Below are 72,089 nucleotides of genomic sequence, written 5' to 3' on the forward strand. Positions count from 1 at the left end.
GGCCTTTCTTTTACTTTATGCAATTTTTATTTTTAATTCGGGTCTCCATCTTCTCTTATAAAGCACCAACTAGGGGGCACTATGATCATACTTGAGCATTGGGTGTAGCTAATATGCGAGTGAGTCTTATGAATGGATCAATGATTGAGCATGATGGGCTAGGGATAACTTATTTTAGCATTGATATTTTGAAAGACATGGTTTCTTGTTGATATGCTTGAGTATTTAAGTCTCATGTCAAAACTAGACTATTGCTTTCAACAATATAAAAGTCCAATTGTCCATGCTACAAAGAAAAGAATATGAGATGACATGTTAGGCAACATTCCACGTCAAAAAAACTGTTTTTATCATTTACCAACTCAAGGACGAGCAGGAATTAAGCTTGGGGATGCTGATACGTCTCCAATGTATCTATAATTTTTGATTGTTCCTGGCTGTTATATTATCATTCTTGGAAGTTTTACAATCATTTTATATCATTTTTTGGTACTAATCTATTGACATAGTGCCAAGTGCCAGTTGCTGTTTTTGCATGTTTTTTACATCGCAGGAAATCAATACCTAACGGAGTCCAAACGCAGCGAAACTTTTTGTGGAATTTTTTGGACCAGAAGACATCCAATGGTCCGAAGAAGCACCTGGGGGCTGCTTCGAGGGGACCACAACCCAACAGGGCGCGCCTGCAGGCCCAGGCGCGTCCTGGTGGGTTGTGCCCACCTCGGGTGTGTTGGGGATCGTAGCAGAAATTTAAAATTTTCTACGCATCACCAAGATCAATCTATGGAGTAATCTAGCAACGAGGGGAAGGAGAGTGCATCTACATACCCTTGTAGATCGCTAAGCGGAAGCGTTGCAAGAACGCATATGAAGGAGTCGTACTCGAAGCGATTCAGATCGCGGTTGATTCCGATCTAAGCGCCGAACCACAGCACCTCCGCGTTCAACACACGTGCAGCCCGGTGATGTCTCCTATGCCTTGATCCAGCAAGGGGAGAAGGAGAGGTTGGGGAAGACTCCATCCAGTAGCAGCACGACGGCGTGGTGGTGAAGGAGGAGCGTGGCAATCCTGCAGGGCTTCGCCAAGCACCACGGGAGAGGAGGAGGACTTGGGAGAGGGGGAGGGCGGCGCCAGAACTTGGGTGCGGCTGCCCTCCCAACCCCCACATATATATAGGGGCAAGGGAGAGGGGGGTCGGCCCCCTCAGATCCAATCTGAGGAGGGGGCGACGGCCAAGGGGGGTTGCCTTGCCCCTCAAGGCAAGGGGGACGCCCCCCCTTTAGGGTTCCCCCAAACCCTAGGCGCATGGGCCCTAGGGGGAGGCGCCCAGCCCACTAAGGTGCTGGTCCCTCTCCACACACAGCCCATAGGGCCCTTCGGGGCAGGTGGACCCTCCCGGTGGACCCCCGGAACCCCTCCAGTGGTCCCAGTACAATACCGGTAACCCCCGAATTATTCCGGTGACCGTATGATGACTTCCCATATATAAATCTTTACCTCCGGACCATTCGGAACTCCTCGTGACGTCCGGGATCTCATCCGGGACTCCGAACAACATTCGGTAACCACGTATATCTATTCCCTATAACCCTAGCGTCATCGAACCTTAAGTGTGTAGACCCTACGGGTTCGGGGGTCATGCAGACATGGCCGAGACAACTCTCCGATCAATAACCAACAGCGGGATATGGATACCCATGTTGGCTCCCACATGCTCCACGATGATCTCATCGGATGAACCATGATGTCAAGGATTCAATCAATCCCGTATACAATTCCCTTTGTTTATCGGTACGATACTTGCCCGAGATTCGATCATCGGTATCCCGATACCTTATTCAATCTCGTTACTGGCAAGTCTCTTTACTCGTTCCGTAACACATCATCCCGTGATCAACTCCTTGATCACATTGTGCACATTATGATGATGTCCTACCGAGTGGGCCCAAAGATACCTCTCCGTTTACACGGAGTGACAAATCCCAGTCTTGATTCGCGCCAACCCAACAGACACTTTCGGAGATACCTGTAGTGTACCTTTATAGCCACCCAGTTACGTTGTGACGTTTGGCACACCCAAAGCACTCCTACGGTATCTGGGAGTTGCACAATCTCATGGTCTAAGGAAATGATACTTGACATTAGAAAAGCTTTAGCATACGAACTACACGATCTTTGTGCTAGGCTTAGGATTGGGTCTTGTCCATCACATCATTCTCCTAATGATGTGATCCCGTTATCAATGACATCCAATGTCCATGGTCAGGAAACCGTAACCATCTATTGATCAACAAGCTAGTCAACTAGAGGCTTACAAGGGACATGGTGTTGTCTATGTATCCACACATGTATCTGAGTTCCCTATCAATACAATTCTAGCATGGATAATAAACGATTATCATGAACAATGAAATATAATATAATAATAACCAATTTATTATTGCCTCTAGGGCATATTTCCAACAGTCTCCCACTTGCACTAGAGTCAATAATCTAGTTCACATCGCCATGTGATTAACACTCACAGGTCACATCGCCATGTAACCAACATCCAAGAGTCTACTAGACTCAATGGTCTAGTTCACATCACTATGTGATAAACACTCAAAGAGTTCTGGGTTTGATCATGTTATGCTTGTGAGAGAGGTTGTAGTCAACGGGTCTCGCCATATTCAGATCCCTATGTATTTCGCAAAACTTTATATCATAGATGCTGCTACCACGTTCCACTTGGAGCTATTCCAAATTATTGCTCCATTATATGTATCCGGTATCTCTACTCAGAGCTATCCGGATAGGTGTTAAGCTTGCATCGACGTAACTCTTTATGTCGAACTCTTTATCACCTCCATAACCGAGAAACATTTCCTTATCCCTCTAAGGATAATTTCGACCGCTATCTGGTGATCCAGTCCTAGATCACCTTTGTACCCTCTTGCCAGACATGTGGCAAGGCACACATCAGGTGCGGTACTCAGCATGGCATACTGTATAGAGCCTATGACAAGAGCATAGGGGACGACCTTCGTCCTTCCTCTTTCTTCTGTCGTGGTCAAGCTTTGAGTCTTACTCAACTTCACACCTTACAACTCAGGTAAGAACCCCTTCTTTGACTGATCTATTTTGAACTCCTTCAAAAACATGTCAAGGTGTGCGTTCTTTGAAAGTATCATCAGGCGTTTTGATCTATCTCTATAGATCTTGATGCCCAATATGTAAGCAGCTTTATCCAGGTCTTCCTTTAAAAAATACTCTTCAAACAACCATTTATGCTTTCCAGAAATTCTACATTATTTCGGATCAACAATATGTCATCCACATATACTTATCAGAAATGTTGTAGTGCTCCCACTCACTTTCTTGTAAATACAAGTTTCTAGCAAGCAAACATTGTATAAACCTAAAAGCTTTGATCACTCCATCAAAGCATATATTCCGACTCCGAGATGCTTGCTCTAGTCCATAGAAGGATCGCTGGAGCCAACATACCTTTTAGCATCCTTAGGATCGACAAAACCTTTTATTGTATCACATACAATTTTTTCTTACGAAAACTGGTAAGAAAACTTGCTTTGACATTCATCTGTTAGATTTCATAATCGAAAAATACAGCTAATGCTAACATGATTCCGACGGACTTAAGCATCGCTACGTGTGAGAAATTCTCATCGTAGTCAACTCCTTGAACTTGTGAAAAGACTCTTTCCCACAAGTCGAGCTTCATAGACGGTAACATTACCACCCACGTCCGTCTTCTTCTTAAAGATCCATTTATCTCAATGGCTCACTGATCATCGGGCAAGTCCACCAAAGTCCATACTCTGTTCTGATACATGGATCCTATCTCGGATTTCATGGCTTCTAACCATTTGTCGGAATACGGGCCCACCATCGCTTCTCCATAGCTCGTAGGTTCATTGTTGTCCAACAACATGATATCTGAGACAGGATTACCATACCACTCAGGAGTAGCACATATCCTTGTCGACCTACGAGGTTCGATAGCAACTTGATCCGAAGCTTCATGATCACTATCATTAACTTCCTATTCAACATACGTAGGCGCCACAGAAAACATATTTCTGTGTTGCATCACTTTCTGGTTGAAATAAAGGTTCGACAACCTCATCAAGTTCTATCTTCCGCCCACTCAATTCTTTCGAGAGAAACTCCTTCTCGAGAAAGGACATGTTCTTAGTGACAAACAATTTGCCCTCGGATCTGAGATAGAAGGTATACCCAACTGTCACCTTTGCGTATCCTATGAAGATGTGTTTGTCCGCTTTGGGTTCGAACTTCTCCGGCTAAAGCCTTAAGCATCGCAGCCCCAAACATTAGGAAACGACAACTTTGGTTTCTTGCCAAACCAATGTTCACACGGCGTCGTCTCAACAGACTTATATGGTGTCCTATCTAAAGTGAGTGCAGCTGTCTCTTATGCATAACCTCAAAATAATAGCGGTAAATCGGTAAGAGACATCATAGATCGCACCATATCTCATAAGGTTCGATTACGACGCCCGGACACACCATTACCCTGTGGTGTTCCAGGTGGCTTCAACTATGAAACAATTCCACAATGTCTTAAGTGATTGCCAAACTCATAACTTAGAAATTCTCATCGATCAGATCGTAGGAATTTGATCTTCTTGTTATGATGGTTCTTAACTTCACTCTGAAATCGCTTGAACTTTTCAAACGTTTCAGACTTGTGCTTCATTAAGTAAATATACCTATATCTACTCAAATCGTCAGTGAAGATGAGAAAATAGCGATATCCACTGCACGCTTCAATTCTCATTGGATCACACGCATCAGCATGTATGATTTCCAACAAGTCACTTGCCCGTTTCATTGTACCTGAAAACGGGGTCTTAGTCATCCTGCCCATGAGGCATGGCTCGCATGTGTCAAGCGATTCAAAATCAAGTGACTCCAAACATCCATCGACACGAAGTTTCTTCATGCATCTTACGCCAATATGACCTAAGCGGCAGTGCCACAAGAAAGTGGTACTATCATTATTAACTCTACATCTTTTGGCATGAACATGTGTATTACCATGACCGAGATTCAATGAACCATTCACATAGGGTGCATGACCATGAAAGGTATTATTCATGTAAACAGAATAACCATTATTCTCTAATTTAAATGAATAACCGTATTGCAATGAACATGATCTAATCATATTCATGCTCAACGTAGACACCTGATAACATTTATCTAGGTTCATTACTAATCTTGAAGGCAGATGGAGCGTGCGATGGTGATCTCATCAATCTTTGGAAACACTTCCAACACACATCGTCACCTCGCCCTTAGCCAGTCTCCGTTTAGTCCGTAGCTTTTGCTTCAAGTCACCAATAATAGCAACTGAACCGGTATCCAATACCCAGGTGCTACCAGGAGTACTAGTGATGTACACATTAATAACACGTATATACTTTGTTGAAGTTGCCAGCCTTCTTATCTACCATGCATTTGGGGTAATTCCGCTACCAATGACCGTTCCCCTTACAATGGAAGCACTTAGTCTCGGGTTTGGGTTCAACCTTGGGTTCCTTCACTTGAGCGGCAACTGGTTTGCCATCCATATGAAGTTTCCCTTCTAGCCCTTGCCCTTCTTGAAACCAGTGGTCTTGTTAAACCATCAACACTTGATGCTCCTTCTTGATTTCTGCCTTTTGCGGTCTTAAGCACCGCGAACAGCTCCGGGATCAACTCCATCCCTTGCATGTCATAGTTCATCACGAAGATCTAGTAGCTTAGTGATAGTGGCTAGAGAACTCTATCAATCACTATCTTATCTGGAAGTTTAACTCCCACTTGATTTAAGTGATTGTAGCACCCAGACATTCTGAGCACATGCTCACTAGTTGAGCTATTCTCCTCCATCTTGTTGGCTAAAGAACTTGTCAGAGGTCTCACACCTCTCAACACGGGCATGAGCCTGAAATCCCAATTTCAGCTCTTGGAACATCTCATATGTCTTATGGCGTTCAAAACTTCATTGGAATCCCGATTCTAAGCCGTAAAGTATGGTGCACTAAAGTATCAAGTAGTCATTAGGATGTGTCTGTCAGGTGTTCACAACATCCACAGACGACATTGTAGGGGTTTGCACATCGAGCGGTGCATCAAAGACGTAAGCCTTCTGTGTAGCAGTGAGGACACTCCTCGGACTACGGACCTAGTCCGCATCATTGCTTACAATATCTTTAAACTTAATATTTCTCTAGGAACGTATTGAAACATGGAGCTACAACGTGAGCTATTTATCTACAACATATTTGCAAAGACAATTTAGACTATGTTCATGATAATTAAGTTCATCTAATCAAATTATTCAATGAACTCCCACTCAGATAGACATCCCTCTAGTCATCTAAGTGAAACATGATCCGAGTCAACTAGGCCGTGTCCGATCATCATGTGAGACGGACTAGTCAACATCGGTGAACATCTTCATGTTGATCGTATCTTCTATACGACTCATGCTCGACCTTTCGGTCTTCCGTGTTCCGAGGCCATGTCTGTACATGCTAGGCTCGTCAAGTCAACCTAAGTGTATTGCGTGTGTAAATCTGGCTTACACCCGTTGTATTCGAACGTTAGAATCTATCACACCCGATCATCACGTGGTGCTTCGAAACAATGAACCTTCGCAACGGTGCATAGTTAGGGGGAACACTTTCTTGAAATTATTACGAGGGATCATCTTATTTAAGCTACCGTCGTTCTAAGCAAATAAGATGTAAAACATGATAAACATCACATGCAATCAAATAGTGACATGATATGGCCAATATCATTTTGCTCCTTTTGATCTCCATCTTCGGGGCTCCATGATCATCGTTGTCACCGGCATGACACCATGATCTCCATCATCGTGTCTTCTTGAAGTTGTCTCGTCATCTATTACTTCTACTACTATGGATAACACTTTAGCAATAAAGTAAAGTAATTACATGATGTTTATGTTGACATGCAGGTCATAAATAAATTAAGACAACTCCTATGGCTCCTGCCGGTTGTCATACTCATCGACATGCAAGTCGTGATTCCTATTACAAGAACATGATCAATCTCATACATCACATCCTTTTGGCCATATCACATCACAAGGCATATGCTGCAAAAACAAGTTAGACGTCCTCTAATTGTTGTTGCAAGTTTTTACGTGGCTGCTATAGGTTTCTAGCAAGAACGTTTCTTACCTACGCGAAAACCACAATGTGACATGCCAATTTCTATTTACCCTTCATAAGGACCCTTTTCATCGAATCCGATCCGACTAAAGTGGGAGAGACAGACACCCGCTAGCCACCTTATGCAACTAGTGCATGTCAGTCGGTGGAACCAGTCTCACGTAAGCATACGTGTAAGGTCGGTCCGGGCTGCTTCATCCCACGATGCCGCCGAATCAAGATAAGACTAGTAACGGCAAGTAAATTGACAATATTGACGCCCACAACTACTTTGTGTTCTACTCGTGCATAGAAACTACGCATAGACCTAGCTCATGATGCCACTTTTGGGGATCGTAGCAGAAATTTAAAATTTTCTACGCATCACCAAGATCAATCTATGGAGTAATCTAGCAACGAGGGGAAGGAGAGTGCATCTACATACCCTTGTAGATCGCTAAGCGGAAGCGTTGCAAGAACGCGGATGAAAGAGTCGTACTCGAAGCGATTCAGATCACGGTTGATTCCGATCTAAGCGTCGAACCATGGCGCCTCCGCGTTCAACACACGTGCAGCCCGATGACGTCTCCTACGCCTTGATCCAGCAAGGGGAGAAGGAGAGGTTGGGGAAGACTCCATCCAGCAGCAGCACGACGGCGTAGTGGTGAAGGAGGAGCGTGGCAATCCTGCAGGGCTTCGCCAAGCACCACGGGAGAGGATGAGGACTTGGGAGAGGGGGAGGGCTGCGCCAGAACTTGGGTGCGGCTGCCCTCCCAATCCCCACATATATATAGGGGCAAGGGAGAGGGGAGCCGGCCCCCTCAGATCCAATCTGAGGAGGGGGCGGCGGCCAAGGGGGGTTGCCTTGCCCCTCAAGGCAAGGGGGCGCCCCCCTTTAGGGTTCCCCCAAACCCTAGGCGCACGGGCCCTAGGGGGGAGGCGCCCAGCCCACTAAGGGGCTGGTCCCTCTCCACACACAGCCCATAGGGCCCTCCGGGGCAGGTGGACCCTCCCGGTGGACCCCCGGAACCCCTCCAGTGGTCCTGGTACAATACTGGTAACCCCCGAATTATTCCGGTGACCGTATGATGACTTCCCATATATAAATCTTTACCTCTGGACCATTCCGGAACTCCTCGTGACGTCCAGGATCTCATCCGGGACTCCAAACAACATTCGGTAACCACATATATCTATTCCCTATAACCCTAGCATCATCGAACCTTAAGTGTGTAGACCCTACAGGTTCGGGAGTCATGCAGACATGGCCGAGACAACTCTCTGGTCAATAACCAACAGCGGGATCTGGATACCCATGTTGGCTCCCACATGCTCCACGATGATCTCATCGGATGAACCACGATGTCAAGGATTCAATCAATCCCGTATACAATTCCCTTTGTCTATCGGTACGATACTTGCCCGAGATTCGATCGTCGGTATCCCGATACCTTGTTCAATCTCGTTACCGGCAAGTCTCTTTACTCGTTCCGTAACACATCATCCCGTGATCAACTCCTTGATCACATTGTGCACATTATGATGATGTCCTACCGAGTGGGCCCAGAGATACCTCTCCATTTACACGGAGTGACAAATCCCAGTCTCGATTCGTGCCAACCCAACAGACACTTTTGGAGATACCTGTAGTGTACCTTTATAGCCACCCAGTTACGTTGTGATGTTTGGCACACCCAAAGCACTCCTACGGTATCCGGGAGTTGCACAATCTCATGGTCTAAGGAAATGATACTTGACATTAGAAAAGCTTTAGCATACGAACTACACGATCTTTGTGCTAGGCTTAGGATTGGGTCTTGTCCATCACATCATTCTCCTAATGATGTGATCCCGTTATCAATGACATCCAATGTCCATGGTCAGGAAACCGTAACCATCTATTGATCAACGAGCTAGTCAACTAGAGGCTTACTAGGGACATGGTGTTGTCTATGTATCCACACTTGTATCTAAGTTTCCTATCAATACAATTCTAGCATGGATAATAAACGATTATCATGAACAATGAAATATAATATATTAATAACCAATTTATTATTGCCTCTAGGGCATATTTCCAACAGGGTGCCCCCCGGACCGCCTCTTTACTCTATAAATACCCCAATATTCCAAAAACCCTAAGGGAGTCGACGAAAATCAATTCCAGCCGCCGCAGAGTCCGGAACCACCAGATCCAATCTAGACACCATCACGGAGGGGTTCACCACTTCCATTGGTGCCTCTCCGATGATGCATGAGTAGTTCTTTGTAGACCTTTGGGTCCGTAGTTAGTAGCTAGATGGCTTCCTCTCTCTTGTTTGATTCTCAATACAATGGTCTCTTGGAGATCCATATGATGTAACTCTTTTTGCGGTGTGTTTGTTGGGATCGAATGAACTTTGAGTTTATGATCAGATCTACCTTTTTATCTATGAAAGTTATTTGAGTCTTCTTTGATGTGTTATAAGCATGATTGCTTATAGCCTCGTATTTCTTCTCCGACATTTGGGTTTTGTTTGGCCAACTTGATCTATTTATCTTGCAATGGGATTATGGGAAGAGGTGCTTTGTGATGGGTTCGATCATACGGTGCTTGATCCCAGTGACAGAAGGGGAACCGACACGTATGTATCGTTGCTATTAAGGATAACAAGATGAGGTCCATTTCTACATAAATAGATCTTGTCTACATCATGTCATTGTTCTTATTGCATTACTCTGTTTCTCCATGAACTTAGTACACTACATGCATGATGGATAGCGGTCGATGTATGGAGTAATAGTAGTAGATGCAGGCAGGAGTCGGTCTACTAATCTTGGACGTGATGCCTATATAATGATCATTGCCTGGATATCGTCATGATTATTTGAAGTTCTATCAATTGCCCAACAGTAATTTGTTCACCCACGGTTTCTATTTTTGTCGAGAGAAGCCACTAGTGAAACCTACGGCTCCCGGGTCTCTTCTTTAATATATTTGCCTTTGCGATCTATTTTATTTGCTTTTATTTTCCGATCTATTAAACCAAAAATACAAAAATACCTTACTGCACTTTGTTTTATTTGGCGTTCGATCTATCAATCTATTACAACTTTCTCACATCCGTTTGCCAATTTCTGACGCCGTTACCCGAAAGGGATTGACAACCCCTTTAACACGTCGGGTTGCGAGTATTTGTTATTTGTGTGCAGGTGTTGTTTATGTAGTGTTGCTTGGTTCTCCTACTAGTTCGATAACCTCGGTATCATCACTGAGGGAAATACCTACCATTGATGTGCTGCATCATTCCTTCCTCTTTGGGGAAATACCGACGTAGTCTAGGAGACATCACTCACCAGGCTATTAGACCATGTGGCTCAGATCGTTGGCATCCGGAGGCCGGACATAGGTGTTGATAGAGGCGAGGGTCCCGATCTTTCGATGAGATGATAACTATCGATTTGGTGGAGACGACTTTGACGATCCGACTACAAACGTGCACGACGTTGCGCCTTAGCAACCGCTAAACCAATCTCCTGAGGTTACTGACGATGCTGGAAGCACGGTCAGCCTGACCACGAAGGTCTATTCCTGCAAGCAATCGAAGAACGAGCAAGAATATGATAAAGCAATCTGAATATCGCAAATATATATGAAGTATTGATAATGGTGGGGATCCGGAAGCGATCTTGGTCTGGTCGTTGGACACAAACGAAGTACACGAAGTTGCAATGGCTAACTTTTAACTAAACAAATCCCAAGGAAAAAGCTACTAGATGAATCTACTTATATAGGAGCAAGGGGTGGTGGCCAAGGAGGTGGGAGGACGTCCCAAGGCAGCCTAAAACTAACCCTATGTCGTACAAGGCTCATGGGCCCAAGTGGAGGTGATGCAACACCTTTGGGCTTGTAGTTTGACTCGGATTCTGCTGCAACGTCAGATTGTTTCGTCTGTAACTCAACGCTCCGGACGAATTTGAAGGTGAATCCAATTGGGATGGAAAGAGCACGAAATCTAGTTTCCAACAAAAAAAGAATCACCCAATTCGGAGTCCGTATGAAAAAGTTGTTGGCGTTTTGAGTCAGGTATGTCTGTGCAGTCCGAATCTGAATCCAGAACGTGAGAGACTTGGACTCTATCTTCTCTTGGCCCAAAAGTGACGTGAGAGGACTTTGTGAACACAACCTAAACATCTCCTTTTCCCTTATCTTCATATGTGGATTGTACAAATGTCCCATACACCTGCAATTAGACAAAACACAAAAGTGTGTGAAGTATTTTTGTTCTGGATAACATAAATAAACTATTGAATAGTTTGCATTAGAAATCACCTGACAAATATGCATGTATGCAATATTTTTGGTCGTATCCAAGGTAGTCATGTCCTCATCATCCTCCCCTTTTTGAAAACAAAGCCGTCCTCAGCATTGCTTAATTTGAAATGTGGCTAACAAAAGAGACAAGGTGTACATGTTGTATATGTATATGTCATCCATTTTAACTTCCCTTGATTTTTGCACATATGTCACATTTATACATGAGTAACTTTCATTGTTCATAAAATCTAAAGCCAAAAAATTATCACAAGAAGTAGAAGGCATGAAAATATTGCAACTCAGTTTGCACATATAAGTGAAGCTCTTATTCACTTCAAAAGATTGGCAATGTTCATCATTAAACCATCCTTACTTCGATGAATAAACCTTACTTGCATCAAATTTACATGCTACAACATGCTTAAATAAGCAAACATGCAATAAGTCATTGGACACAGAAGCATCATCAAGATTAGGGGTCATATCAAAATGATTAAACATTGGGTGCACTCAAAATTGTTAATTCAATGTGTGCACTCAAAATTGTTGATATTTCAGTTGTTTGATCACATGACGCATTCATGACAGTAACAAGAGTCTCTAAAATAGGTGGTGTGCTCAAATCAACAGGTAACTCAACACATGATGCATTCAAGTTAACTAGGCATGCTTCATTCTCATGTGAAGTTATATCATCAAGACCTTTACTGTTACCTCGCAGAGATGTAGCTGATGTAGGTACAGACGTTGACAATGTACCATATTCTTGAGATGATATCGCGCTCACAATCCGAGGTGGGGCTGCTCTAGTAGGTGCAATAGTGGAGTAACCAACCGGCGGTGGTGAGCATGAACTGGAATAGTAGTTGTTGTAGTCACCCAATGCATCCTCCTGTATTTGTCTCTCAAAGGTACAAGCACGGACATACATACCAGTAATGCAACGAGGAATATACTGAAATCTTGCCTAAATATCATGGTTCAAACCACCAAAAAATCTATTCATTGTATCATCCTCAGATTCTTCTATGTCACAATGATGCATATAAGATTTGAACTCTTGGTAGTAAGCATGAACAGTGTTACTGCCTTGTTTTAATTGCTCCAATTTGCGACGCAATTCACGACGATAGTAAGGAGGAAAAAATTGTTGTCTCATTACAGCTTTCAAAACTTTCCAAGTTGTGGGTTGGTTATCAATGTTTTTCTTACAATGTACACTCCACCAAACAGAAGCAAAACCAGTAAATGCTCTAATGATAGCTCGTACTCTCTCAAGTTCAGAAAAATCATGGTGACCAAAAACTTGTTCTACTTCAAGCTCCCAAGTTAGATAAATAACATGATTAAATCTACCCTCAAATGATGGTAAAGAGATAACCTGACCATATGCTTGTGTGTGTTGTCCCAACTCTCGTGATGGTGAAGATGTGTCCGTCATCCAAGAACTTCTATCTCTGGAACCTGTCATGATTAGTAGAAACAAGAACCAAAATTTGAGAATAATGTTCCTATGAACTACTAGGATGTGGTTGTAAAGTGCTCACAGTAAAGCAAATATCAATATCTTACAAGTTCTTACCATGCGGCAGGTGGTGACAGGCAACCAGCGGTGTCAAATAACTCCAAAGATTGTGTAAAACGATTGCCAAGGGAACATACATATACACAGTGTAGAAATATGTGGAGCTGGGTTGGCTATATATGGTAGCAAAAGATTAGCAATAATCAATTCAGAGATGCAATGTTGAATAAACGCTCAACGACGGTACTGTGCTGGTCCTAGGCTAGACCAAACTAGAGACGCGAGCCTAGAACAGTAATGAGGTCACGTCGTAGCACAACTAGCATCAATAAAGGATATGAAGTAGCTCTGGACAGCAAGATATAAGTGAAGATCACAATAGCAGTAGACCTATTTAGAAGCTGATGTTAAGGTGCCAAATACTGAACTAGCTTCTGCAACTATTTAGATGCGGCTCGTCGCTAGCTTTCATTTGAGTACTCGCGGAGCCAAAACATACTTCATATGAGGAAGTTATGCCTGTTTTACTGAACAATGCACAAAACAGATTCCAATCCGAATTCAACTACGAGATTGAGTCTAGATAGATCCGAATTTTTTTTCTCCTCTCTTTTTTTTCTCACACTTTTTTCTTTTCCTTTCTTTTTTTTCTCTGACTTTTTTTACTTTTTTCTCTCGTTTTTTTTCTCTATCTTTTTTCTCTCTCCCTCTTTCCAAAACAAACTAGATAAGATGTAGATTGGATCAAGCGAAGATGGGAACGATCTCAACTATGATTATGACAATCAACGGTGGGTAGCACGTGGAGGAAATTGATGGATGGGTGGTGGACAGCGGAAGGGATAACGATGCAGTGGCGACGTGACTAATGTGAACAGAACTCGAAACTCTAAACGAACTAGACACTAAGACCAGCAACTCGACACGACGGTGTAACCGATAATTCAACTATGCAAGCAATGAAAAGAAAATTACAAAGGCTCAGACTGGCTTGGACCAAGGATGAATAGATCTAACTCTTTTTTGTGGCTTTTTCTTGGACAATAGGTAAGAAAATAAATCTAATCTAGGAAAACTGGAAATTCTCACCGAGCAACCTGAAAACTGATACCACTTGATAGAGGCGAGGGTCCCGATGTTTCGATGAGATGATAACTATCATTTTCTATGGGAGTCGACTTTGACGATCCGACTACGAACGTGCGAGACGTCGCGCCTTAGCAATCGCTAAACCAACTTCCGAGGGTTATTGACCACGCCGGAGCACGATCAACCTGACCACGAGGGTCTGTTTCCTGCGAGCAAACGAAGAACAAGCAAGAAACTGAGATTGCAATCTGGATATTGTGAATATAAGATGAAAGCTTTATTGATCAAGGTGGGGTTCTGTGATGTCTTGGTCTGGTCGTTGGACACAAACGAAGTACACGAAGTTGCAATGGCTAACTTTTAACTAAACAAATCCCAAGGAAAAAGCTACTAGATGGATCTACTTATATAGGAGCAAGGGGTGGCGGCCAAGGAGGTGGGAGGACGTCCCAAGGCAGCCTAAAACTAACCCTAGGTTGTACAAGGCTCATGGGCCCAAGTGGAGGTGATGCAACACCTTTGGGCTTGTAGTTTGACTCGGATTCTGCTGCAATGTCAGATTGTTTCGTCCGTAACTCAACGCTCCGGACGAATTTGAAGGTGAATCCAATTGGGATGGAAAGAGCACGAAATCTAGTTTCCAACAAAAAAAGAATCACCCAATTCGGAGTCCTTATGAAAAAGTTGTTGGCGTTTTGAGTCAGGTATGTCTGTGCAGTCCGAATCTGAATCCAGAATGTGAGAGACTTGGACTCTATCTTCTCTTGGCCCAAAAGTGACGTGAGAGGACTTTTTGAACACAACCTAAACATCTCCTTTTCCCTTATCTTCATATGTGGATTGTACAAATGTCCCATACACCTGCAATTAGACAAAACACAAAAGTGTGTGAAGTATTTTTGTTCTGGATAACATAAATAGACTATTGAATAGTTTGCATTAGAAATCACCTGACAAATATGCATGTATGCAATATTTTTGGTCGTATCCAAGGTAGTCATGTCCTCATCAGGTGCCTTGAAAGTTGGCTCGGAAAGCATCCTCGAGCTCTTCCCAGCTCCTTATGTGATTCTTCGAGGAGGATGTTCAACCAATGTCGGGCTGGTCCTTTGAGCTATGATGGCAAATATTTGCTGGCGTGGAGGTCATCTCCTCATGTCATACTAATGTGGAGAAGAAAATCCTCAATCCATACGGCCGGGTCTGTGGTTCCGTCGTATGGCTCAATGTTTATGAGTTTAAACCCTTTCTGGGAATTGGTGCTGCATCACCTCATCGGTGAAGCACATTGGGTGAGCGACACCCCTTATTCGGGCCACATCGCGTCGAGCCTCGGATTCCATCCGTGCCGGACATTGATCCCGAACTCTATCGTATCAGTCGAGCCATGATTGGCATCCATCTCTTCTTTCGGGAGGGTAACCTCTTGATCTGTAAATGGACCTTGACTGACCTGCTCTAGTGGCCAGGTTGTGTCGTAGATCGTATTGATATGCTGGTTGTGCCGCCTCCTTGCCTTTGTGGCGAGGGAGGGGGCAGGTGGGTATTTGGCCTCTCCAGCCGGCCCATCCCTTCCTTGAGGGGGGCGGTCGGGCTGGTCACCTTGAGTTCGGCTGGGTGGTGCAGGCTTGAAGGCCTCGTCATCGAATTGCGGCAATAGTTTGTGCTTGGGGTAGCTCCTTGTTTGCTGTTCACCGTACCCTTCTTCGGCTGCTAGGACTTTCGTCCATCTATCGTTGAGGGTGTCTTGTTTGGCTTTTATTTTTTGTTGCGTCTTCTTCAATCTTCGCGCGGTGGCTATGAGCTATTGCTTGAATCGCTCTTGTTCCAATGCATCTTTTGGGACGATGGAATCTTCATTTCCAAGGTTGACCTCCTCTTCGGAGAAAGGCATGTAGTTGCTATCTTCGGAGTCGTTGGGGTCCTCGGGGTTATACTGACCCTCCTACCCCTCTAAGCCATCAGACTAGTGCTCAGTGGCGGGGTCGCCGAGGTCTTCTCCATTGCCCGGGGTGTCGCCTTCCCTGGTGCCCGTGTGGCTTTCCCTGCCTCGTCGCCCCTTGGATTGTCGACGTTGTCTTCGGCGTTTGGGGGGCTCCTTTCCAGTCTTGTTACTGTCCCTTCTGGGGGTGCCGACCCCATTAGCTCCATCGCCGTCGTCCTTGGGGTGTCCACCATGTAGACGTTACAGGTAGATGTGGCCGTCCATCGACCAGAGACGGGAGGGTCGGCGTCCGTGCGGGTCGTGGCCTCGCTGTAGTCGTCCATGTCGTCGGCCTCCTCGGAGGCGTAGTCTAGCATGTCGGTTAAGTCTTCGACAATGGCTATTAGGTGGGTGGTGGGTGGGACGTAAAATTCTCTGTGGCTTGCCTCAAGGTTCTGTTGAGCGTGAACCGAGGACGGGCCATCAACAATAGTCATCATCTAGATATGATCAAGCGCCTCGTTTAACAAGGCAAGGCTGGCCTGATGGATGTATGAGTTTTCTTCGGAGCTGACCTCTACCATCACAGTGGGGTGGGGCATGAGTCCGCCCAGGGTGAGATCCTGGTCTTTGGACGCCGTACTCGTGTCAAGGCTCAAAACCGAGTCTGTAGTGAGGAGGGCGAGTTCGGCTGGGGTTGACTCCTCGTTTTCGGACGCCGAACTCCCGTTAGGGCTCAAAGCCGGATCCATATTAAGGAGGAAATGTTTGGACAAAGTTGATTCCTGGTCTTCGGACGTAAGAGCCGCTCCTGAGCTCAAAGCCGATAGTGCGGTAAGGGTCGATCTGGAGATCAGATCGGGGAGAGGCCCCGAAGTTAATGCTTTGGAAGCCATGGTTGTTCCAGGTGAGGCTGAGAAGCCAGTGAAGATTAGATCGCCCCGAGCGTCGATGACGTACTCGAAGTTACCAAACCTGATCTGATGCTCAAGGGCGAAACTGTCGACCTGGATGAGACGACCGGTCGAGTAGCATGCAGGACAATGTTGCCGAACGCGAATAGTTGCTCGAGGACGAAGACGTCCCCAGTGTTGATGCCATCTTCGATGATCGGGCGAGCCATCGATCCCTCGACAATCCAACAAGGGAACTCTAAATGAAATCACCAATGTCGGTGTTAAAACCTATGGATCTCGGGTAGGGGGCCCGAACTATGGACCTTGGATCGATGGGGAACAAGGGACGTGGGACACGATATTTACCCAGGTTTGGGCCCTCTATAAGAGGTAATACCCTGCATCTTGCTTAATTATATTGCTTGTGTATATGGGGATTACAGAGTTGATCTACCACGCGATCGGATGAACTAAACCCTAAGCTAGTAGGACGGTGATTGTTCTCTCGCCTCTATGGACTAAATCCCCTGGTTTATATAGACACGAGGGGTATTAGGGTTACACATAGTCGGTTACAACAGGGGAACAAGCATGCAAAATCTTCTATCTTGACTTGGAGTACACACCAAGACACAAAAACGTCACCCATCCGGATACAATGTCGCCCCATAGTTCGGTCCACCAGCAATCATAGTAAGGGCATCTCCAGCCGTTGGCCCCCCCCCAGGACGCATAAAAATCGCCCCCTGGGGGCGAGCCGGCGATACAATCGGCGCTGGGGGCGGTTTTGCGCCCAGTCGTCACCCCCAGGCGCCGAAATTGGCCCACTTTGCAGCCCAATTTCGGCGAATAAAGGGCCCATATGGGCGAGAATAGGCCCATATTCGGCGTGGTTTCGCCGTGTCTCGGCATTCAATTATCAACACAATTATTTCTTATCACATATTTCATCACAGAAAAATCAAATACTTCAACAAAATAGTACAACAACAAATAGTTCAATACAAATTATATAGTTCAACAAATAAAAACTCGTATTTCATCACACGGCGTCCCCCTTGAGCCTCCATAGGTGCTCAATCAGATCTTTCTGCAGTTGATGATGCACCTGTGGGTCTCGGATCTCCTGACGCATGCTGAGATAGGCAGTCCAAATTGCCGGTAGCTGGTGATCAACTTCGGCTAGAGGACCCTGCCTGTAGTATGGTTCAGTGTCAAACACTGGGTCTTCTTGCTTGCTCTCGATGATCATGTTGTGCAAGATGACACAGCAAGTCATAATCTCCCACATTTGATCTTTGGACCAGGTCTGAGCGGGGTACCGAACAACAGCAAATCGAGATTGGAGCACACCAAATGCCCGCTCGACATCCTTCCTGCAAGCCTCCTGAAGCTTCACAAACCAGGCGTTCTTGCCTCCTGCCACAGGGTTTGAGATCGTCTTCACAAATGTCGACCATCTCGGATAGATGCCGTCAGCTAGACAGTACCCCTTGTTGTACTGGTGCCCATTGATCTCAAAGTTCACCGGAGGAGAATGGCCCTCAATGAGCTTGGCAAAAATAGGAGAGCACTGCAGTACGTTGATGTCATTGTGAGTTCCTGGCATACCCAAGAAGGAGTGCCAAATCCAGAGGTCCTGTGTGGCTACCGCCTCAAGCACCACACTGCAACCGCCTTTGGCGCCTTTGTACATCCCCTGCCAACCAAATGGGCAATTCTTCCATTTCCAATGCATGCAGTCGATGCTTCCAAGCATCCTAGGAAATCCTCTTGCTGCATTCTGGGCTAGGATCCGAGCAGTGTCTTCCGCATTGGGTGTTCTCAAGTATTGTGGCCCAAACACTGCCACCACTGCCCGACAGAACTTGTAGAAACACTCTATGCTGGTGGACTCGACCATGCGTCCATAGTCGTCGAGTGAATCACTAGGAGCTCCATATGCAAGCATCCTCATCGCTATCGTGCACTTCTGGATGGAGGTGAATCCAAGAGCGCCAGTGCAATCCATCTTGCACTTGAAGTAGTTGTCAAACTCCCGGATGGAATTCACAATCCCGAGGAAGAGTTTTCGGCTCATCCGATAACGGCGCCGAAATGTTCTCTCGCCATGAAGTGGAGCATCGGCGAAGTAGTCGGAGTAGAGCATGCAGTAGCCTTGGAGACGATGCCGGTTCTTTGCTTTCATCCGCCTCGGCGCCGAGCCACCTCGCCGCGGCTTTTCATTGCTCGCCAGCAGCTGGGCGAGGGCGGCGAGCACCATGAGATGCTTTTCTTCCTGGACGTCGGCCGCGGCTTCCTCCTCCAGTAGCGCGGCGAGCTCTTCCTCCTCATCCGAGTCCATCGCCGAGGCAGGCAAAACGCCGAACACCTTGCGCTCGGTGGGCGTGTACCCGCCGTTAAACCGCGCCTCCGCGGCCGGAAACGGCGGCCGGAAACACCCAGCTGCTGTGGGAGGGGCTGCCGCGGCGAAGCGCTGCTATTTTCCGGCGGGGAATGGCTATCTAGCGGAGTAGGGCGACGGCCGTCGCCGGGATATAGCTAGTGGTGGCCGAGGGCGCGGGGGGTGCGAGGCGAGTCGTGGGAAGAAAACCTTGACTTTTCCACTGTTGGTGTGGGCCAGACGTGCTTTTCCCTAGCGCCGGAGCCCCCAACTGCTCCCCAGCGCGTGGGTTCGGCCTGTGACCGCCGGGCGGAAAAAAGGTCCGAACCGGCGTTTTTCGGCGTCCTGGGGGCGTGACTGGGCCGTTTTTTCGGCGCCGGGGCCCTGTTGGGGGCGTGGCTGGAGATGCCCTAAGGCCCAGCTGTCCTGCCCATGTGAGATAGGCCGGCATCCCGAGGACCCCCTAGTCCAGGACTCCCTCACCTGCTATCACACGATTTGACATTGAGAAATATTTCCAATTTAAAACAAAACAGAATCTAGCCAACTCGCTCTCACAAGGCTCCCCCGATTTCAGCCTTCGTTGGCCGTTGGATCATGGTGAAACAGGTCTTCAAATTCGCTTCATCCGTTGGATCTTTCTCTTGAGAGTTTTCACCGCGTGGTTATTCCCAGGACCAATGACGGGTGGGCTCGTTTCGTTTGCCTATTGGCTGGGTCAGCTGTTTCCAGGTGCGATTGCGCCCTCTCGTTGCGCACCGCGCGGTTGGCTGCGCCAAAGCTGAAAGCCCACAGCTCACTCGAACCCTAGCCGCCACATCCCGTCAGCATCACAGGCGCCGGCGCGCCGCACCCCCTATTCCTCCTTTCTCCTCGTCTGAATAGCCGCCGGCCGCCGCACCGCTTCTTCCCCTTCCTCCTACCTCCCTTATCCCTGCCCCCAATCCACATCCTCCTCCTCCCTTCCTTCCTTCCAGATCGGGGAGTAAGATGGCGGGCGGCAGAGCGTGGGGTCGATGGCAGCGGCTGGACGAGGTCGTCCACAGGCGAGGAATGGCCGCCAAGCTTGTTCCTCCGACCGCCGCACTGGAGCCCCGGCGGCTGAGCCTGCAGTGGCACCGGTAGTCCGTCCGTGCTCGTCCTCCTCCTCCTCTCTCTCTCTCCCGTGCAGCCGCCCTCCTCCCTCGTCGATTGACTCGACCTCAGTCCACCTCTGTGTGCTCTCCTCCTATTATGCGGGCACTCGGCGGCAGGGAGCATGGCGGCGACCGGGGCTGCTGGACAGTAGGTGCTCGCCGAGGTGGTCCATGCCTGGGAAGACGGCGACATCTTCCGGCGACAAGGTGAGCTTCGCCTAATCCTCTCTCTCTCTCTCTCTCTCTAATCTGTTCTCTGGTATGAAGATCCTTTGCAGATCAATTAGAAGGCAGAATTCTTGCTAGGTGGCTCAGGCCAAGCATCGTTTCACATTCAGGTAGAGCTCTTTGTTTGCAACCACTGCTGTACCCACTGCAGATGGGGTTTGATCGAAATGTATCAGAAAAATTGTTTGGTTGAGGAACATTTGGTTTGACCTGGAACTCTAATCTGTTGCCCCAAAGATCTTTAAAGTTGTTGTTCACCACGTTCCTCTGGGATCCCAGAATATATTAGACAATATGGTAGTCCAATGCTGTTTTGAAGTATATATTGGCATTGTGCTGAAAATGGACCTGGCAGGTGAAGTTTTATTATCTATCCTGGTAGAATAATCAAAAGAAGATATGTTTTACTCACCAATTTATATGCCTAACTGTGCTTCTATTGTATTATTTTCTTAATGGATGCTCCTAAAATTGTTTAGGTGCTCTTCTACCAAGATTGACCAAATGAGTGTTCTGCTAAAGTAAAAAAGTCATAAGACTGAAATATCATGGGTCAGCCTTCGTATGTCTGCCAGTGCTACAAATTATTTTAATGAAAGATCTGAAAATACATAGCACATCATATGTCCACAGTTGTGATTATGATAGGTGCAAAGTCTTGGCTTGTTCATTACATAATCTGAAAACATGTGTTATTTTGAGCTTACATTGTGTAGCATCTCTACTGTCGGTTTATAAGTAGCTTTCTCCTTTATCTGATGGAAATCATAATTGTTTTACAGGAAGTGAAGACGGCCATTCGTCGTGCCATGAGCTCCATTCATATTACTATATGCTTAAAACATCGTGCTCTCCTTATCTACATCATGTGGTAGTAGTATTTACTTGCCATTCATGCATCTTGTTCCATCATGTCAGTCATATCTTACATATCACGCTTGACTGGTTTGTTCAATTCCTCTACTATGCTTTTCTGTCGTGTTTTTCAAACATTCTCGGTTACTATAGATTATCATGATATCTTGCTGCAATGCATTCAAACCTGCAAATAGCTTTGTAAACAGAGTTATGTGCCCAGGCTTTGGCGGAGGTGTGCTCTTGTCTTGTCTTTCATAATATTCGCCTTTATTGCGTGCACAATCAGTTGGTGGTACCCAGTGGAGGTTGAATTGTTAGTACTTATGCCTCTGATTTTGTGGGGTAGTTAGTGTATGCCTGCATGCCTCATTGGAAATATTACTGCATGATACCATACAGATATTTCAGTTTATAAACTGATAAGGTAATTATGAGTTTATTAGAGAGTACAGATTTGCTCAGCTACTAGCCTACAATGACTTGTATATTTGTAAATAGTGAAGTACTCTATGCACCTTAAAAATAATCTTTAAGTGAAAGATGCAGTTACTTTACATTAGTACCTTCGCCATTTAGGCAGGGTGGAGGCGACGCACAAGGACGCCTCTAGCACGTTCACCGCCAGCCGTTGCCGTTGCTTTCTTCTTTTTTGGCTTATATTTCTTAATACCTAAAGTGAATGCCTGGTACTCATTCTCCTAATGTTTCAAGGTATTTCTCATTATTAGAGCATTTACATTGCTTTACAGAGTATACATCAAGCACAGTTGAAGTACATATCAAATAGTTGTATTCCAGAGTTGTTTGATTCGCATGATAAAGATTCTAAAAATAGTTCCCATGCCATAATAAGTTATAATGTTTTGTTTCTCTTATATTTATATGTTTACACCACTGCTTTTGTTCCAATTTTATTGGAGGCTCATATTAGGTCGCTTTGGAGGCTGAAATCAGGTGGCTGCTCATGTCTGGCTTGGTGGCTTGGTGCCTATATTTTAGATGTTCCATTAATCTTGGCTGCTTTTCTCACCAGTTTTGGGCTTTAACCTTGGGTAAATGGACTAATCTTTTCCTTGTCTTTAAACTGTCTGCTGACATGCTTATGCTCTAACAAGTTCCTCTGCTTTCATTTCTCACGTTGTCAGATCTAGAAGGTTGCAGCTTCTTTGTTCTCCTACTCAAGATTTGCTCACTTTCTAGCTGGTTGCTGCATCATTTACTTTTTCCTCTGTTCAAGGATGTATCGTACACATTGTCACCTTTTTCCTCTATTCAGATATCGGTGTTGCCTAATTAAAAAATGAACAACAATACCAGTTGTACCAGTTGAAGTTTTTTCTTTCTGAATTGAGTAGTTAAGAGTTCAGTCTTCCTATAGAATCTCCAGGAGTTTAGTTAGGCATTCTGAAAAAGAGAAGTCTTGTTGATCAGACGGCTAAACGCTCATATCGCTCCTAAACTTGATACACTGTTTTCCTTTTGATATGTCTTGCCAAGCAGAGCGACCAATGCAAGGAGGACCAAGATCTAGGACGGTGAGCCTCGCCTAGCTCTTCCACCTCTTCCACCTATCATGGAGGAGGGACGAAGGGGGAGAAGATTACAGCATGATTCAGGTTTGACTTCTTTTTTTCTATTCCATCTAGCAACTCTGGTGGCAGAACAAAATTATCCAGTAAACTTAACTGTTTGTAAGTGTCTTGGTTGTACTAGAATTTGCAGAATTTTGTCCAAAGTCTAATCAACACAAAACTGAAGTTTTTTATTCTGATTTTTGACACCAGGATCAGTTGAGGGTTGAATGCTTCAATGGTTCCAGAAAGCTTCATCCACAATCCTGACAAATATTTCCTTTGATGTCACAAAGCATACCAAGAATTTGAAGTGAGTACGTTTTATCCCAGCTAACCTGTCAGGCTGTCACCTTTTAGCGATGTCATGAAAAATGAACATATGGCAGTCATTTATTATTAATCTTGTGGTGACATATGCATGACTATTAGTAGAATACTTTGTAGTAAGTTGTGTGTAAATGTTGTGTAGAGAAGGCGATAGGGAGACTGACGGGGCATAGAGTGCTTCCGTGTGTTGGGGTATTTAGCTGATTGCTCATTTGGGAGCACTCAATAGCATGTTGCATCTTTAATTTTATGAAATAAATGCCTTCCTTTGTTTGCTCATTTTCTTCTGATATAAAGGTTTAGATATTAGGTATTTGGTACTCAAGACCATTTAACTTTCTTTTTTCATATATGAGTATAGCTGGATTATTCATGTTTCTTACAATCAAGAATTTTCCCATTCAGGTAGATTGTGAATTATTCCTGACATTTCAGCAAAATATCCATTATTTCTATCTGGAAGATTCTGGGTTGAACTCTCGGAGACTCTTTACGCCGAGACTCTTTACCCAATATCACCTCTCCATGCAGCTCTTCTTTTGATTCTGTCCAATTCCTGGCGATCGGCACGGACCAGAATACCATCGCGCATGCCCTTGGTGTGTGTGCCAGAATACCATCGCGCATGCCCTTAACATATGTCTTACTCAAACCTAACACTACTACCATATTCAAATATTAATGTACATTTATTTGTAAACAACAAGCCTCCATTCATTTTTATACAAATGGGTTAGAATTGTTACCATAGGTGCTTGTCTACAACTAAACCTACCAAGACATGGGTTCTTTTCAAAGCACACATGGTGTTTAGCAGGTCTGAGCGCCATTTGTTACCATATCTTCACTGCAACACGGTCTTTAGTGGGAGCGCCTCTCTGGAAACGCCTCTGTCGCCCAGCTGATGAACCAAGGAAGAAGAGGGCTCGGTGGATGCATTCGCCACCGCTTCATATTCTTCTCCTGACAGGCCGCAGTCATCGCTGTTCGTGGGCTGGGCTAGGTAGCATATGGGCCATTCAAATACCTATACCTCCGTATATGCACAACACAAAGATGTTTTTTCCCTTCATGTGCATATACAATAAAAGTTTGGTGCAACCATTGCTAAAAAAATATAACCATGCCTGCTCTACACATCTCATACAAATATGTTTGTTTTAGCTTAGGTTTCTTATCATGATGACCATATTTTTAAACTAAAACTGTACATATTACACAAATGTTTTCTTTTTGCAACCTCAAATTTCGCGGCGTGATAAACATGTTCTAAAATAGCATGGTTTAACAGATGGTCCTTGCAAAATGAAACTATTTTCATCGACAACATGGCTTCAGTAGGTCTCTGCGCCATTTGACGCAACGGGTCAACTAGTTAATCTATAACGTTTGGAGTTCAAAGAATTTCAAGAAGAGCTAATAGATATCATGGATTGTGTTCGAAAGTGAATAGAAAAGAAGAGGCAATATAAACATATGAAACAATCGAGGATGTGCTAATTGATGGGGAAAAGGGATGGAAAATATATACTATGTACCATGTATATTTCAATGAGGAAAATTTTGAAGTTAAGTGTTCATGTCATCACTTTAAGTTTGGAGGTATTCTCTATAGGCACACACCTCCACAATAGATGCTTGATCTGCGGAAAAAGTATAAAATAGCATAACTTTATCACGTGCACATATGACGCATGGAAGACAGTCCTATTGCAAGTATTGTGCAATTCTTTCTTTCCGGTTGCAGGGATGAGCGTCATTCGTTAGATGATTCATTCATTTCCTTGGTTGAATACCTCCCCATCTTGAAAAACTAAAAGTCCACATTAAGTGATTTTCAAAGTAACAATATTTTTTCGGAAATATTTTTATTTATTTTAAGACAATAAAGTACTAGCTCGCCGCCCAGTTAAATTCCGACGGATATACATGACACATGAAAAAACGGCCCGTCCCGTAATTTTTTTACGGGCTGCCCGTAACCGCCCGCATTTTTGATATATATAGCAGAGCGACCGTGATTTAGGGTCTGCGTCCGCTATTTCTTCTTCCCTACTCTGCTGCAAATCGGTAGCTCCGGCGAGTCGAGGAGCTTCTCCCTCAGCCTGTAGTTTGCCTCGCGCAACCACCCAAAACTCGCCCCGATGTCGAGAGCTGGTCGCGGGAGGGGCGCCCGCCATGACGATGAGACGGGGAGCTCCTCCCTCCGCCCCTCGGTGGAGGAGTGGTGCAAAGTGCAGGCGCGGGAGTGCGGCGCGCTCACTCGTAGCGGTGGCCGGCGGGCATGGCGCAACTTTAACCGCCTCCATGAGATTTTCTGGCCGACGACCAAGCATGTTCAAGCGGCGGAGCACGCATTCTTCGCAAGAAAGGAGGCGTCCGCCGCCAGAGAAAAAGGTGCCGTGGCACGGCCAGATGCGGCGAGGAAGGAGTACGACCTCGCCTTCGTCCTCGCTAACTCCTTGATGGAGTACCATCTTGGCGTCAAGAAGGACGGTGATGATGATGAGTATATTTAGGTTTTTAAGCTAGTGGTATGTTTAAATTTATCGTATGAACCATGTTGAATTCAATGTATTATTTGTTTATTAAATTTGATCTTTTGTGTCGTTTGCGGTACCGCAAATTTAATACGGTACTAGTGGTTGGAGCGTCACCCGGTAGCGCCACTTAAAAAGAAGTTGTGGGCACGTTTTCAATTAGAAAAATACATATAATCCTCACCCATCTAGAAAAATATTTAAAAGAAAATCCTCACCCTCATCTAAAAAAATAGTAAAAAGAAGGAAAAATCACCAACACAGGCTACCAGCGAACGCCACTTTGTGTAACCCTTCATTTAAAAAAAATGCGGGGTCATCACCTTCATCTAAATAAAACATTTTAAAAAATTTCTCACCTCCATCTAAAAAAATATTCAAAAGCTTTTTCACCGTGGTCAGTCAGCTTGCGCCACGCGACATAATTGGTTGGTCGCCCTTCACACGTAGCTTAATGGTTTTAATTATGGTTTACGAGCCTGCAAGAGATATGCTCTAACAGTAGAATTCGAGACCGAACAAATATTTGGCTTGCCAAATGTTGGCACTGCCAACTATTGGCAATACCGAGACTTGCTAACTATTGATAACTTTATGTGAGATAGGTAAAACATCTCGTAGCCAACAAGTAGTTGCCAATATTTGTTACAATGCTAAACATTGGCATGCAAACCAATTATGTTCATTTCTTGTCGGAAAGCCAAAGTCAAGAACAACCATCCGTAATGGATTGGAACTTGGAAGCCTCGCAGAAATGGTAAACAACCGCCGGCGACCGCCACCCAGTCAGTCCAACCACCGCGCCTCGTAACGAGAAATACTCAAACTGCAAAGCTACTGCAACGAAAGAAATACCACTAAGCCGTCGGAAGAAACATCATCGATAGTTTTCTGGAAAGCACCCCACATTAGTACGTTACTCCCTCCTTCTCCTTCCCGCTTCGCCTCCGAGATCTTTCCCTGCTCCGGCGACCGGAGTTTCGGAGAAGGCTTCCGGATGCGCGCTCCCCCGATGCTCGTGCGGAAGCGCATCAATTACGTGGCCCCGATGCTCGCCTCCGCCCTCATCCTACTCCTCCTCCTCTCCGGCTACTTCGAGCTCCCCTCTATAACCTCCTCCATCTCCGCCCAGTTCTCCCCCACCGTCCCCGCAGCCGGCGCCACTGGGAGCCGCCGCTGTGGGACAGCGCTCGACTCCGTCGGCTCTCGCGAGCGGTCGGCTTTTACGTCCACCCTCGCCGCCTTCAGCGCTTGGGATGCCTCCGTCGGGTGCCCCCGCATCCGCGCCAAGATCGGCGCCGCTAACGCTACGACAGCCTCTGCCATGGCTTCCATCACCGGCGGAGCGGGGTGGGGAGGCGCGAGGTGCGAGGAGATGAAGACGCGGCACGTGGGGGTGTTCGTCAAGGGGTGGACGTGGATCCCCGACTCGCTCGACGGCGTGTACACATGCCGTTGCGGAGTGAGCTGCGTGTGGAGCAAGGCCGCCGCAGTCGTCGACCGCCCCGATGCGCTGCTCTTCGAGGGCGCTACGCCGCCACTGCAGGTACTGCAGCCCGCTCCGTCTTTGCTGTGATAACGAGGTAAAGTGGCATTTCTTTGTTACATGAGTCCGGAGCTGGCCGTGTAAGTTGAGCTGAATTGGTGCATATAGATAGCTCAACTCTAAGCTTAGTGTCATCCAAATTGACAAGGTGCAAATGTTTGCTTCCTTGTGGAGTTGTGACTTGTATTGATTGTCTCGGCTCTTCTCAAGGACATGGATTCATTTTTTTGTTGGGGCAAATTGGGCAGGCATCACAAGTTTGCTTTTTGAAAGGACAGGGATTCATGGTTTTTGGCGAGTTCTTAGAGGATGGTATTGTCCTAAATTGAGGAAGTGATAAAGTCTTGTCTTGATTTAAGTTTTTGTCAAAACCCTAGCGCCATGTCACCAGATAATCAATAAAGTTCCTTTTATAAATAAGTATGTGCAAGGGTGATGGCTAGAAATGTCCTAAAGGCTAAAGATAAATCTTCAAGATCAATCAGCATTTCAATGCTTGTGTAGGCTAGTGGTAGGACTAGGGTTCCTACCAGGCCTTCGGCATAGGTTGTATGGACAAGGAGGAGGGGGACGAGGGCTGGAGCGGGCACGCCGGCGAGCGGGCGCCGTCGCGGCTAGGGTTGGGTGCGGCGGCGGCTAGGGTTCCGGCTCCCCAAGGAGCCGGGCAACAGAAGATTATAATATCTTTATTGCTTAATCTCAAACGGTGTCTTACAACTAGTATTTATAACTTTAGCCTAAGATAACTTTGCCTAAGATAACTTGTGGGCCAAGCCCCTAATACTAATGCCCGGTGGGCCTCTTCCGGGTATAGACCAAACCGGTCATAACATCTCTCCCCGCCTGCGCAAACAGCTCGTCCTCGAGCTGAAAGTCTGGATAGTGTTGGCGGAATTCCTCACGCTGCTCCCAAGTAGCCTCCTCCTCCGGAAGGCCCGCCCACTGAACGAGGACAAACCACACGCCACGATGGAGCTGCGCCTGCAACACCTTTGCCGGCTCTGGAAGAAGGCGACCATCGGCGGTTGGAGGAAGCGCCGGAGGAGCCGCCGGTGGCTCGCCACGGAAGGGCTTGAGCAGCCCCACATGGAAGACGTCGTGGATGCGAGCGCGGGCTGGAAGCTGAAGACGATAGGCCACCTTCCCAATGCGCTCCAAGATAGGGAAGGGCCCGGCGTAGCGAGGGCCGAGCTTGCGCTTCGCGCGCGGGTCGAGTGACTGTGTAGAGCGGTGGAGAAGACGCAGCCACACCCAGTCACCCACCGCGAACTCCGCCTCGCGATGGTGATCGTCGTAGTAGTGCTTGGCCAGCTGCTGTGCCTGAAGGAGATGCTGACGGACCTCAGCAAGCATCTCGTCACGGGTGCGGATAAGGTCACCCGCAACCTCCGTCCGAGCCGTCTCCGGGTCCACCGGAAGTATAGGCGGGGGTGGTCGACCATAGACCACCTCAAACGGCGTAGTGCGCAGGGCGGAGTGATAGGAGGTGTTGTAGCAGTACTCCGCCCAAGAGAGCCAGTCCACCCAAGCTCGAGGCCGATCACCTGTCACACAACGCAAATACATGGCAATGACCTTGTTAACCACCTCGGACTGACCGTCCGTCTGAGGATGGAACGCCGTACTCAGGCGGAGCTGGACACCTGCCATCCTGAAGAGGTCGCGCCAGACATGGCCCGTGAACACTGGGTCCCGATCACTGACGATCGAAGCAGGGAACTCGTGTAGACGGACGATGCCGTCGAAGAAGGCCTGGGCCACTGACGCCGCCGTGTACGGATGGCCGAGCGCGATGAAGTGGGCGTACTTGGAGAAGCGGTCGACCACCGTGAGGATGATCGACTTGCCGCCCACCTTGGGAAGGCCCTCGATGAAGTCCATGGATATATCCGCCCAGACCTGAGACGACACCTCCAAGGGCTGAAGTAACCCAGCCGGCCTCAGGGTCTCCGTCTTGTTGCGCTGGCATGTCTGACAAGACCGAACCCAGTCGCGGACCAGGGCGCGATCGCCAGGGATGTAGAAGTTGGCGCGAACATGATGGAGGGTTTTCTGCACACCCTCATGACCCGCCGAGTGGGCGAGCTGTAACACCTGGTGACGGAGATCATCATGCGCCGGAACAAAGATCCGGCGCCCATGGAGAAGCAGTCCGTCAGAGAAGCGCCAAGGCTCCTCCAGGTCACCGGCCGTGAGTTGCTGCTGAAGAAGGACGGCGTCGTCGGCCATCGCAGTTGCGCGGCGAATGTCGTCGAAGAGACCGAACATCGGCCCGGAGCGGATGCACAGGGCCGCCCCGGCAGACTCGTCGGCGGAGGGAGCGAGGTCGGAGTCGCGACGGGACAACGCATCGGCCACGGTGTTAAGGCGGCCCGGCCGATACTCGACGGAGAAGTTGAAGCCGAAGAGCTTGCTGATCCACTGGTGCTGCGGCACGGTCGACAGCCGTTGGTCCAGCAAGAACTTCAGGCAGTAGTGGTCCGTGCGAATGTGGAAGGACCGTCCCCACAAGTACGGCCGCCAATGACGAACGGCCTGGACAAGGCCAATGAGCTCCCGCTCGTATGCCGCCAGCTTAAGATGGCGCGGAGCAAAAGGCTGGCTGAAGAAGGCGAGGGGCCCATCGCCCTGATGAAGCACGGCGCCGAAACCTGCGACCGAGGCGTCACAGTCCACCACGAACGGGCGGTCGAAGTCGGGCATCTGGAGGACGGGGCCCGTCGTGAGGGCCCCCTTGAGGGCCTCGAACGCCGTCATCGCCTCGTCGTCCCAGGCGAAAGCGTCGCGGCAAAGCAACCGCGTGAGGGGCGCCGCGATGAGCCCGAACTCCCGGATAAATTTTTGGTAGTAGCCGGCGAGGCCAAGGAACCCACGGAGAGCCCGCGGCGAGTGAGGCGTCGGCCATGCGGAGACGACCGCCACCTTGTCGGCGTCCATAGCCACCCCGTCGGCCGAGATGACATGGCCGAGGTAGGCGACGGTAGGTGTCCCGAACGAGCACTTCGAGCGCTTAAGGTGGAGGTGGTGTGCCCGAAGCTCGTTGAAGACGATGGCGACGTGCTGGAGGTGCTCGGCCCAGGTGGCGCTGTAGATAAGAATGTCATCAAAGAAAACAAGCACAAACCGCCGTAAGTAGGGTCAAAGGACGTCGTTCATCAGGGCCCGGAAAGTCGCCGGGGCGTTGGCGAGGCCGAAGGGCATCACCAAGAACTCGAAGTGGTCATGGTGGGTGCGAAACGCCATCTTGGCGATGTCGTCTGGATGCATACGCACCTGATGATAGCCCGACCGGAGATCGAGCTTGGTGAAGAAGCGCGCCCCATGGAGCTCATCCAAGAGCTCGTCGACCACCGGTGTAGGGAACTTGTCCTTGAGCGTCAGCGCGTTCAGGGCGCGGTAGTCGATGCAGAAACGCCACGTGCTGTTCGACTTGCGGACGAGAAGTAGCGGCGAGGAGAAGGGTGACGTGGAGATCCGGATGATGCCCGCGGCGAGCATAAGGGCACACTGTCGCTCCAACTCATCCTTCTGCAGCTGAGGGTAGCGGTAGGGCCGAACCGCCACGGGGGTGGAGCCCGGCATGAGGTGAATATGATGGTCGTACACCCGGGCGGGCGGAAGACCCCGTGGCTCGTCGAAGAGGTCGCTGTGCTGCTGCAGAAGGGAATCCAGCAGGGGTTGCTCGGCCTCCGAGGACGCGGCGGCCAGCTGGAGGTGTGGCACGGCCGGCGCAGCGCCCCCAAGGCCGTCCCACCGGATGCGGCAGCCCAGCCGCCAGAACGTCATCGTGAGCGCGTCGAAGTCCCACCGGATGGGACCGAGGGTCCGGAGAAAATCCACCCCGAGGATGAAGTCGAAGCAGCCGAGGTTGATCCCTGCACAGGTAATGGAGAAGTGTTCGCCGCCGATGGAGATGGGAACGTCGCGGGCGAGCCCATGACACCGGAGGCGTTCGCCGTTCGCCACCGTGATCCGCAGGCGCTCCCTGCCCGTCGTTGGAAGGGCTAGCCGACGCATGGTCGCCTCGGGCAGAAAGTTATGGGTGGAGCCAGTATCCAGCAGGGCCACCAGCCGCTTGCCATGGACCGTCACCGGCAACAGCATGGTCCGCTCGCCACAAATGCCGGCGAGGGCGTGGAGGGAGACGACGCACGCCGTCGCCGTGGGATCCGCGGGCGTGTCCGCGGTCGCCGCTGGTGGTGGTGGTGCATCGGTCGAGTCGTCCACCTCGGTGTAGTCGACCATCTCGAAGTAAAATAGGCGGGGGCAGACATGGGTCGGCGTGTAGGGCTCATCGCAGTTGAAGTAGAGGCCCTGACGGCGACGCTCCTGCTGCTCGGCCGGTGACAACCGACGGAAGGTCCGTGTGGTGGCCGGGGGTGCGGCCGTCGCGGCTGGAGGAGGCCGGCCCGGTGCTGGTGGAGTCGGCGCTGGTCGACTGGGCTGGCGGCCGCCTCGTCCGGGCGGTTGCTGCAGTGCCTGGGCCTGCTGCTCGAAAGCCCGGGTGTAGTACATGGCCGTCTGGAGGTCGGGGGGATCCCGGAGCTCGACGTCCACGCGAATATGGTCCGGCAGACCGCCCACAAATAACTCGGCGCGCTGAGTCGCGGAGACGCCCGGCGCGTTTCACGCCAGGGCCTGGAAGCGGTCGGCGTAGTCCTGCAACGTGAATGTGAAAGGTAAGCGGCCGAGGGCCGCCAGTCGGCTCCTGCGGATAGGAGGCCCGAACCGGAGGAGACAGAGCTCCCGGAAGCGCTCCCATGGTGGCATGCCGCCCTCGTCCTGCTCGAGGGCGTAGTACCAGGTCCGCGCCGCGCTTCGGAGATGATAGGATGCGAGCCAGGTACGATCCGAAGCGAGCGTCCGCTGCCCTCGAAAGAACTGCTCGCACTGGTTGAGCCAGTTGAGGGGGTCCTCCGTGCCCTCGTAAGTGGCGAAGTCCAGTTTGGCGAATCGAGGGGGTGTCGGACCGCCGTGCCCGGGGGCTGCTGCAGTCGACGGCAGCGCGTGTGCCGGGTCGGGGATCTCCGGGGCGTAGTGTGCCGAGCTGGAGGGACGATCAAACCGAAGGGAGGGCGTCGGGTGTTCCGGCGCCGTGGTATACACCGGGCCCGGAGACGAGCCGGCCGCCCACGCGGGAAGCGGCGATGGCGATGGCGGAAACTGCACCTGGTGCAGGGGCCGACCAGTGGGCCTGGGCGCGGGTGGTGGTGCTCTCGACTTTGGCGGCGCCTGGTGGTGCTGCGGCGCTGCTGCCAGCGTCGTGGTGGCCGGCGGTGGCGCCTGTAGAGACTGCTGGGGAGGGCCCCCCAGCTGTGCGGTGGTGGCCGGCCACGTTGGCCAAGGAGTCCCCGCGGACGGGTAGTGCTGCAGCATCAGCGGCGGCGGGGGCGCCCCTCTGTAGGGCGACTGGAAGGCCGGGGCGGGCCACTGGAGCGGCGGCGGCGGCCCGTAGGCGGTGGTGGCGGCGCTCGGCGGCGGGGGCTGGTTCCTGGCGAGATAGAGGCTGATGCCCCGGACCGCCTGTACGAGCTCCCGAAGGGTGCCCGACACCTCCTCGGGCGAGAGGATGGGGGGCGGCTCCGCCGCGGTGGTGGTCGGCGCTGGCGAGGTGGCGGTCCCGGACGTGATCGCTGGCATCGGCACGGAAGTGGCTGGCGGCAGCGAGGGTGGGGCGGTGGTGGTTGGCAGCGGCGGCGGTGAGGGAGGAAGCGACATTGATGTAGGGTAGGAACCCTATAGGCCGATCTTTCACGAAAGGAGCGGGTCCCAATGATGAACACGAAGAACACGGGAAAGAAGACGAGGGGAAACACAAGAGAATCACTCAAACCAAACAAGAACAAGTCACACATGTGCTAGATCCTCGGATACATAGAACGATACACGAATCCACGGTCAACTAAGGACGATACAAAAAGGGTAGCCGGTTCTTCTCCGAGAGGAGGTCTTGAATCCACAAGGGGATCTTCCCGTAAAGGGGGTCTTGAATCCAAAAGTGGATCTTCTCCGTAGAGGGGCCGCGGTCTCTCTCGTGGAGTAGATCCGATATGGATGAGCAATGCTCTATCTCTCAAATGAGCTAAACCAATGCTAACCCTAGAAAGTTGTACGGGATAGAGTATTTATAGTCTAGGTAACGAAAGGGTACACGGGCCTTGGCCCAAGTGACTGCGCGCAGGCAGGGCCGGTAGTACCGGTCAAGGGGGCGGTTGTTCCGCTGGGAGCTCATGCAGGGCGGAAGTACCGGTCCTGGAAGGCGGTAGTTCCGCTGGGAGGTCTGGCGCTGGCTTGCGGAGATGGACGTCGAAGGGGCCAACGGTTGTACCGGTTGTCGGGGCGGCAGTACCGGTCTTTTGGTAGTTACCGGTACATCCGGTGTAGTGCCGGCCTTGCACCGCTCGATCACAGAAGGTAGACCGGTTGTTGGGCGGTAGTCGGCCGGTTGTTCCGCCCGGGCGGTGGTCGGGCGGTTGTTCCGGTCCTTCAGGGCTGGGCAAAATGTCTCCATGCTCTTGATGTCCATCTTGCACCGTTCCATCTCCTTGGTTGCTTATATGGTACCTAAGCACACAGAGCAACTCCGATTGAGGTAGTAGCCATGTCTCACGTGGGTCAAAGGGAAGTTCAACAAGGAGAGAGTTAACCTCGTTCTCGATGGTGCTCGCACGGGCTCTTGTCATGGGTCCAAGTGGTGTCGTGTGAGATGTAGGTAGGTCCATGGGGATGACCTTGGGATGCTCCGCATCAGACATGATCGGTCTGGTGTCTCTGGATACCAAATTGGTAGGACTAGGGTTCCTACCAGGCCTTCGGCGTAGGTTGTATGGACAAGGAGGAGGGGGACGAGGGCGCGCCCGGCGGGCGCCGTCGCGGCTAGAGTTGGGTGCGGTGGCGGCTAGGGTTCCGGCTCCTCGGGGAGCCGGGCAACAGAAGATTATAATATCTTTATTGCTTAATCTCAAACGGTGTCTTACAACTAGTATTTATAACTTTAGCCTAAGATAACTTTGCCTAAGATAACTTGTGGGCCAAGCCCCTAATACTAATGCCCGGTGGGCCTCTTCCGAGTATAGACCAAACCGGTCATAACAGCTAGTTCCGTGAACTAATACAATTTTTTTTTCAGAGAATCATTTGAGTATTAGTTGGGAGCTATAACTATGGATCAAAGAATCAACATTTCCGCAAGGAGCTAGTTTTTTATATTCTTATCAAATGTTGCATGTCAATGCTCCTTCACCTCACCGTGAAATTACCAAAGTGCTCGTCGTTACCTTGGTGGTTTCAGTTGGGTCATAAGTGCCACATGCTCGTATTCATAAAATTGCAATTCTGCAACAACCTCTTTGTGGAATCAAACACCATCTGTCCTTTTCACTAACCAATACATACCGTTTACTTTGTTTGTTCTTGACTTAAATTCGTAATTTGTTCTGAGCTTCAATTTCAAGTATTCTTAACATATTTTGCAGAGAATGAAAGGTCTGCCTCTTCGTGTTTATTTGGATCTGGAGGCTAGCAGGAAACCAACTGGTTTTGAGGACATTTTTATAGGTTACCATGCTAATGATGATTTACAAGTAACATATGCTGGAAAATCTTTCCACACTAGCCGGAGTTACCATGTATCCACAGAAAAGACAACTGTACGTCCAAATTCTGCACAGTATATGTTACACAACACAGCAATATCATGGTCTAAGGCACTTTCTTACATGTATCGCCTTTGCAGTGATTTTTAACATTCCATGCATTATGTATGTCCAACCATGTTTTACTTGACATTAGTATCTCCAACAATGTATCATTTGGCATTATGATTCCCTGTGCTAAATCACTGTTCTTCATCAGTTGGAACAGTACAAATAGAACACACTCCCTCCGTCCCATAATGTAAGACGTTTTTTGACACTACTAGTATAATTGTCTGTAGAACATTTAACACTAAACAGGCATCTACAGCCTCACATGGTACACCTTAGTTGGAGGTGTTTCTGTCCTTTTGGAGATCTTGGCAAAAGCCAGAAGAGTACTATAGTGGAGGCTACCAAAAATGGTCTCAACTCATAATATGGAAATGAGTGAACACAACAGCACATGATGTCAAATTGTTTCTGCAGTTTGTGCTACACCTGTCAGAAAGATATAAGTTTGCATGTCCACTGCTGCATTGGTTTTGCACAAAGATGCTATCCATCCTGCTATAATACGATTTGTATAATTGTCTGAACTTCTGATTTCCTGTTATCAGGATGCACTTATCTATTGGTCATCTTCAAGGTGTCTTCCTCACAGAGACAAGCTTGCAGAAGATTTCCTCTCATTGGTGCCACACCATTCCTTCGGAAAATGTTTGAATAATGTTGGTGGTCCTGACATGGCACTATCCATGTATCCGATTTGCTCAAACAATGGCAATGGATCACCACATTGGTGGGATCACCTACACTGTGCAATGTCACATTACAAGTTTGTTCTTGCAATCGAGAACACCAAGACAGAAAGTTATGTGACAGAGAAGCTGTTCTATGCGTTGGAGGCTGGGTCAGTGCCAATATACTTTGGTGCACCCAATGTCTGGGATTTCATTCCTCCCAATTCCGCAATTGATGCCTCCAAATTCAGCTCTCTTAAAGAACTGGCATCATATGTGAAAGCACTTGCGAATGACCCAGTAGCGTATGCAGAATACCATGCATGGAGGCGATGTGGTGTTCTCGGCAACTTTTGCAGGACACGTGAAATGAGCCTTGATACACTGCCTTGCCGACTCTGCGAACTAGTTAGCAAGAGAGGTGGTAGAAGTGCAGACTCATTTTGATTGGCTGGTTGGTACCCTACTTACATCCTCCGCATTCACTTTATGTTGTTAGCACATTCATAGTAAACCTTTCTTTTGTTTATACTAGGTGATAACATTGTGTCTTACATATACTTTGATTCAATGAGAACGGAATGACTTGCAACAAATGGTCTGCCTGAGTGATGAGATTATAAAGAAGATGAAGTGGTCATATTATGGAATGGCAACAGCTGATATTCTTCTAAGACCACACCGGCCGCCTTTTTATATATTATTTTCTCAATCTTGTTTTGTCTCGTTGACTGCAGTTAAGTGGTGAAACTGTTTTTTTGACAGAGGTTCATGTTTGTAGGTGGTGAAACTCACAAATACACTTCATCTTGTTAATATGAATACATTATAGGGTCATATGACCGTTTCTTATAAGGAGGCACTGACAAATTAAAGACATGTGTTGGGTTCTTGTATATCTGTTTCTCCACTACTTGTCAACACATTGCGAACCAATTATTTGTGTGTAGAAACTAGGCATTTTATTTAAACGTTTGACCTATGAAAATGGGATAAAAGTGGGTCACTCGGTTTCCAAGAAGGGTAATGATACCATCTTGCTAGTCATTGGCCGTCTTTCTAACATTACTCATTTTCTTCCTGTTCATGAGGAATTGTATGTCTCTTCGATAGTCTCAGTTCATGGCGTTCCATTGGAGATCAATTCTGATCTTGAAAGACTTGCGTCAGACTCTGCAAGTTCTGCGTCAGCATCAATGGAAAGTCAAGTACTCCAAGTGCACTTTTGCACAGCGAAGTCTCAACTATTTGGGGCATGTCATTAGCTGGGGTATGTCATTAGCGACCAAGGGGTCGCCACGGACCCATCCAAGATCGATGATGTGAAGAACTGGGAGAGACCCACCAATGTCAAAAGAACTCCGAGGCTACCTAGGACTCACCGGGTATTAGCGCAAGTTCATCAAGGGGTACGGCATCATTTCACGGCTCCTCACCGATCTCCTGAAGAAGCACACATTGTACGTTTGGACCTCGGAGACAGAATCATCTTTTTCTTTTCAAGCTCTCAAGACGGCTCTCATCGAGGCCCCGGTGTTAGCCCTCACTTTCACAAAACATTCATTGTTGAGATTGTTGCAAGTGACAAGGGTATTGGTGCCATACTCCAGCAAGAAGGACACCCATTCGCGTATATGAGTCGAGCATTGGGACCACGGAGCCAAGGTTTTTCAACATATGGAAAAGAGTGCATGGCCATCCTCACGACAGTAGACCATTGGCGCGCATATCTCCAAATGGTTGAGTTCATTATTTGTACGGATCAAAAGAGCCTGATTCACTTGGATGCACAACGCCTTACCACCCCCATGGCAAAAACGAGCCTTTACCAAGCTGATTGGGCTACAATACAAGCTCACTTACCGGAAGGGAGTGGAAAACAGGGCGGCCGACGCCCTGTCCCGGAAGCCGCCCACCATTGGGGGCGAGTTGGCGGTGATCTTGTCGTGCACTCCAGTTTGGCTCAAGGAAGTGGCAGAGGGGTACCAGATGAACCCAACAGACCGTGAGTGCCTGGCAACACTGGCTGTAGGCACCAACATAGACAGGCGATTCACTCTGCGCGATGAAGTTGTCCGATACAAGAACCGTATATGGCTGGGCAATAACACATAGACGCAGTCCAAGGTCATGCACGCCCTTCACAGTAGCGCGGTGGTTGGCCATTTCGGCTTCTCGGTGACTTATCAAAGACTCAAAGGGTTGCTCTCATGGCCTCAGATGAAGTCTATCACTAAGAGGTGCATCCAGGGCTGCCAAGTTTGCCGGCAAGCCAAGTCGGATCGCGCCAAGTACCCAGGTCTCCTGCAATAGCTGCCAGTGCTGAAGAGCACCTGGAAGGATATCTCAATGGACTTTGTGGAGGGCCTACCATGATCCAGTAGGTACAACTGCATCCTTGTTATGGTTGACCGGTTCTCCAAGTACGCACACTTCATGCCACTGTCGCGCCCATTCATGGCGACGCAAGTGGCCACTAAGTTCCTGGACAACATTTACAAGCTTCATGGCATGCCATCAACCATTCTCTCCGTTCGAGATAAGGTCTTCACTAGTCATTTTCGGTCTGAACTGTTCAAAGGCCACGAGCACGGAGCTTGACATGAGCACATCATACCATTTGCAGACTGATGGGCAGACGGAGCGCGTCAACCAATGCCTCGAGACTTATCTGCGGTGCTAGGTCCACGCATGCCCGACCAAATGGGCGAGATGGCTCGCCCTTGCGGAGTACTAGTACAATACTTGCTATGAAAAACTCCATTCTCATTGCTCTATGGACATGAACCACCCCAGTTGGGGCTGGACTGGAATGTGAGCATATCAGGGGAACTCCAAGAATGGCTCGAGGAAAGGAAGCTAATGACAGAGCTGCTGCAATAACAACTTACTCGAGTACAACAGTGGATGAAGCGACAAGTGGACAAGAACCGGTCGGAGCATTCCTTCTTCGTCGGCGACCACGTCTTCCTCAAGCTCCAGCCGTACATGCAGTCTTCGGTGTCTCGGAGGGCAAACCACAAATTATCCTACAAGTTCTATGAGCCTAACTCCATCACGGCGCGCATCGGCGAGGTGGCCTACAAGCTCGATCTCCCTCCTACCAACACCATCCATCCAGTGGTGCACATATCCCAGACTCTCATAATAATTAAATGTAGGATCATACTTAAATTCAACAATATAACAATCATATAAAATTTTCTTTTCATGATCCACATGCATAAAAGTCTTATAATCTTCCAAGTTAGTGGGATTAACATCAACTAAAGTCATGACCTCTCTGAACCCACTTTCATAAAAAAATTCATAAGATTGAACACTCTCCAAATATGTGGAATTATTTTTACCTAAAGTTGACGCTCTTTCAAACCCACTTTCAATATCATTGCAAATAACATATTCATCATGAGTCTTAAATACATTTTCAAGATCATAAGAAGAATCACCCAATCATGATCATTACAATTAGTAGTGGACATAGCAAAACAAGCATCCCCAAGCTTGGGGTTTTGCATATCACTAACACAATTGACATTAATAAAATTTGTAATAACATCATTGCAATCATGCTTTTCATTCAAGGAGATATCAAGTGTGGGTGCAATAGCAATAAATTCATGTTTAACATAAGGAACTATAGCAAGTTCATTTCCATAAGCATCATTAATATTGGCATCATGGCCACAAGAATAGCAAGCATCATGTTCATAAAGAGGGGATAATTCAATCAAATCAACGGAATCATAATTATCCATAGCTTCATGCATATCATTATTTTCTTCGAAAGAAGCGGACATTCTCTCAGTAAAATCTTTAACATAGGCATTATGAGCATAGTTTTCATAGCAATATTTAAGTATGTCAAATTTTTCAGATTTGTAGAGAGTAATATCATACTTTTCAGTCAAAGAAGCAACTTTATAAGCACCCTTAAAAGCAAAAAATTCTTCAATTTGTTCGATATCATAGTAAATATAAACCTCCTTGGCATAAGAAGATAAGATTTCATTGTCATTAAACTCACATAAATAGGGGAGGTTTTTTAGGGTTCTTCGAGTAACAAGTAAAATCACAAATTTCACAAAGATTCCAAGCATAGCATAGCAAACAATTTATTCTTCGGTTCCTCAAGAACCAGTTGTACATGAGCCATCCTCACCAAGGCCAACTGAAGCAGTGCCTATGGTTAATCCCGCTCATGATGAAAAACCAACTCAGCATCAAGTGTCCGTTCCTCGGTCAGAACAACGAGATTCTCCTATCATTGAAGAACCTAAAGATTCAGTTCCTTCCTCTGCACCACCAACTTCAGAAGCAATTCCTTAACTGCCCCAATTGAATGATAAAGCTTCGGTGCCTAAATCTGTCCCTGCATCAGTGACAAATCCCTCTCCGTTGAGGATTTCACTCATCGCAGCTTGAAGACCCTCCGATGTGAACCCCTCTGCAGCAAACTCACCATCAACTCATCATTCGAACTCTGTCATCTATGGCGGTGAAGTTCTTTCTATTGAAGAAGAACTAAAGTACCCCTATCCTCGTGAGTGACTACCCATGTTTACCACTGGTGTCGGCATCAAAGGGCCGCTGTTCAACAGAAATACTCACCCACTTTTCTTTCGAGAGAGTCCCGACAGCAAACCCAAGACATCTGATTCTCCTCGATTTTGGACTCAGGAACATGCGATCTATTACTCTCGCATTCTGTATGACAACCTGAAGATTTCCCCTCATGAGTTTACAGACTTTGCAGCAATGAAAAGCATCGGATGCTTCAATCAAATTCTGCAAGACATCAAAGACTATGGTCTCACTCGTGTCTTAGGCTATCAGCATCCATGGAACAGGGAGATTATTCTTCAGTTTTATGCAACTCTATATATCTCCGGTGATGAAACAGATAGCACACAATGGATAATGGAATGGATGACAGAAGGAAAAAGAATCAAATGCTTTGGTATGGACCTTGTCTCTCATTTTCATTTTCCTCGATTTGAACATGGCAAAACTAAGATTCGCGTTCACTACATTGACACAGTCACTGATGAAGATTTCCGATGCAGAATGGACCAAGAAAAGATTCGTGATTACCATGGCTCTCCTTTGTCGGAACATTTAACCTTCGACAATTAGACTTTATACCATATCCTCACATATACCATATGTCTGCTGGCTGGAATGAATACTGACAATGTAATATCTGATGTTCTTCGGAATACCATCCATGCCATATCTCAGGGTTATATCTTCGATCTCGAAGACATGCTCTTGCGCATCCTAATGGACTCAGCTCAATGTCCTAAAACCATCGAAGTTTTTGCACCATGGATTCAGAAAGTGGTTGACTATGCAATGAAGACCGAATATCTGGCTAAAGTCAATCACAAGAGCTTCATTCCTCCTATGCGTGATACACTGAAAGTTATGGAAGATATTTCTTTAGGAAAAGCACCAGCGTCAAGCACTTCTGACTATCATAACACTTTCAACGGACCAAAGTTGCCCAAGCGTGATCGTCTGTCGAATACTCAACCTCCTTCACATCTTGAAGTGAGCATGTGCACTCAACAGTTGCTACTGAAGCATATGGCCGAAGACCACCAAGGGAAAGAACATCTGGCTGCCGAACTTAATTTCATTCACAACCGAACAAAAGTTGTGCATATGATAACAGCAGAAAACAAGAAGCGCTTATGGAAATTGCTTCGGAAATTTTTCTCCAAGAAGCAACTTAGCAAATCTCACCTTCAAGAACTATATCAGTATATTGACCAAGGCTTTACTGTTGAAGATTTTCACGATCGCTCCACTCCACCTTTGCCAGCTCGTGAACCTACAACAAATTTACTTCGAATACAGCTGTGGAAATTTCTTGATGAATCAGAAGCCACTTCTCCAATTGTCAACCTTTTGAAGAAAATCCTCTGTCTCGCAAGTGTGATGAGTCTGGCCCCAATATCCCTTCCTTGTCCAAGAACCAAGTCAGTCTTGAAGGATTAGCTGATGCCGCCGCCGCTGAATATGAAGATGTTCCACACACTTCCGAATCATAAACTTCTTCAGACAGTTCCTCAGGCGATGCCTCAGAGTGAATCATATTCACAGTTTTTCACTCGTGTTGTTTCATCACCTTTTTGACACTAGTTGACAAAAGGGGAGAATAACATCGAGAGTTTGATAATAGCAGCATGATCTATGTGAACAGTTATTTGGAATCAACAATATAAGACCTGAACTTATCACAAGCAAGCACAACCGCTAAAAATTCCTTTTCAGTGGTAGCATAATTTCATTGAGCATTGTCTAGAGTTTTACTAGCATAATGGATAACATTAAATTTCTTATCGACTCTTTGTCCTAGAACAACACCAATAGCATAATCACTAGCATCGCACATAATTTTAAAGGGTAAGTTCCAATCAGGTGGTTGAACAATAGGTGCAGAGATCAAGGCTTTCTTAAGTATTTCAAGTGCTTCTACACAATCATCATCAAAAACAAATGGGACATCTTTTTGTAAGAGATTAGTGAGAGGCCTAGAAATTTTAGAGAAGTCTTTAATAAATCTCCTATAGAAACCAGCATGACCAAGGAAGCTTCTTATACCTTTAATATCTTTAGGTCATGGCATTTTTTCAATAGCATCAACTTTAGCTTTATCCACCTCAATACCTCTTTTGGAGATTTTATGCCCCAAGACAATGCCTTCATTAACCAAAAAGTGGCACTTATCCCAATTCAAGACAAGATTAGTTTCTTCACATCTCTGCAAAACTCGATCAAGGTTGCTTAGACAATCATCAAAAGAAGTTTCATAAACAGAGAAATCATCCATGAAAACCTCAACAATCTTTTCACAAAAGTCAGAGAATATAGCAACCATACATCTTTGAAAGGCAGCAGGTGCATTGCATAAACCAAAAGGCAATCATTTATAAGCAAAAGTACCAAAAGGGCATGTAAAAGTAGTTTTTTCTTGATCCTCTTGTGACACAGGTATTTGAGAGAAACCAGAATAACCATCTAGAAAGAAAAAGTGTGCATGTTTGATAGTCTTTTAGCATTTGATCAATAAAAGGTAGAGGGTAATGATCTTTCCTAGTAGCTTTGTTTAATTTTCTAAAATCAATTACCATTCTATAACCTGTAACAATTCTTTGTGGGATCAATTCATTCTTATCATTGGGAACAACAGTAATACCTCCCTTCTTAGGGACACAATGAAAAGGACTTACCCATCCACTATCAGCGATAGGATAAATTATACCTGCTTATAGAAGCTTTAATATTTCATTTCTTACCACTTCTTTCATTTTAGGGTTTAACTGTCGTTGATGATCAACAACTGGTTTAGCATCATGCTCCATATTAATTTTATGCTGAAATAGAGTGGGACTAATGCCCTTAAGATCATCCAGAGTATATCCAATAGCGGCACGGTGCTTCTTCAGAGTTTTTAATAATTTCTTTTCCTCATGCTCTGAAAGGTTAGTACTACTAATAAAGGGATATATCTTCTTTTCATTGAGGTAAGCATATTTCAAAGTATCAGGCAATTGTTTAAGATCAAACACAAGATCACTCTTGGGTGGTAGAGGATCTCCAAGAGTCTCAACAGGCAAATTGTGTTTCAAAACAGGCATTTGTTTGAAGAAAATCTCGTCTAATTCCTTTCTTTCATTCATAAACATATCAATTTCATGGTCTAGCAAATATTGTTCTAAAGGATCAGTAGGAGGCACGACAATAGAAGCAAGACCAACAATTTCATCTTTACTAGGAAATTCGTTTTCATGGGGGTGTCTACGAAATTTGGAGAAATTAAACTCATGGGACACATCCCCAAAACTTACACTAACAGTTTCTTTCTCACAATCTATCTTAACATTAACGGTGTTCAAGAAAGGTCTACCAAATATAATGGGACAAAAATCATCTTGTGGGGAACCAAGAACTAGAAAATCAGTAGGGTATTTTAATTTCCCACACAAGACTTCGACATCTCTAACAATCCCAATTGGTGATATAGTATCTCTATTGGTAAGCTTAATAGTAACATCAATATCTTCTATCTCAGCAGGTGCAATATCATTCATAATTTCTTGATATAAAGTAAAGGGAATTGCACTCACGCTAGCACCCAAATCACATAAGACATGATAACAATGATCTCCTACTTTAACAGAAACAACAGGCATGCCAACAACAGGTCTATGTTTATCTTTATTATCGGGTCTAGCAATTCTAGCAGCTTCATCACAGAAATAAATAACATGCCCATCAATATGATGGACCAAGAGATCTTTAACCATAGCAATACTAGGTTCAACTTTAATTTGTTCAGGGGGTATAGGTGTTCTAGTATAACTCCTAGGAACCACAACTGAAGCTTTAGCGTGTTCTTTTATCCTAACATGAAAGGGTGGTTTCTCAATATAGGCAGTAGGAAAACTGGATCAACATTATAAGTAATAGTTTCTTCAGCTTTAATAGGTTCTACTACTTTCACTTCAATGGGAGGTTAATATTTAAACCACTTCTCCTTAAGGAGATCAACATGAGTAGCAAATGATTCACAGAAAGATGCTACTAACTCAGAGTCAAGTCCATATTTAGTGCTAAATTCACGAAAAGCATCAGTGTCCATAAAAGATTTAACACAATCAAACTTATGGTTTATACCTGGCTCCTTACCTTCTCAAACTCCCAATATTCAGAGTCGAGTTTAATTCTTTCCAAGAAATCCCATGTGAATTCAATAGTCTTCTTTATAAAAGAAACCAGTAAAAGAAGTATCTAGAATGGATTGATCATTACGAGAAAGTTGAGCATAAAAATTCTGAATAAAAATTTCTCTTGAGAGATCATCAATGGGGCATGAATATAACATTGACTTAAGCCTCCCCCAAGCTTGAGCGGTACTTTCTCCCTGACGAGGCCAAAAATTATATATATAATTTCGATCACGATGAACCAGATGCATAGGATAAAACTTCTGATGAAATTCCAATTTGAACCGATTGTAGTTCCAAGCTCCAATATCATCACATAGCCTATACCATTTCAATGCCTTTCCCTTCAAAGATAAAGGGAAGACCTTCTTCTTGACGTCATCCTCGGGCAAACCTGCAAGCTTAAATAATCCATAAACTTCATCCACATAGATTAGATGCATATTAGGATGTGGTGTTCCATCTCCTCGTAAGGATTAGTAGCAGTTTCCTTATCATACACGAAGAAATTTCATAATAACTATTTTTCAGCAGGTGCATTAGGTTGAGGAGCAACTTCTTGCTCTACCGGTCGAGGTGAAGATACCCCGAACAAGCCCCTCAAAGGATGATTCTCCATAGTAACAAGTGACAGTAAATTTCAGCACTTAATATAATTTTTTCCTTACCAAATTCCACTCACCAAAGGCGCTTCACTCCCCGACAATGGTGGAAGAAAAGAGTCTTGATGACCCACAAGTATATGGGATCTATCGTAGTCCTTTCGATAAGTAAGAGTTTCGAACCCAACGAGGAGCAGAAGGAAATGACAAGCAGTTTTCAACAAGGTATTCACTGCAAGCACTGAAATTATCGGTAACAAATAGTTTTGTGATAAGATAATTCGTAATGGGTAACAAGTAACAAGTGTAACTTAGGTGCAGCAAGGTGTCCCAATCCTTTTTGTAGAAAAGGATAAGCCTAGACGAACTCTTATATAAAGCAAAGCGCGAGGGCACATGAGAATTATTGTCAAGTTAGTTTTCATCATGCTCATATGATTCGCGTTTGTTACTTTGATAATTTGATATGTGGGTGGACTGGTGCTTGGGTGTTGTCCTTACTTGGAGAAGCCTCACACTTATGATTAACCCCTCTCGCAAGTATCCACAACTACGAAAGAAGAATTAAGATAAATCTAACCATAGCATGAAACATGTGGATCCAAATCAGCCCCTTACGAAGCAACACATAAACTAGGGTTTAAGCTTCTGTCACTCTAGCAACCCATCATTTACTTATTACTTCCCAATGCCTTCCCCTTGGCACAAATCATGGTGAAGTGTCATGTAGTCGACATTCACATAACACCACTAGAGGAAAGACAACATACATCTCATCAAAATATCGAATGAATACCAAATTCACATGATTACTTATAACAAGACTTCTCCCATGTCCTCAGGAACAAACATAAATACTCACAAAGCATATTCATGTTCATAATTAGAGGGATATTGAATATCAGTAAGGGTCTGGACATATGATCTTCCACCAGATAAACCAACTAGCATCAACTACAAGGAGTAATCAACACTACTAGCAACCCACAATTACCAATCTAAGGTTTTGAGACAAAGATCGGATAGAAGAGATGAGCTAGGGTTTGAGAGGAGATGGTGCTGGTGAAGATGTTGATGGAGATTGACCCCATCTCAATGAGAGGGTCATTGGTGATGACGATGGCTTCGATTTCCCCCTCTTGGAGGGAAGTTTCCTCGGCAGAACAGCTACGTCGGAGCCCTAGATTGCTTCTGCCCAGGTTCCGCCTCGAGACGGCGACGCTTCATCCCGAAAGCTTCCTTATGATTTTTTCCAGGTCAAAACCCTCCATATAGCAGAAGATGGGCACCAGAGACCCGCCAGGGGGCCCACAAGCGCTGGGGGCGCGCCAGGGGGTAGGGCGTGCCCCCAGGCTTGTGGCTACCTGGTGGATCCCCTCTGGTATTTTCTTCTGCATATATTTTTTATATATTCCAAAATAATTCTCTGTAAATTTTCAGGACTTTTGGAGTTGTGCAGAATAGGTCTATCAGATTTGCTTCTTTTTGGTCTAGAATTCCAGCTGTCGGCATTCTCCCTCTTCATGTAAACCTTGTAAAATAAGAGAGAAAAGGCATAAGTATTGTACCATAATGTGTAATAACAACCCATAATGCAATAAATATCAATATAAAAGCATCATGCGAAATGGACGTATCAGTCTCCTTCCTGGTGGCCCTCTCCACTAAGTTTGAAGCCCAGTTCACTTCGTCCTCTAAGATGGGCAGCACCTAGTCTACCTTGAATCCATTGGCATTGCAGTCCAGCATCCACTTGAGGATCTGGTCCAACGCAGAGTTTATATGCAGTAGTACAATCCTTGCTGGTAAGTGGAAGGTGCCGGCCTTGTGGAAGAGCTGATCGCACAACCATGCGTGGCTCATGACTGTCAGGTTATTGGCAACACCGGGGTAAAACTGCTTGTCATTTCCTTCTGCTACTCGTTGGGTTCGACACTCTGACTTATCGAAAGGACTACGATAGATCCCCTATACATGTGGGTCATCAAGACTCTTTTCTGGCGCCGTTGTCGGGAAGTCAAGCGCCTTTGGTAAGTGGAATTTGGTAAGGAAACATTTATATTACGTGCTGAAATTTACCGTCACTTGTTACTATGGAGAATAATCCTTTGAGGGGCTTGTTCAGGTTATCCTCACCCTGACCAGTAGAGCAAGAAGTTGCTGATACGTCTCCAACGTATCTATAATTTTTGATTGTTCCATGTTGTTATATTATCATTCTTGGATGTTTTACAATCATTTTATAGCAACTTTATATCATTTTTTGGGACTAACCTATTGACATAGTGACCAATGCCAGTTGCTATTTTTTGCTTGTTTTTTACTTCGCAGAAAATCAATACCAAACGGAGTCCAAGCGTAGCGAAACTTTTTGGAGAATTTTTCTGGGCCAGAAGACACAGGATGGGCCACATAAATACCAGAGGGGTGCCCCGAGGGGGGCACAACCCTTGGTGGCCTCCCGCACAACCTCTTTGCTCTATAAATACCCCAATATTCCCTAGGGGAGTCGACGAAACACAATCCCAGCCACCACAAGTTCTAGAAACCACAGATCCAATCTAGACACCATCACGGAGGGGTTCATCATCCTCATTGTAGACTTGTTCATGCAGGTATGAGAAATTTGCGGACTCTGGTGAAGAAAAATCATCTCCATGGCATTCCTGATGTAAAATTCGACAAGAATCGTGTCTGTGCTGCTTGTGAAGCTGGAAAATTGGCTAAGAAGCATCATTCATCAAAGACAGTCATGACCACGACAAGACCACTTGAAATTATTCATATGGATTTATTCGGTCCTCAAAATTATGCAAGCTTCGGTGGCAATCATTATGGTCTGGTTATTGTTGATGATTTCTCTTGATACACATGGGTATTCTTCCTCAAAGACAAGACTTGTACTCAAGATATCTTCAAAAGTTTCGCCAAGAAGGCTAAGAATGAACATGATGTGCGAATTAAGCATGTCAGAAGTGACAATGGAACCGAGTTCAAGAATACTCACATTGATGAATTTCTCGATGATCATGGTATCATTCATGAGTTCTCTTCTGCTTACACTCCTCAACAAAATGGTGTTGTTGAACGGAAGAACTGAACTCTCATTGAAATGGCAAGAAGAATGCTCAGTGAGTATGAAACTGCCATTTGTTTCTGGGCTGATGCCATTAACACTGCTTGTCATGTTATCTTCACAAGTTCCTTAAGAAAACTTCATATGAGCTTATCACTGGCAAGAAAAGAAATGTTTCTTATCTTTGTGTTTTTGGTGCACCCTGCTATATTCTTGATATGAATCATTCTTCAAAATTTGCACCTAAGGCACATGAAGGTTTTCTTCTTGATTATGGCTCAAACTGGCATACAGATGGAGTCTATAACTCTCACCACATGAAAGTTATGGAAACGGTAAATGTGCGGTTTGATGAATCTAATGGCTCTCAAAAGGAGAACCTGCCAAATGTGTTAGATGAACCCCTGATATCGGACGCAATTCGACAAATGGCCATTGGAAGTGTCAAGCCTGTTGAAATGCACCCGAGTCATCTGATGATGATGCTCCTATGACTCGAAGCAGAACTCGTGAAGCCTATGCCGAAGCAAATGCTCCTCCAAATGGAAATGGCAATCAGAACACAAATGCCGATCAAAATGGCAATCCTGAAGGAAATGATGATACAAATGCAGATGTTGATTATGATGACCATCACGAAGAAAATGCCCATCCTCGAGTGGCAAATCGAGTTGATCCCTCACTAATTCTCGATGAACTTGAGAATCCAGGTTATTGACCCACAACTCGTTCGCACACTCATTTGGATAACTACTGTGGCACTTTCTCTTTTGTTTCGTTGGCAGAACCTACCAAATATGAACAAGCCATGAATGATCTAGATTGGATAAATGCCATGCAAGAGGAGTTGGTGCAATTTGAATTAAATGATGTATGGGAACTGGTTGACAAACCGGATCCCAAGAGGCACAATATAATCGACACGAAATGAATCTTCCGCAACAAGCTAGAAAGAAAATGGTATTGTGGTAAGAAACAAAGCACGACTTGTTGCGTAGGGGTACACACAGGTAGAAGGCATCGATTTTGGTGAAACATATGCTCCTGTTGCATGACTTGAGGCAATTCGCATTTTGTTTGCTTATGCAAATTACAATGATATCCTTCTGTATCAAATGGATGTGAAAAGTGTTTTCCTCAATGGTGAAATTGATGAGGAAGTTTATGTTAGACAACCACCTAGCTTTGAACACCCTGAGTTTCCTAACAAAGTTTTCAGGTTGAAGAAAGCCTTATATGGGCTAAAGCAGGCCCGTAGAGATTGGTATGACACCCTGAAGAAGTTTTTGCTTGACAAGGAGTTCAAACTAGGATCCACAGATCCCACACTTTTCACTCGTGCTGTCGACAAGGACGCAATTCTTCTGAATTTCGAATAGTACTCAAGATCCTCTATTTTCAATTATCTAATAAATAACTAATAAATTAGGCCAACTTTGTCAGTCTATCCTTAATATAGAAATAAATCGAAAGGTTAAAATTTATTCGTTTGTCAAATCTATGTGGATGATATTATGTTTAGCTGTTCTAACAATGCTTGCATCTTAGAATTCAGGAAAATGATGTCCAATAAATATCAAATGTCCATGATGGGTAAACTCAAATTCTTTCTCGGACTGCAAATACGTCAACAAGTGAATGCCATCTTCATTTCTCAGGAAAAATATCTGAAGGAGTGCCTGAAGAAGTTCAAAATGCAAGATTCCAAAATGAAGGGCTATAAAACTCCAATGCCCACAAATGGTAAGCTAGCTACATATGTGTACGGTAAGGATTATGATCCAAAAGCCCATCGTTCGATGATTGGATCTCTTCTTTACCTATGTGCATCCAAACCTGACATTATGTTGAGTGTTTGCATGTGTGCCCGCTATCAAGCTGCACCGAAATAATCGCATCACCAAGCGGTCAAGAGCATTTTGATATTTGGCTCACACCCCCACCTTAGGTTTATGGTATCCTAAGGGAGCACGGTTTGATCTTATTGGATATTCAGACTCAAATTGGGCTGGTGACTTGGTTGATAGGAAATCTACCTCAGGGACATGTCATTTCCTCGGTAGATCTTTGGTTTGTTGGTCTTCAAGAAAGCAGAATTGTGTTTCTCTATCTACGACTGAGGCTGAATATATTGCTGCTGGCTCTTGTTGCACTCAGTTATTGTGGATGAAGCATACACTGAAGGATTATGGCATCAAGGTCAATGAAAAAAAGAAGAACAATGAAACAAATGCTACATCTTCACTTTGTCTTGATTCTTCCTCGAACGCAGTCACTTTCTTCGAACAGAAAATGAACCAATTGCTTGAACTTCATCAATTTTAGGGGTCACTCTTGTTTGGCATCATCTTCGGTGATAACCTTCGCTGCAACGCAGGGAGAATATCTTCGTCGTTTGCATCAAACTCCTGGACATCTCAGGGACCTGTTACTCTGTGTGCTCTAGCAAACACATAAGTCCCATATTGTTTATGTCAACAAACTCCAAAACATAAGGGGCCTATCATTGCACCAGCATGTGGTATGGCCCAACAGTAGCCCATTTAAGATAAAAAGGTCGGCCCAGCAAAGGGCCCACAAGATTTTGTCATACTCTACTAGACCGGTCCATTAAAAGCCTGCCATGGTTTGGGCGAGATTATGGCCCACATATGATCCGGACCATTAGATGTCTATCACATTTTGGGCTGAATGACAGCCCACATCAAATCCGGCCCGTTAACAATCTGCCATGTTTTGGCCCAAATGACGACCCATATCGGATCCGACCCCTTAATTGCCTAACATATTTTGGGCCAAATTACGACCCATATATAACAGTATGGTGCTCTCGGCGGCCCATTTTAACTATAACCTCTTAAAGGCCCATGTAATAGTTCAGCTTGTTAATGGCCATTGGTAGATATGGGCCATTGTCGGCCCGGTTGCACTTTTGGCCATTTAATGACATGTGCTTCATGTGGGCGTATTTCTGGGCCGAAGTAACTTTTGGCCTCTTAAAGGCTCGTAGTATTTGTGGATACATTTTAGCCCAACCTGACTATTGGCCCATTAATGGCCTGTGAGATAACTAGGCCTAATGATGGCTCGCTTTGCAACTGGCCTGCTTACGACCCATAATTTTATTGGGCCAGTTGTGGCCCGGCACATATTTTGGCCTGTTAACAGCCCGTTTTGTGGTTGGGCCATCTACTTTTTAGACTGTTTAAAGCCCATTCTATTTTCTGGCCCAACTTAGACAACTAGTTTACTCGGCCTGTTAAAGGTCCGAACTAATAGTTGGTGAGTTTACATCTAGGCCTACTATTGGCTGACATGATTGTAGGCCCACTTTTAGTCCCATTCACAGTGATTGGCAGGCCGACCAGTTTTAGTACCATGATTTTTATATATAATAAACCGAATGTTTAGGCCCATTGCGCTTTGTCAAAGCTTACGACCTTTTTAGGGAGCGACGACAACATATACAGAAATTAAATTACAAGATCATGACGAAGAATATACCTATACTATACAACAAAGAAATTACTGCATATTACATGCACTTGGCATAAAAGTTCCCTGCCAACGATAATAAAGCGCAACCAGATAGCAGATTCATACACTGAGCATAAAAGGTTTCCACTAGTGCAAATAAACATGCCATCTAAAATAATATACAAAACTGATAGCTCTTCAACACAATTCAAGAAAGGTTAGCCCTGCCTAGGAGCTGCAGCGCAAGCAGCCAAGCAAGCTGGTGACTGCACTTGTTTGACACTTGTATCCAACTCTAGTTGCATAGCATCAATGGCAGTTCTTGGCGTTAGTGATATCACCATGAAACATAAAAAGCAGACAGATAACATGCTTTGCACATATAAGCAACAATGTTGTTGATTCGTCCCATTTCTTAGTGGCAAATAAAGAGACCTAGATTAAAATAGAATAAAAATTGTTCACAGTTAAGACATGGCAGGAAATGGCATTGTTCCGGAGTGACTAGCTTCACCACACCACATGATTACAAATGAAGAACACAAGCATACATGCAGTGCTAAAGAATGTATAAGCATCGATGGTGAGTGTACTTTCAATATATCCCATTTCAGTTTGGTTAATAAAGAGACGCGATTTAAATAATATGAACATAATATGCATTGTTCATAGTTAAGACATAGCATGATATGATATTGTCCTAGAGTTGGTGGCACTACAAAAAAAGACACATCCATGACATTTTGGGCCGGACGATTTTTTTTGTCATGCTTATGACACTTCTATGATAGTATGACAAGACCCGGTATCATCATAGATGTGGTGGGCTCCTAATTCTATGACAAAAAATCATGACAGAAAAATGTGCTTTTTGTCCTGGGCGAGCCGAAGGCGCACCTGCGTGACATTCTTTGGGCCGCCCATGACGGAGAAAATCGTTGTAGAAGTGAGGGCGAGGAAAATATCGGGGAGTTCCCGGTTACGGTGGGTGGTCGAGGTCGAGCGATGCAGTGGGGTTTGCATGTTTCTCTCGTACGCGCACGTGGTGCGAGCCATGTCGCTATAATTGAACCCGAGCGATCTCCTGCCGCTACGTACTGAACCCGATCGATCGATCCCTTCGCTCCTAACTGAACCCAACCGAGACTCCTACGCTGCTAGCTGAACCCGATCGATCGTTGCTGCTGCATGCTTACTAAAGCCGATCGAACCCCCGTGCGAGACATAGCTAGCCTGTTGGGTTGCCTCTGGATGAACAGTGCCCATTGCTGCCGCGCGCGCGATATGTAGAACGAGTCAAGACGTGTTGTGAGTCGAGCTTGTTGGGTTGGCTGTGGATGAATAGTTCTCGGTGGGGGGTTGGATGAACAGGACCCCGACCGTATGTTTAGGTGGTTGACGCTAGATGAACATGACCCCGTGGTATATAGTATGCGGTTGCTACTGGATGACCAGGAGCCCAAGGAGGCCGCCACACACCCCAACCGGTTGGGGTGGATGAACAGGACCTCATGGAGGCTGGTTGAACTGAAGCCAGTGGAGGCTGGATGAACAGTAGCCCTTGCATGAACAGTGTCTGGTGGAGGCTGGAGACGGTGGATGAACAGTAGCAGGTAGAGATTGGAGGAAGTCGACAGTGGATGAACAGTAGCCCGTGGAGTCCCGTTTTGCGGTACGCCACACCCCTCCCAATGAACAGGACCCCTGTTTCGATCGTAGGAGGTCAAAGAGAAGTCTGTTTCCTCCGTTTTGCGGTACGCCACTGATAACCCACAAGTTTAGGGGATCGCAACAGTTTTTGAGGGTAGAGTATTCAACCCAAATTTATTGATTCGACACAAGGGGAGCCAAAGAATATTCTCAAGTATTAACAGTTAAGTTGTCAATTCAACCGCACATGAAAGACTTAATATTTGCAGCAAAGTATTTAGTAGCAAAGTAATATGATAGTAGCAGTAACGGTAGCAAAAGTAATAGTATTGGTTTTGTAGTGATTGTAACAGTAGCAACGGAAAAGTAACTAAGCAAAGATCAATATGTGGAAAGCTCGTAGGCAATGGATTAGTGATGGATAATTATGTCGGATGCAATTCCTCATGCAACAGTTATAACATAGGGTGACACAGAACTAGCTCCAGTTCATCAATATAATGTAGGCATGTATTCCGAATATAGTCATACGTGCTTATGGAAAAGAACTTGCATGACATCTTTTGTCCTACCCTCCCGTGGCAGCGGGGTCCTATTGGAAACTAAGGGATATTAAGGCCTCCTTTTAATAGAGACCGGACCAAAGCATTAGCACTTAGTGAATACATGAACTCCTCAAACTACAGTCATCACTGGTAAGTATCCCGATTATTGTCACTTTGGGGTTAACGGATCATAACACATAATAGGTGACTATAGACTTGCAAGATAGGATCAAGAACTCACATATATTCATGAAAACATAATAGGTTCAGATCTGAAATCATGGCACCCGGGCCCTAGTGACAAGCATTAATTATAGCAAAGTCATAGCAACATCAATCTCAGAACATAATGGATACTAGGGATCAAACTCTAACAAAACTAACTCGATTACATGATAAATCTCATCCAACCCATCACCGTCCAGCAAGCCTACGATGGAATTACTCACGCACGGCGGTGAGCATCATGAAATTGGTGATGGAGGAAGGTTGATGATGACGATGGCGACGGTTTCCCCTCCCCTCTCCGGAGCCCCGAACGGACTCCAGATCAGCCCTCCCGAGAGAGATTAGGGCTTGGCGGTGGCTCCGTATCATAAAACACGATGAATCCTTCTCTCTGATTTTTTCTCCCCGAACGTGAATATATAGAGTCGGAGTTGAGGTTGGTGGAGCACCAGGGGGCCCACGAGGCAGGGGCGCGCCCAGGGGGGTAGGCGCGCCCCCACCCTTGTGGACAGGGTGTGGCCCCCCTGGCCTTGATGCTTTCACCAGTATTTTTTATATATTCCAAAAATATTCTCCGTTGATTTTCAAGTCATTCCGAGAACTTTTATTTCTGCACAAAAATAACACCATGGCAATTCTGCTGAAAACAGCGTCAGTCTGGGTTAGTTCCATTCAAATCATGCAAGTTAGAGCCCAAAACAAGGGAAAAAGTGTTTGGAAAAGTATATACGATGGAGACGTATCAACTCCCCCAAGCTTAAACCTTTGCTTGTCTTCAAGCAATTCAGTTGACAAACTGAAATTGATAAAGAAAAACTTTTACAAACTCTGTTTGCTCTTGTTGTTGTAAATATGTAAAGCCAGCATTCAAATTTTCAGCAAAGATTATGAACTAACCATATTCACAATAACATTTAGGTCTCATGTTTACTCATATCAATGGCATAATCAACTAGCGAGCAATAATAATAAATCTCGGATGACAACACTTTCTCAGAACAATCATAATATGATATAATAAGATGGTATCTCGCTAGCCCTTTCTGGGACCGCAAAACATAAATGCAGAGCACCTCTGAAGATCAAGGACTGACTAAACATTGTAATTCATGCTAAAAGAGATCTAGACACAGTCATACTCAGTGTAAATGTGACGCCCCCGATTTGACCGTACACTAATCATACACGCAAACGTGTACGATCAAGATCAGGGACTCACGGGAAGATATCACAACACAACTCTACAAATAAAATAAGTCATACAAGCATCATATTACAAGCCAGGGGCCTCGAGGGCTCGAATACAAGAGCTCGATCATAGACGAGTCAGCGGAAGCAACAATATCTGAGTACAGACATAAGTTAAACAAGTTTGCCTTAAGAAGGCTAGCACAAACTGGGATACAAATTGAAAGAGGCGCATGCCCCCTGCCTGGGATCCTCCTAAACTACTCTTGGTCGTCGTCAGCGGGTTGCACGTAGTAGTAGGCACCTCCCGAGTAGTAGTAGTAGTCATCGATGGTGGCGTCTGGCTCCTGGGCTCCAACGTCTGGTCGCAGCAATCGGGTATAGAAAGGGGGAAAAGAGGGAACAAAGCAACCGTGAGTACTCATCCAAAGTACTCGCAAGCAAGGAGCTACACTACATATGTATGCATTGGTATCAAATGGAATAAGGGTATCATATGTGGACTGAACTGCAGAATGCCGGAATAAGAGGGGGATAGCTAGTCCTATTGAAGACTACGCTTCTGGTAACCTCCATCTTGCAGCAGAAGAAGAGAGTAGATGGTAAGTTCACCAAGTATCATCGTGTAGCATAATCCTACCCGGTGATCCTTTCCTCGTCGCCCTGTTAGAGAGCGACCACCGGGTTGTATCTGGCACTTGGAAGGGTGTGTTTTATTAAGTATCCAGTTCTAGTTGTCATAAGGTCAAGGTACAACTCCAAGTCGTCCTGTTACCGAAGATCACGACAATTCGAATAGATTAACTTCCCTGCAGGGGTGCACCACATTTCCCAACACGCTCGATCCCCTTTGTCCGGACACACTTGTCTGGGTCATGCCCGGCCTTGGAAGATCAACACGTCGCAACCCTACCTAGGCACAACAGAGAGGTCAGCACGCCGGTCTAAATCCTATGGCGCAGGGGTCTGGGCCCATCGCCCATTGCACACCTGCACGTTGCGTACGCGGCCGGTGAGCAGACCTAGCCTCCCTTATACAAGAGCAGGCGTTCTAGTCCAACCCGGCGCGCGCCGCTCAGTCGCTGACGTCACGAAGGCTTCGGCTGATACCACGACGTCGAGTGCCCATAACTGTCCCCGCGTAGATGGTTAGTGCATATAGGCCAGTGGCCAGACTCAGATCAAATACCAAGATCTCGTTAAACGTGTTATCTTGAAGTAACCGCGAATGCCAACCAGGGCCAGGCCCACCTCTCTCCTAGGTGGTCTCAACCTGCCCTGTCGCTCCGCCACAAAGTAACAGTCGGGGGCCATCGGGAACCCAGGCCCACCTCTACCGGGATGGAGCCACCTGCCCCTTCAGCCCCCATCTCCGAACAATATCGTAAGTAATGCAATAGTAAAAAGTATATAGTATATGCCCATGACCACCTCCCGAAGTGAGCACGGCCCAGTAGTATAGCATGGCAGACGGACAAGAGTGTAGGGCCACTGATGGAACACTAGCATCCTATACTAAGCATTAGGTTTGCAGGTAAAGGTAACAACAGTAGTAGCAAGGACAGGCTATGCATCAAGATAGGATTAACGGAAAGCAGTAACATGTTACACTACTCTAATGCAAGCAGTAGAGAAGAATAGGCGATATCTGGTGATCAAGGGGGGGGGCTTGCCTGGTTGCTCTGGCAACAGAGAGGGGTCGTCAACACCGTAGTCGTACTGGGTAGCAGCGGCGTCGGTCTCGGTGTCTAGCGAGAGAAGAGGGGGAAGAAACAATAAATATTAAGCAAACAGATGCATGATGATGTAGGACATGACAAAGCGTGATGCTAGGTGTGCCCTAACACGGTATGAGGTGATACCGGTGAAGGGGGGAAACATCCGGGAAAGTATCCCGGTGTTTCGCGTTTTCGGTCAGATGAAACAGAGGGGAAAAGTTGCATGCTCGCTATGCTAGGGATGCATGGCGGACAAACGGGCTGCGTATCCAGATTCGTCTCGTCGTTCTGAGCAACTTTCATCTAGAAAGTATTTTCATCTGAGCTACGGTTTATTTTATATGATTTTCTAAAGTTTTAAATCATTTTTAGAATTTATTTAATTAATTTAAACTAACATTATCCAGAATAGTGTTTGCTGACGTCAGCATGACGTCAGCAGTCAACAGGGGGTTGACTGGGTCAAACTGACGTGTGGGTCCCGTCTGTCATAGACACATCACCCTAACTAACATATTAGTTAGGTTAATTATATATTTTAGGTTAATCATGTTTAATTATTTTAACTAAACATGATTAATTAAGTTAATTGATTAATTAATTTTATCATTAATTAATAATTATATATATATATTTAATTTTTTTATATAAATGTTCTGGGGGCAGGGCCCCACATGTCATAGGCCTGGGGAGGCCTTACGGGCACGCGGTTACGGGCGTGCGGGCGTGTGCCCGAGTCCACACGGGAAGGGGGCTACGGGCGCCTGGACGGGCGCTCGCTCGCAGGGAGTGCGGCGGGGCGAGGCTAGTGGCCAGGGCGGCCGCGGTGGCCGGCCGACGTGGGGGGGGGGGACGGAGTGCGGGGCCGACGATGAGCGGTGGCGAGGCGCCTGCAGCAGGGGAGGCGAGCAGCGCGGGTAGCTGGGCATAGGGACCAGGGCGGCGCGTTCGGGCCGACCATGGCGCGACAAGCAGGGGGTGCAAGGGGGGGTGCGGCAGCGATGACGGCGGACGAGCATGGCCGTCCGCGCACGGGAACGATGCAGGGCTTGGCCGGGGCCGGAGGCGGAGCAGAGCGGGGGGAAGTAGGGGCGGGCTGGAGCGCGCGGCACGGGGTGCACAGCAGCGGTGCGAGCACGGGGAGGAGAGGGGCGCTACGCAGGCAATCATCAGCGATGGTCGAGGGCGCAACCACAGGGCGCGAGTGGGCGCGCACAGGCGCGTGCAGGGGGCGCTTGGCGCGGCCTCGAGCGATGTGCAGGGGAGGGGCAAGCTACGTGTGAGCGGAGGCATGACTGATCGCAGTCGTGCGGGGTCAGAGCAGGGGAGGACACCGGGGTTCCTCACCATGGGGCCGTAGGGACTAGGGCAGCGGGGCTCGGGGAGGAGTCGGGGAAGACAGATCCGGTGACGGGACGGCGACTCGATGGCGAGGTAGCTCCGGGTGGCGTCGGGCGATGGCGGTGGGCGACGGTTCCTCAGGCGCGGGCATGCCGGCGAGGTGGGGCTCCGGCCGGCGACGTTGCGGTGAATGGCGGGGCGTGGCGTCGGCGGCGAAGCCCACGGGCGGCGACGGGATCGATCCCCCGATCCAGATCGGTGCAGAGGAGGACGAGAGAGTGCGGGTCATGGGGGGAGTGGGGGTGCGAGTGGTGGACTAGTGGGGGGAGAGGCTAGGGTTCGGGTGTCGACAGGCCATATAGACCAGGGGCGCGGTTGGGCCAGTGGGCCGGCTGGCTGGGTCATGGCCCAGTTGGCCAGGGGGGGTTCTGTTTTTATGTTTTTTTGCTTGACCCTTTTCTCTTATCTATTTTTCCTTTCTAACTTAGCTTCTATATATTTTAGTATTATAATATACCGAGTCAGCACCAAAATTAGTATCATTAATATAGGCCACTGCCAAACCTAGTTTGATACCAAAACAAGTTAGTTTAATATTTTTATAATTTAAAAAGCAATTAAATTGTTATTTTAGCCAGTGTTTTTATTTAATTTAGGGCATTTAAACATTTTGAAAAAGGTTGGTTCCAACACCAAAATAAGTTAGGGATTATTTGCCACATGATGAACATTTTAGTTTTCATGTTTGAGAATTTTAGAATTTCACTTATTATTTGAATTTGAACCAGATTTGGATCAACGTGAGATTAGTAATAGTAATAGTGATGATGTGGCATCATTAGTGTGGGATTACTGTAGCTTAATTATCCGGGCGTCACAATAAACTAATAATAATACATGCAAATGACAGCGGTGCTCTCCAACTGGTGCTTTTTAATAAGAGGATGATGACTCTACATAAAAGTAAATAGATAGGCCCTTCGCAGAGGGAAGTAGGGATTTGTAGAGGTGCTAGAGCTTGATTTTTGAAATAAAGATGAAAAATATTTTGAGTGGTATACTTTCATTGTTAATATAACAACCGAGAGACCTCGATATCTTCCATGCTACACACATTATAGGCGGTTCCCAAGCAGAATGGTAAAGTTTATACTCCCCCTACCACCAACAAATATCAATCCATGGCTTGTCCGAAACAACGGGTGCCTCCAACTAACAACAATCCCGGGGGAGTTTTGTTTGCAATTATTTTGATTTGATTTGAGCATGGGACTGGGCATCCCGGTTACCAGCCATTTTCTCGTGAATGAGGAGCAGAGTCCACTCCTCTTGAGAATAACCTGCCTAGCATGGAAGATATAGATAGCCCTAGTTGATACATGAGCTATTCGAGTTTATAAAACATAATTTCATTTGAAGGTTTAGAGTTTGGCACATACAAATTTACTTGGAACGACAGGTAGATACCACATATAGGAAGGTATGGTGGACTCATATGGAATAACTTTTGGGGTTTATGGAGTTGGATGCACAAGCAGTATTCCCGCTTAGTACAAGTGAAGGCTAGAAAGAGACTGGGAGGCGACCATCTAGAGAGCAACAACAATCATGAACATCCATTAAAATTAATCAACACTGAATGCAAGCATGAGTTGGATATAATTCACCATGAACATAAATATCCTGGAGGCTATGTTGATTTTGTTTCAACTACATGCGTGAACATGTGCCAAGTCAAGCCACTCAAATCGTTCAAAGGAGGATACCACCCTATCATACCACATCACAACCATTTTAATAGCATGTTGGCACGCAAGGTAAACCATTATAAACTCCTAGCTACTTAAGCATGTCATGAGCAACTATAATCTCTAATTGTCATTGCAAACATGTTTCATTCATAATAAGCCGAATCAAGAATGATGAACTAATTATATTTACAAAAACAAGAGAGGTCGAGTTCATACCAGCTTCTCTCATCTCAATCAGTTCATCATATATCGTCATTATTGCCTTTCACTTGCACAACCGAAAAGTGTGGATAATAATAATAGTGCACGTGCATTGGACTAAGCTGGAATCTGCAAGCATTCAATACAAGGGAGAAGACAAGGTAATATGGGCTCTTGGTTAGATCAACAATAATGCATATAAGAGCCACTCAACATTTTCATTATGGTCTTCTCCTCTCGACCCCCAAAGAACAAGAAAAGAAATAAAACTATTTACACGGGAAATCTCCCAACAAGCAAAAGAAGAACGAGAAATCTTTTTGGGTTTTCTTTTAATTATTACTACTACAGGCATGTAAAGTAAACTAGCTAAAAGCTACAACTAATTTTTTTGGGTTTTCTTAAGGTTTTTCAAACACACAAGAAGAATACTAAAAAAGAAAATAAACTAGCATGGATGATACAATGAAAAAGTATGAGCACCGACAACTGGCATGAGTGTGTGAACATGAATGTAATGTCGGTGAGAAATACGTGCCCCCCAAGCTTAGGCTTTTGGCCTAAGTTGGTATATGGCCATGACTCAAAGTGACCCTCTCCGGTGTGCGGAGGAGTGTCATCTGGGTGCCACTGGTTGGCGATATCCTCTGGATTCCACTGATAAACAGAGTGTCGATAAGGGTCAAGTGGTGGTTCCGGCTCAGGCTCTGGAGCTGGTGTCAGGCTCCAGTATGCATAAACGGCCTTCGGCAAGATGAGGTATGTGCCATTCGCGCTGGTCGTGGAGGAAGTCGGTGAAGCCTACGCAGTGCGAGGGAGATTATATTTGGGCATCTTATTTTCTTCACTTTGCTTATCCTTCGAGCTCCGGCTCGAAGAGCCTGTCGGTGTCAAAACCGGCGGATCTTGGGTAGGGGGTCCCGAACTGTGCATCTAAGGTCGATGGTAACAGGAGACGGGGGACACAATGTTTATCCAGGTTCGGGCCCTCTCTATGGAGGTAATACCCTACTTCCTGCTTGATTGATCTTGATGAATATGAGTGTTACAAGAGTTGATCTACCATGAGATCGTAATGGCTAAACCCTAAAAGTATAGCCTGTCTAACTATGATTATTAGGATATATGTCTACGGACCTAGCCCTCCGGTTTATATAGACACCAGAGGGATCTAGGGTTACATAAGGTCGGTTACAGAGAAAGGAATCTTCATATTTGGTCGCCAAGCTTGCCTTCCACGCCAAGAGAGTCCCATCCGGACACGGGTAGAGTCTTCGGCCTTTGTATCTTCATAGCCTATCAGTCCGGCCCATGTCTAATAGGTCAGACGCCCGAGGACCCCTTAGTCTAGGACTCCCTCAGTAGCCCCTGAACCAGGCTTCAATGGCGAGGTGTCCGACGCGCAGATTGTCTTCGACATTGCAAGGCGAGTTCTCCTTTCCGAATACTCCAAGATAGTCTTCGGACGTAATGAACGTGTCCGGATCTGTAATACAAGCACCACACACAACCACAGAGAATATAATACTGCACGAGTCCAATCCGCTGTCAACTTTTTGTAATGTGACATCACGTCCGCTTGGTTATCATTTCGAACCGTTTTCCGTCTGCCGTTCCATGTTTTGAGACACGGTTCTAATAGGCACGTCTTGTCGAAGCAGAGATCGTGTCCCCTTATTGCGGGATTCTCATCAATACGAGCGTGGGTAATATAACTGTGCCGTTTACACAACCCTTGGGAACATGCGAGTTTTAAGGCTAGTGGGGAGGCGCTTGATATTCACTGCCTTTATAAGGAGATAGGGACTCCCTTTCTTCACCCATGCATTCTCTCTTTCTCCGCCCTTCCGTTCTCGAGCTCCAGCGCCCAAGTTCTCATTCTTTCTGCCTCAAGGAAGCCCTCAGCCATGTCCGGATCTGGAGGGCAAGGCAAGTGGATGGCATCCTCCGTTAGGGAGAAGGACATCACCAAGCTTTGGGAGGCCGGGTATCTGGCGAAAGAAATCGACCACGGGCTTCCAGCTAAGGGGCAAATCGTCCCCACCCCGAAGCCCAACAAGAGGGTGGTGTTCATCCCTCATTTCGTCCGCGGGTTAGGGTTTCCTCTCCACCCTTTCATCCGTGGTCTTATGTTCTATTACGGGCTAGATTTCCATGATCTAGCCCTGAACTCCTTCCTCAACATCTCGACATTCATTGTCATGTGTGAGGCCTTCCTCTGCATCCAACCCCACTTCAGACTGTGGCTCAAGATCTTCAACGTGAAGCCGAAGGTGGTGGATGGCCAACACGCGGAGTGCGGAGGCGCCATGGTGAGCAAGCTGCCCAATGTCACATGGCCCAAGGGTACTTTCGTGGAGACCGTCAAGGAGTGGCAGAAACTATGGTTTTACATCACAGGGCCCCACGACGCCACCTGGGTCGTGGCTCCTGAATTCAACTCCGGAGCTTCAATGCGGCTCACCTCCTAGATAGGGAAGGTCCCAAATTGGTCTTCGTCGGACGAACTGATAGTGCTGCAAACGTGCATCCAAAGCATGGTGGATAAAAACATCAAGCTCGTCAATGTCATCCAGGTGATGCTGGTATGCCAGATCCTCCCATGCCAAAGCCGAACCTGCCCCTTATGGGAATTCGATCCGAAGAAGCACCAAACCTTGGAAAGGCTTTTAGACCACTCACGAAGATGCCTGGAAGTTGCTCTTCAAAGGCAACGAGATGCCGCCAGCCATGGACTCAGACCGCGGGCACGATATTACCCATCATGCCAATGCGGTAAGTCTTTGATGTCCCAAGGCGCATCCTTGACTTGCTTGTTTCAAGGAGGATATCTAAACTTTATTATTATTGTTTTTTCAGGTATGGACGGAGAGGGCGGAGCGGATTCACTGTTCGGCTCTGCTGCCTGAAGAACCAATCATCCCGCTCCTGGCAAAGATGCTGGTGCTAGCGCCTTATAAGGAGCCGGAGAAGAAGGCCAAGGGGGTTCGGAGTGGACTCCGCCGCAAGGGGGCTTTGGACGTGTCGTCTGAAGACAAAACTCTCTCCTCCGCCGCCGAACACGATGACGAGGAGGAGGAAGAAAGCACCTCTCCCCCCGATGGGGGGGAGGAAGAAGAGGGCGGCCTCCACAAATCTGGAGGCGGAGGCGCCCAAGAGGGGGAAGGGCCCCCCTGCGGATAACTCCGCGTGGGACGTCGACAGCAGCCTGGAGCGACGCCCCCGAAACAAGCCTCTGGCCGCGTTGTAAGTACTAAAAACCCGCATACGTCCATACATCCGGCCTCTCTTGCTTCATGATATTAATATGTTTAAATGATGCCGTTGCAGTCCGGCCCACGACAGCTCCCAGCGATCCTCATCAAGAGGTTCATTGGATTTGAAGGCGCTGGCCAACGAGTCACCGTCGGCCGCTCACTGTCCCACAGCCAAGGGCGACAACGAGGTGTTGTCCCAAAGGACCTTCCCCGGCCAGGGAGAGGTTCAGGAGGCCGCCAGGGTGGCGCCAGAGGGCGAAGCCTCGGCTGCCGGACACATGGGGGAGCAGACCCCCATGGCGTCTGGGGATGGGGGCCTTGCTCAATTCGGCCCCTAGCCGAATACAAGTCCGGAGACCTATACGGCTCCGGAATCCGACAAGCAACCTCCTTCAAAAGAAGGGGGTGTGCTGTTCCACCGGTGACCTCTGTCCAACCAGAGGCACCAGATAATCTGCTGGAAGCGCTACGATGTGCTTCCATTGTGGATGAACACCGTATCCTTATGGGTACGGTGATTGAGAGGGTTCAGTCTGTCAAAAACGGACTGACAAAGCCTATGGCAGCCTGCTGACAGGCTTTGAGGTAAGTGTCCCCAAAAAGGAAAAAGTCCTAATATAGACAGTAGCCCCTGAGACACTGTCCGATGTTCGGAAAGAAGAGCCGGACAGAGGATCAATTTACTTTTGCAGGGAACTAACTAGATGTCTTATATGAATAAGCAGGCGTCGTTGCTGGCCGTGACTGCGCACATTTCCGAAGTCTCCGGACTAAAGCAGAGACTAGAGCGGGTCGAGCAGGAGCTCGACCAAGCGAGAAAGCAGCTGGAAGACCAGCAAGGTATGTACTGACTAGCTATATATTTCGAAAAGAGTAATTAATGCGTATTGACCGTAGTGCCTTGGCATGCATAGGAGCGGCGACCGAGGTCGAGGTCCTTAAACAGACCCTGGCCGAGGCCGAGGAGAAGGCCACCAAGGAAAAAGCCACTCGAGAGCAGCACGAGGCCAGACTTGATGAAGTCCAACAAGAGCTCCAGGATGCAGTTAATAAATGTGAATCCTTGGAGCGTGATGTTTTGGCTCGAGAGACCGAACTCGCTAAGGCCCGCCAAAGCGCGGAAGAGGCCCGGGTTGAGGCCCAGGGCACCCTCCAGGAGATCCAGAAGGCCAAGAAAATCACGGCGGGTAAGGCGTTTAGTATGGAAAACAAGTATGTGAAGAAGAAGTATTTCTTACTAACCCGGATTCGGAGTTCTCCAGGGGCATTTGCAGATCTGCTGCGCAGTGTGTCTGACACTGCAGAGTTCTTCCAAGCCAAAGAAGGGAGCTCAATGGAGAAGCTGTTCTGGTCGCAATATCTTGCGCCGGAACATCCAGTGCCCTTTAGCGACCAGCTAAAATAATTGGTCGAGTTGCATAGGGTGGCCGAACTGGCCATGAAGGATTTAATAATCTGGCTGTGGCCTGCCGAAGCTATGCCCGACAGCTACTTCGGGCTCGTGAAGCGGCTCGTGAACGCCTGTCCTCGGCTGGACGTCGTCAAGCAATCGGCCTGCATTGAGGGTGCGCACATGGCCTTCGCCCGCGTCAAGGTGTGGTGGGCGAAGATGGACGCCGTCAAGCTTACGACCGAGGGACCGCCAGAAGGAAAGGAGCACCGCACACCCGAGCGGTACTTTGCAGATGTCCTGGAGGGGTCTCGTATTGTGGCAACGCAATGTTCAGAAGACATTATTTTCGAATGCATACATTTATGTTGTCTCTGCCTTGTATGATGAAACAAAGTCATTATGTAATATAATGTTTGTTATTTAAAGAATTTCTCCTCCTGTGCGGCCGTGTTGTGTGAAATCTGAGAGTTGGCCAGTTGTCGGCTTCTGCCCCCACGTAGGCAGTACGGGGGTGTTCGGGATGTAATCTAAACACTCTTGATCCAATTGTTTGGTCCTTGAAGGAGGTGTTTAGCGCGACGAACCAGGTAATCGGACTATGTGGCTTTAGCACCCTCACTTAGCCATAGGAGTTTGACAATAGAAATATAGGCGCAGCCCCTAGTATCCGAACTAGGATGCTGTAAACACCTGATCGGGTAAGTACCAATCCCTTGTGTAATGCGGGAAAAATCTCTAAGGATTTGAGACCTCCGAAGAGCTGACCGGCTCTCGCTGCATCATGGCAGTTAGTTTTCGGCTTTCTCTACTGAGGTGCTCATTCGGGTAAACCAGGGCACAATCGCAGTAGTTCTCCCTTTACTACCCTAGCCGATATAGTGGAACGTAAGGTAGTAAGCACAGGAGCCGGGCAACCCAACTATTGACCAAAGGCATGATTCAGAACCAATGCATATAGTGCTAAATTTGGGGTGCCTAACAATACTGTAGAAGTGTTCGAACTTTTGTTGCCATGTTGTGGGGCGCTATGAAGCCCCTGGCAAATTGGAACGCACCAGAGTGTACGGGTGCTATCTGATAAAGTTACCAAAAAGAAAAAGAAGAAAAGGTAGTAAGTTAGAGCCTTAAAATTTGGGCCGCAAACTGTTTCCCTTATAATTTCATTGGTGCGTAAAGGCGCATTTATACAAGTAGTGTAATAAGCAGAAGGCTATTTAATATGCCTTGACCAAGGGAGAGCTGCGTGTGGGTCCTGAAAACAGGTAGAGGGATCATTAAAGAAACCACCTAAAATTTCCCCAGTGCGTCCATGCTTCCTGTCATCTTGGTGTATTTATCCTTCGAAAAGAATCAATGGTCAAGCCGTCAAGGAAGGCCTGTGAAAAAGAAACTTGAAAAAGGGGGAAAAAGGAAGCGATGAAAGTATGTGTGTCCGGGGCGGTCGAGCCGCATTGTGGATCACAAGCTGGTTATGCCTCCATCCATGCCCATGGTATTTTGAGTGCGTATTTATGTACGCGTGGTACAATTGCCGCCACTTGGTCGGGACTGGGACGGAGGCCGAATTGCTAGTCGAGCTCTTGACGAGCCGAGCTGTCCTGCTGCAGAATAATCCGGACTCTCTTAACAGTGTCCGGGGGATCGGCCGCCGAATTAAGGTTTGCTTGAAAAGGCCGCTCTGTACTTCTGCTGCTAAGGCAGCGGTGTGCTCCTCAGTGCGGAGGGAGCGCTCCGAGTTTCCATTAACTATAATGATGCCTCGTGGTCCGAGCATCTTGAGCTTGAGATAAGCGTAGTGTGGCACCGCGTTGAAGCGAGCAAATGCGGTTCGTCCGAGCAGTGCATGATAGCCACTGCGAAAAGGGACGATATCGAAGATTAACTCCTCGCTTCGGAAGTTGTCCGGAGATCCGAAGACAACCTCTAGTGTGATTGAGCCCGTACAGCGGGACTCTAGACCTGGTATGACTCCTTTAAAGGCAGTCTTTGTGGGCTTGATCCGTGATGGATTGATGCCCATTTTGCGCACTGTATCCTGATAGAGCAGGTTGGGGCTATTGCCACCGTCCATGAGGACTCGCGTCAGGTGGAACCCATCAATTATTGGGTCCAGGACCAGTGCGGCCGAACCGCCGTGATGGATACTGGTCGGGTGATCCCGATGATCGAAGGTGATGGGGCATGACGACCATAGATTAAGTTTTGGGGCGACTGGCTCTATCGCGTAGATGTCCCTGAGCGCGCGCTTGCGCTCCCTCTTGGGGATGTGGGTAGCATATATCATCTTCACCGTTTTGACCTGAGGGGGAAACTTCTTCTGTCCCCCTGTGTTCGGTGGCCGGGGCTCCTCATCGTCGTCCTCGCTTTGTGATCCCTTCTCCTTGCTTTCAGCATTTAACTTGCCAGCCTATTTAAAAACCCAACTATCTCTGTTGGTATGATTGGGTGGTTTGTCCGGGGTGCCATGAATTTGGCACGGACGATCTAGTATGCGGTCCAAGCTGGATGAGTCCGAATTGTTCTTTTTGAACGGCTTCTTCCGCTGACCGGACTTAGAGCCACTGAATCCAGCATTGACCACCGTATCATTGGTGTCATTGTTGTTTCAACGCTTGTGTTTGTTGCATCGGGATTGTCATTGCTGTTTCTGGCTTTAGGGGTGCCGGCGTCGCATGCATTGTTTTTGCTACGGGCCAGCCAACTATCCTCACCCGCACAATAGCGGGTCATGAGTGCCGTGAGGGCTGCCATGGACTCCGGCTTCTCTTGGCCGAGGTGGCAGGCGAGCCATTCGCCGCGAATGCTGTGTTTGAAGGCCGCTAGGGCTTCGGTATCCAGACAGTCGATGATCTGGTTCTTTTTAGTTAGGAACCTAGTCCATAATTTCCTGGATGACTCTCCGGGATGTTTAACTATATGGCTTAAGTCATCAGCGTCCGGAGGTCGAACATATGTACCTTGGAAGTTGTCAAGGAAGGCTTCTTCCAAGTCTTCCCAGCTGCCGGTGGAATTTTTGGGCAGGCTGTTCAGCCAGTGCCGAGCTGGTCCTTTGAGTTTTAGGGGGAGGTATTTAATGGCATGAAGGTCATCGCCGCGGGCCATGTGAGTATGGATAATGAAGTCTTCGATCCATATGCGGGATCTGTGGTTCCATCGTATGATTCGATATTCACGGGTTTGAACCCTTCTGGGAATTCATGTTCCATGACTTCGTCATTGAAGCAAAGAGGGTGTGTGGCGCCTCTATATCGGGCCGCATCGCAACGTAGCTCCGATGGAGTCCGTCTGCGGCTTTTGGCCCGCGTGGGACTAGGTTTGTCACGTCCGAATAGATAGCCGTCGTCACGTGTCAAGGCACGTCCTCGCGATCCGTAGATCGATCTGGTATGTCCTGCTCTTTTGTTCAGGTCTTGTCGAAGTTCATATGTATGACCGCGAGCTGTTTTACCTCTATATTTGCGATGAGGCGGGGTGGGCTGGTGTTCGGCTTGAGTTGCCGTTTTATCCCGACCACGTGGTGGTCGGTCAGCCGCATTGCGTGATAGTGGCATGTACTCCAGCGCCTCGTCATCAAATGGAGGTAGCAATTTGCGCTTCGGGTAGCTTTTGGCTGGGCGCTTGAGGTCGTATTCTTCGGCTGCTAGGACATCGGTCCATTTATCGTTGAGCATATCTTGGTCAGGTTGAAGCTGCTGCTACTTCTTTTTTAGGCTCCTTGCAGTGGCTATTAGCTGGAGCTTGAAGCGCTCTTGCGCTAGAGGTTCCTCAGGCACGATGAAATCCTCAGTGCCGAGGCTCGCCTTATCCTCGGAGAGCGAAAGATAATTACTGTCCTCCGAGTCTTCGTGCGTGGCCTTTTTACCAGGGCTAACTTGCCCATCTTCCCGTTCATCCTGTTCAGCAGTTGCATCAACGGGGTCTTCGTTGTCTTCGGCACCTTCCGGAGTGTTATCCTCTCATGTGCCGGTGTTGCTGTTTTTGCTGTAGCGTGACTTAGAGCGGCACCGTTGACGCCGGCGCTGTGATTGTATCTCAGGAGGTTTATCCTCAACTGGATCTTCCTTGTCATCACCGCTATGCTCTTTTGGTGCATCCACCATGTATACATCATACGAGGAAGTGGCCGTCCAGCGTCCGGTGAACGGCGGGTTTTGAGCCTCCTCTTCTCCGGCATCCTCGTCCATACAATCAATGTTGTCGGAGCCGTAATCGAGCATGTTAGTTAAGTTTGACAGTGGCTACGAAGTGGGCGGTGGGTGGGAAGCAAAATTCTCCGTCATCAGCCTCCGGTTCGAACCGAATACAATTCATCTGTGGGCCCTCCGCTAAGGATAGTGCTCTTAACGAGTTTAACACGTCGCCCAAGGGTGAATGTCGGAAGATGTCCGCGGAGCTGAATTCGACGATCGATGACCGATCAAGCTCAATGTACGTGGACGCGCAAGGTTCAGAACTTGTAGCCAGAGACGAGTCCATGGTTCCGGTGATATAGATGTCACTTCAAGTTAAGTCTGTGTGCGGCTCCAATGTCGCTGAGTCCGCGGCTTCCGCGGCAGGGTTGAGCTTCCCGTCTTCGGATGGCGTGATCTGCTCCAGATCTAGGGCCAGAGCAGCTACTAGTACTATCTCCTGCGTATGGACCAATGACAGATTTACGTCATGTTCATCATGGTGGCAGGGAGCGGCTGCCGTGGTCTCGAATCCATCGAAGGTCAAGTCTCCACGGATATCCGCGACATAGTTCAAGCTTCCAAATCTGACCCGGTGGACAGGGCGTAGCTTTCGATCTGCTCCAGATGACCAAGCGAGTTGGCCCGCAGTGCGAAGCCGTCGGACACGAAGATCTGTCTGGGGAGGAAGACTTCCCCTTGGACAGCGTCATTGTAGATGATTGAAGGAGCCATCAAACTTTTTGACCACGTCACAGTGGAACTCTCAATGAAAACACCAATGTCGGTGTCAAAACCGGCGGATCTCGGGTAGGGGGTCCCGAACTGTGCGTCTAAGGTCGATGGTAACAGGACACGGGGGACACAATGTTTACCCAGGTTCGGGCCCTCTCTATGGAGGTAATACCCTACTTCCTGCTTGATTGATCTTGATGAATATGACTGTTACAAGAGTTGATCTACCATGAGATCATAATGGCTAAACCCTAAAAGTCTAGCATGTCCAACTATGATTATCAGGATATATGTCTACGGACCTAGCCCTCTGGTTTATATAGACACCGGAGGGATCTAGGGTTATATAAGGTCGGTTACAGAGAAAGGAATCTTCATATTTGGTCGCCAAGCTTGCCTTACACGCCAAGGAGAGTCCCATCCGGACACGGGTAGAGCTTCGGCCTTTGTATCTTCACAGCCCATCAGTCCGACCCATGTCTAATAGGTCGGATGCCCGAGGACCCCTTAGTCGAGAACTCCCTCAGAGCCCCTCAACAATCTCTTCATCATTTTCTTTCTCTAAAAAATTTCTGAAATTTTTAGTGAATCAAACTCAACAAGATTGATAGCAACTACTCCTACAAGTGCCTAGAGGCCATATCATGCATTAAAACTACTTGGGACCATATAAATTTTACATGCAAGCTCAAGAAAAGTGTCACCTAAGCAGCAAAAATTTGCAATAAATAAAACATTAGACCAAAAACTAATTGGACCATTGGAGGAGTCACATACCAAAGAACAATCCCCCAAAGCAGTTTTGTGAATGGAGCTTTGAGCAAGGAGATCGAAAATGGCAGCAAGATGAGCTAGAACTCGGGTTTGAGATGGTGGATGATTTTTTCTGGAGGAAGACGAAGTGTGTGGGTGCAAGAATAAGTGGAGCGGGCCCACGTGGGGTCCATGAGGCAGGGGGGTGTGCTCCAGGGGGGTGGGCGCGCCTCCACCCTCGTGGGCACATGGTGGGTCCCCCTGGTGTGTTCTCAGTGCTAATAATTCTTAAATATTCTAGAAAAAATTATATAAAATTTTCAGGACATTTGGGGAGATTTTATTTTTGGGGTATTTTTTATTGCAAGGATAAGTCAGGTAACAGCAGAAAATACTATTTTTGCTTTATTTAATCTAAATAACAGAAAGTAAAAGGAGGGTACAGAGAGTTGTGCTTTCTAACTTCATCCATCTCATGCTCATCAAAAGGAATCCATTAACAAGGTTGATCAAGTCTTGTTAACAAACTCTTTTCGAATATCATGAAACTGGAGAATTTCCAAATAACATTAAGTTACCTCAATGGGGATATGCATGTCCCCAACAATAAGAATATCATATTTCTTCTTAGTAGTAGGAAGAGGAAATTCAAAACCTCCGATAGTAATTGTTGGAATTTTTCTAATAGAATTGATACTGTGGACTTGAGGTTGTTTCCTCGGAAAGTGTACCGTGTGCTCATTACCATTAACATGAAAAGTGACATTGCCTTTGTTGCAATCAATAACAGCCCCTGCAGTATTCAAAAAGGGTCTACCAAGAATAATAGACATACTATCGTCCTCGGGAATATCAAGAATAACAAAGTTCGTTAAAATAGTAACGTTTGCAACCACAACAGGCACATCCTCACAAATACCGATAGGTATAGCAATTGATTTATCAGCCATTTGCAAAGATATTTCAGTAGGTGTCAACTTATTCAAATCAAGTCTACGATATAAAGAGAGAGGCATAACACTAACATCGACTCCAAGATCACATAAAGCAGTTTTAACACAGTTTCTTTTAATGGAGCATGGTATAGTTGGTACTCCTGGATCTCCTAGTTTCTTTGGTATTCCACCTTTAAAAGTGTAATTAGCAAGCATAGTGGAAATTTCAACTTCTGGTGTCTTTCTTTTATTTGTAACGATATCTTTCATGTACTTAGCCTAAGGATTCATTTTAAGCATATTAGTCAAATGCATACACAAAAAGATAGGTCTAATCATTTCAGCAAAGCGCTCAAAATCCTCATCATCCTTTTTCTTGGATGGTTTAGGAGGAAAAGGCATGGGTTTCTGAACCCATGGTTCTCTTTCTTTACCGTGCTTCCT

The 72,089-nt window shown here is 46.9% G+C and overlaps 2 protein-coding genes across 14 annotated transcripts; both read left to right on the forward strand.

Moving 5' to 3' along the window:
- The first annotated feature begins 20,021 nt into the window (after nt 1-20,021).
- Nucleotides 20,022-24,667, forward strand: LOC123102926 (uncharacterized). 13 transcript variants are annotated; one of them, XM_044524404.1, is made up of 9 exons: nt 20,022-20,426; nt 20,559-20,648; nt 20,709-20,779; nt 21,452-21,540; nt 22,459-22,579; nt 22,673-22,681; nt 23,028-23,143; nt 23,312-23,411; nt 23,834-24,667. In XM_044524404.1, the coding sequence occupies exons 1-7, from the start codon at nt 20,296-20,298 to the stop codon at nt 23,075-23,077; spliced, it is 561 nt and encodes a 186-aa protein (XP_044380339.1). In that variant the 5' UTR covers nt 20,022-20,295; the 3' UTR covers nt 23,078-23,143; nt 23,312-23,411; nt 23,834-24,667. The 13 variants fall into 13 exon arrangements, 9 of the variants coding, with proteins under 9 accessions (XP_044380339.1, XP_044380340.1, XP_044380341.1 ...); XM_044524405.1 differs by having other exon boundaries at nt 23,838-24,667; XM_044524406.1 differs by having other exon boundaries at nt 23,960-24,667.
- A 2,135-nt stretch (nt 24,668-26,802) lies between these two features.
- LOC123102927 (alpha-(1,4)-fucosyltransferase) lies at nt 26,803-36,766 on the forward strand. The gene is made up of 4 exons (XM_044524408.1): nt 26,803-27,514; nt 34,990-35,163; nt 35,769-36,345; nt 36,427-36,766. Exons 1-3 carry the CDS (start codon nt 26,966-26,968, stop codon nt 36,336-36,338), a joined length of 1,293 nt encoding a protein of 430 aa, XP_044380343.1. The 5' UTR covers nt 26,803-26,965; the 3' UTR covers nt 36,339-36,345; nt 36,427-36,766.
- Nucleotides 36,767-72,089: the final 35,323 nt, after the last annotated feature.

This window comes from Triticum aestivum, chromosome 5A (genome assembly GCF_018294505.1).
Source record: "Triticum aestivum cultivar Chinese Spring chromosome 5A, IWGSC CS RefSeq v2.1, whole genome shotgun sequence".
Classification (NCBI taxonomy): domain Eukaryota; kingdom Viridiplantae; phylum Streptophyta; class Magnoliopsida; order Poales; family Poaceae; genus Triticum; species Triticum aestivum.

What these genes read in the sequence shown, in the direction of transcription:
- LOC123102926 (XM_044524400.1), top strand. Translation starts at nt 20,296, where the DNA reads ATGGCGGGCGGCAGAGCGTGGGGTCGATGGCAGCGGCTGGACGAGGTC. An exon ending in CTGAGCCTGCAGTGGCACCG is followed by an intron (nt 20,427 to 20,558) that starts GTAGTCCGTCCG and finishes ACTCGGCGGCAG; the next exon opens with GGAGCATGGCGGCGACCGGG. An exon ending in GTTTTGGGCTTTAACCTTGG is followed by an intron (nt 22,580 to 22,672) that starts GTAAATGGACTA and finishes TCACGTTGTCAG; the next exon opens with ATCTAGAAGGTTGCAGCTTC.
- LOC123102927 (XM_044524408.1), top strand. Translation starts at nt 26,966, where the DNA reads ATGCGCGCTCCCCCGATGCTCGTGCGGAAGCGCATCAATTACGTGGCC. An exon ending in GCGCTACGCCGCCACTGCAG is followed by an intron (nt 27,515 to 34,989) that starts GTACTGCAGCCC and finishes CATATTTTGCAG; the next exon opens with AGAATGAAAGGTCTGCCTCT. An exon ending in TATCCACAGAAAAGACAACT is followed by an intron (nt 35,164 to 35,768) that starts GTACGTCCAAAT and finishes TCCTGTTATCAG; the next exon opens with GATGCACTTATCTATTGGTC.